The sequence below is a fragment of the Aythya fuligula genome, chromosome 1 (genome assembly GCF_009819795.1).
Source record: "Aythya fuligula isolate bAytFul2 chromosome 1, bAytFul2.pri, whole genome shotgun sequence".
Taxonomy (NCBI): domain Eukaryota; kingdom Metazoa; phylum Chordata; class Aves; order Anseriformes; family Anatidae; genus Aythya; species Aythya fuligula.
In genome coordinates this window covers 198,963,894-199,035,982 of record NC_045559.1, presented here as the reverse complement: position 1 = coordinate 199,035,982, position 72,089 = coordinate 198,963,894, and the positions used below count along the sequence as shown (strand labels likewise).

The following is a 72,089-nucleotide window of genomic DNA, read 5'->3' as shown; positions in this document are numbered from 1 at the left end:
GGAGATACTTTCAATCCACTCTGAATGTGAAGCCAGGTACACTGTTACGTACTAATGTCTGCATCGAGATGGTGTCACTAACTGGTGACAATCTTCAAATAAGGTTCAGCCTAAGAAGCTCAGTTGCCCAAGGAAAAGACTATACGAAAAAGGAGGAATAGCTTTTCTACAGAACAATCTCAGTTTTTTCAGCCCTTTTGGAGCGCTGGTTTGCACTAAGGATCCAGAGTCCTGTCCATTCCTCTCAGTCACTGTGATAAAGCTCTCGATATGCAGCCTGCATAAATGAAAGAAGAGAGATTTAAACATTATTCTCAGCCACAAACTTTTAACACTAGTGTACTAAAATAAGAAAGTTATCGTACAGAAAAAACTGCTACTGATCATGGATGGAGCCTGAGTGACTCTGGGTCTTAAGCTCCAAAGCTCTGAAGCAACAGTAAGAAGTAGGAAAAAAATAAGAGAAAGAATTTATTAAGAGTTTGCTCTAGTACAAACCAAACTGCTGCTGATGAAAAACCTGGGGCTTGGAGACCACAGGAGTGGACGTACGTAGCCAATTTATGAAAGGTGCATCAGTACCCATCACATGTCAAGGGGGTGACAATTATATGGGAGTACACATCCCTTTATATCCTACATTTCAAGCGTGGAGAAGACAAAGGTTCTAGAAGGTGCAATTTGTGCTACTCATCCCCAAATCTGAGACAGTGTCAGATTTGTAACCCTTAGCTTCAGAAAACATCCTTGCTGCATTCAAGACCCACACAGGGCCCAGGTTGGTTCCCTGATCCTCCACCCTGTCCCCTACAGTTACCCAACCACTGCAATACAGTCGTGAGCTATCAAATGTTTGCTATGGCAAAATAAGTCCTTTGGGACAGTGTGAAATCAGTGCAATCAAACACAGCGGTGGCAACCGACACCAGTGATCATTTAACATCAAACTAAACCACAGATTTTCTTTTACCTGAAACCGACACCAAATTCTCAATCTGCAGAAGGTTGAAAAATGTGGAGACTTTGGCAAACATTCGATAGGGCAGTACACACAAAACCCATACAAGTTAAGCACTTCAAATATGTACATGTAAACAACAGCTTCAAGACAAGTTTTAACAGCAATAATTTGTCTATAAACAGTATCAAACATATTTATACTTGACAGGAAGCAGAGCTGCAACAGGCTTTCGGGATTTTAGAGCACGCCAATTGAGAGAGGCTTTTGTGGTAACCTTGGACAATAGCTAGCTCAGTCTTACAAACAGCTCAGATTAAACATTTTCCATCCACCGAGCCAAACCTCTGGAAATAACGGGCACTGGTAATAGCAACTGTGAAGACGCAGTATCTTCTGCACATTTACCAGCAGCCAGGGTGTTCAGCATACTCAAGCTCTGCGTAGAAATAGCAACCCTTAACAATATTAATATTGTCTACTGATAACAGACTGAAACAGTGAGAACTAAAAACAAATTAAAACCACCTTCCTCCATCCACCCTCTTCTACCTCCTTCCCCTGTGTGGCACGGGAGAATGGGGAATGGGAGCTGCAGTCAGTCCCTGACGCTTTGTCTCCACCGCTCCTTCATGGTCCCTCTCTGCCCCTGCTCCATGTGGGGTCCCTCCCACGGGATGCCGTCCTTCCCAAACTGAGCCTGCGGGGACTGCCCACAGGCTGCAGCTCTTCAGGAACTGCTCCCACATGTCTCTGTACCACAGGGTCCATCCCCCAGGAGCAAACTGCTCCAGCACAGGTCCCCCATGGGTGGCAGCTCCCCCCAGACCCCCTGCTCCTGCATGGGCTCCTCTCCATGGGCTGCAGCTCTGGCCTGGGGCCTGCTCCTGTGGGGGCTCTCCACAGGCTGCAGCCACCTCCAGGCCATATCTTACTGGCTGTTATTAGATAATAACATGGGGCAGCTTCTGGATTCCTCACAGAGACCACCCCTGCAGCATCCCTGCTACCAAAACCTTGCCACATAATCCCTACGCAAGCCTCCTCCTCCCAAAGTAGAGAGCTCCCGTACTTCCCCTTCTGTTCCCTGTTTTGCTCTTCCCTCTCTGTCCCTCTCTCCATCTCTTTTGAGTAAGGCCAGGACCAAAACAGGCAACCGAATGACACCGGTTCAAACAGACCAACTGCTCATTCTGTTGCACCATTTCTTTGTCCTTGGGTATCCTGTTGCCCACAAGGTCCTGCAAACAGGCGGATGAAGCCGGCCTTCCACATACAGCCACGCAAAGCAGGTCTGCGCAGCAATGCTCAGGTGCACTGAAGCATAGAGGTGAAATTATTTGCCAGGGTACCTCAGATATCAGCGACAGAGTAGCAGCTCTGGCACAAAGCTCCATTACTGCATCCAATATGTGCATGTTTACAGGATGAATTCATCTCGGCTACCTCAGGATACCCACAGTGCAGGTGTCTGTGGCGAACTGATCACCTCAGGTTCTCCTTACTCAAGGGACAGGAGTGTGAGGCACCTCACCCAGAACATGCCCTGAAGAGTACCCATCTCCCTAGTACCACTCGTCCCGATGATCCCACTGCTGCATGCACACCACAACTCTGGAAGCTCACACATACATGGCTCTTCAGACCGTCTTGGATAGGAAAAGCTTGTGCTACCTCAAAATTAAGTTTTAATCTTTGCTTTCAAAGCCATAAAGGATTTCCCATAGTCTGAAATTACTAAAAATATTGAAATTGCTAAGAACCTGAAAGGGAAGAGGCTCCCAGGACTTGAAGCAGATCTGGCTTGGGCCCCGTAGCAGGGTTCACTGCAAGCAGCCCAGACCGTCAGTGCAATTTTTTAATGCTAGGCAAATCAAAACCAGCACTGAAGTGACCAAGTGACTATTTTATCAACAAGACTGAAGTTTGTGCCTGCCCCAAGCACACTTGATCCAGTGCCACAGTTCAGAGATTAAATAATGACGATGCCAAACGAAAGCACTGAGGAAGGTTTCAGCTGTTCATTGCTTCCTATCTGTAACCCCATTCACTGCTCTTCCCTGCTCCAGCACTGCAGAACACTTAAGGTCCTGTGAACCACTTTATTTATTCTCTGACAAAAAATAAAAAGCTAAAAGCATCCACTTCACTGAATTTGCTGTTCCTCAGGAAACACTAATTGAAAACTTTTTGCCCTGCGTTACAAATTGCAGTGCAAATATTATGATTCTGTAAGTCAAACAACATTAATATCCCTTTTTCCCTGCTGGAAATCCTAATAAATGCTACGGGGGTTTTCAGCTTTGCAGGAAGTGAAACTGCTGGATTCTCGTATACTTGTGTATTTGGCTGCAGTGGGAAACTCATTTTGCAGCTCCACCAAATCTCAGTTACATTCCTACAAGCCAAGCAGTTCAGCTGCCAGTCAATAGGACATTTGACCTTGCACAGAAACCTGAAAGGCACTTGTACAAAACAACAAGATCTGATTACAGTTGCGCTCCCACTGCCAAATCCATTAAAGCTTATCTTTAAAATGCAATTAGCTTTTAATAAGTGCCCAATGCCAGAGGTATTTTCCAGCAGCAGCCAGAGTCTTGCTGCTGTTTTCCAGCACCTTTGCATCACTTCTTTTCTATTTATATGACAAATGATTTAGTTAGCTCTATTTGAAGATATAACATGCTACACCCAAAACACCTACTTGCCTTTAGGGAGTGCGGCCCAGTTTCAGTGCCAGTCATGCATTTATTCGGGTTTCATAATCCCAGTTACCCCTGACCAGTGACCACTTGCAAGGTCATAATTCAAAGGCACTTTTGTGCGTTTTATGAAGCAGCTACAAGAGCTGTGCAAGGCAGCCTCAAGCTCTCCACAGGATCTCATGTAGTGCACATCTTTCATTCAGTCCAGCTCTTGCCTGCGTGCCAGAGGACAGATTTTGGCATTGGAAAAGTAACACTTTAAGTTGGTTGTCTCAAAGCTCAGAAGGAAGATGCAGCTTGGACAGATGAGGCCAAGATAAGGAGCACCACAAAGTACTTTTAATTTTTTGGGACATGTTAACTATGGAATCGGCTGAAGCCTTCAGTGATTCTGTATCAAGAGAAATTGATTATATTGGCAAATTCTATTTTTTTTCTTTCAGATTTTGACTTAAGCAATTAGTATGCATAAATTTTTGTTTCCATTTTAGTTACTATCTCTTAACAGAGCAATATGGTAAAATTTCACACTACGCTATCTTTAATCTTATCCTTCTGTGATTAAACAGTGTCGCATCTTGAAAGGTGCAGTTGGTTGGTCCTAAATTTAAGCAAGGCTCAGTGAAAAGTTGACTGAAATCAGTGGAAATTCTCCCAATGGCTTAAGCCTATGTTGCCTTTTAAAAACCAAACAGCAGTGTTCAGGGATACCTCTGTGCTGCAGCAGGCATTTTTTTCCCCAGACATAAGCCAGTAAAAGCTGCTGGCATCAGCACATGAAGTGAAAGGCATGTCACACATGTCTCCTTCTAATAAATACTGCTGCACATCCCAGCCTAGGCAATCTACCAAGCCTAAGAGGAATCTATTGCATGTGTGAAATGAGAAACAAGTCCCAGTGGTATGTGCACTGAAAATCCTCCAAACTTAAGGGGGAAAAAAAACACAACAACTTTTATTATTCTTTGAGCAACTGAATTTATGTTTGAACATGGTGTACTTGAGAAGCTTATAAGACGCCAATGTAAGCAAATTCCCTAGTGAGTATAAAGTAGCAGATACTGCAGAATGCAAGCCATCTGCATTGGGATCAACATTAACTTATGCTTGAGAAATTTTCTGTGGATGCAACTACCTGGAGCACATGGTTGGATCTAATCATCGCTTTCTGGCACCATCACCCAGCCTGCCAAGCCCTCTGCCTGGCACTGGGAGAAGAGAGATGACTTTTCAATTCTTCTTTTCAACGCTGCTCACTTCACACATTTTCAGGTCCCCTTGCACAAACTCCATCTCTCACCCAGAAACCACCTAAACAATTCTGGGAGAAGGATGAGTGGTTTTTATGATCCTACAACTGTTGTACAGCTCTTTTCTCTTCCCTACAGGAGTCTCTGCAGGAATTCAGCCTTTGTGCCTTTGTGCACATCACACTAGTCAAATTGTTCACCCTCTCAGCTGTGGTATGTTTTTTTGCATTGAAAGAGTATCTGTTTAAAACAAACAAACAAACAAACAAATCTAAACCAATGTACCAATGATACCTTTTTAGACTACATTTATATTTATAAACCCTCATATAACATAAGGGAAGAGAATATCCTTGGTCCCTCCAGTAACTGTGATCTGGGGATCTGATTTACAGAAGAGGTTGTTTTATGCCAGCAATTAGCTATGGAAAAAATGGCAAGATTAACTCATCTAATTACCTGAAAGGTAGAAAATGTCTCACTGGGGAAGTTTAGGTGGTTTTTGCTTGCTTGTTTTTTAAATTGGACCAACTGATGTAGTTGGGGATAAGAAGAAATTGAGTTCCTAGAAGAAAAGCTGTGAACATGAAAATCCCAGGTTTTACCTTTTTCTCCCCCACATAAACCAGTTATAAAGTACATCATCTCTCCCTCCAGCCCCTGCCCTGCCTACATGCTTAGATCAGCCTGACAACAGAAACTAATAATCTGGACACTTCCAGAAATGACAGGACTTGGCACGTATAATACATGCGCTCATTTGCAACTAATCCTTGCTAAAATTACCCATAGGTTTAACATCAAACCCTGCAAATGAAGATTAAACAGAGTTTAATAGTTTCCACAATGAATTTAACCACATGGGGAAGTGACAAATCCATTAGCCAGGCCAAAGAGTTAAAGTTCAAGATGTCCTGTCCAGGAGAACATAACACTGCTGGATTTAAAATAACTAATTCCTTCCTCTGTTGAGAAACACAGTAAAGCCTAAATAACTACATGTTTTATGAGGCTGAACAGAGTTAATCCATATGGACAGGTTACAAAACAGACTTATCACTTTATAAGCTGGACACAGATTTTTTTTTCTCTGAGATGTGGAGCTAATCTTCTTTATAGAATACAAAAATTTACTGAAAATCTGTTTTGGTTCCATAGCAGATGTTAAAAAAGGATCAATGCACAAACAAGAACTGCAAAGGGAAGCGAAGCAGAAAATTTTGATATGCAGAAAACGTCTGTGTTGGTGCTATTTTCTTTGTCAGAACCCTAGTCTGCAAAGTTTATGTCTGTGCTTTGTGTTTGGCAGCTGCAGAACTATAAAAAGCTTTGTCATTTAAAAAAAATAATAAAAGAAAGATATTGTATTAGGCTGACAATATATGCCATTTATCAAAATGTCATGTTGTTTGGGGAGACAGATAGCAAGCAGGCCTCAAAGAGGAGGTTAAAAATTAAAAGCATGCTCATCATCTCTGCTGGAGCACATTATGAGCTGGAAGTAGTGAAGTTTGCTGTTGTGCTAGGTCTTCTATTGAAAGGGACAGAATTCCAGAACAGTGTTTATTCTTCCCCAAGAATCAAGACACGTCTGACCCACTCACAATGGCTCTAAAGCTAAGTAAGTCCCAAAATAATTTATTTGAGTAAAAACTACAATGGGCTGCCCAATGTTTGATAGCAGGTCTGATAAGGTTGTGAGAAAAAGGCAGAAAATTAAGTAGCAGCCAGAGGGAAAACAAAAGACAAAGCAAACACTTCTGTTTTTCAACCTGACCTGTCTCCTAGATTTTGCCTTTGGATCTCTGGATCCAGAACCCCTGGGATAGTTAAAATAACCATTTGCCTCTTAGCTCCCTGCACCCTTGATTAAAACCAAATGAACAAAAACGACACAAAACAGGACAATCTGTACTCCTGCACACCACTCGCTTGATGCTCAAAATGCCTGGATGCTGTCTGCACGGGGCATATGCTGGCAGTGGCACTCTTGGAACTGAAGACAAAGTAAAACCCTGAAAGCAGAGAAGAGTTGCCAAAAGCAGAGGTTTGCACAGCACTTGCAACAGCCAGGCAAGTCTGAGTGCGTGTGGGGAGGTTCAGGAAGGCAAACCAGCATCATCAATAGGAAGTCCAGGAAAAAAAAACAAAACACCCCTAAATAACAGAGAAGCTGAAATACTACAAGCAGTCATAACTTCCTCATGCAGCTACAGGTATCAATAAGTCCAATTGCTTGTTGCAAGCTCACGGACTGAAGGGCATCACTCACAGTCAGACCAAACTGGGCTCTCACTCATGTTTATGGAGCCCAAGTCTTTCTCTGTAAGCATAAGGCACATCTGTGGACTCGTGTTCCAGTACATTTTTTTACTAAAGGGAAAAAAAAAATGGTTAATCAACTTCAGGGTTCTGCAGCTGCCATGAAAACTAAGAATTATTTATGGAGGGAAGTGCGAGGGGATAAATAGGCTATGGCAAGATGAATATTAAAGTGCTTTAATCTGAAAAAAAATACTTTTTTATTGCAGTGAATTCCATTTATCGTGCTCTAAGTTTCAAAATATACAGTACCATTTGTAATCATTATGCCCTTTTACATGCCACATAAAAGCTATGGAATTTCTGCTGATTTAAATAAACTGCAGACTATGCTTGATTGTGCCAGCAGATGAAGCACAGAACAGAAACAAGGTGTAATATGGTGATTAGACAGAGAAGATTAAGGGTCAAACTACCCAGCTGAGGTCATCCAGTAATTTTATAAAATGAGCTTGCATATCTAAGCCCACCATAAGCCTAACAAAACCCATTTTTGACACTCACCTATCACCAGTATAATTCAAGTGGTAAAACTGGGGCAAAGTAGCACTTTTTATATCAAACACTCTCAGTATAATACTTTATAGTAAAGGAATTGAAATCCATGTGCTGCTCCTGCTAAAGTAAAACTGTTAGAAAGTTGGCATTAGTGTAAAGGACTTTCAGGTATACAGAACACAAAGTCCCACCAGCTAGGGGACATTTCTCCCTAGCAGAAGGGACCTTGTGGACTGAGACCCAAGCCCCTGAATCCCAGCCACTCAGTTTACCATACCACCAGGTTTACAATCAGACCACAGAAGTCACTGACCAGTTTCCACCTCTCAATCTTGTGAAATTGCTGGGTTGGTTTGTTTCTTCTTTAAAGGCCCCACCTTTCCTTTCTCAGCTCTGAGTTCATGCCAGTAAGAGCAGGTTGAGTGTTCCCCTGGAGGTGGCTGCTATAGAAGGTAAAGATTAATTCCATTTATGGGCTTTTTATCCAAAACCAAATCAAATTGAATTTGCCCTAGGTGCATTTTTTTTTGTTCAGCCAGATCTAAGACCCACGATAAATAAACAAATACATAAAAAATAACCACTCACAGGTCAAACTCTGCCATGAAACACTACAAAATTGCTGAGACCCATCTGTTAGTGACCAACTGCATGACAAATCCATCTCAAAACAAAACCAGCTTACAAAATTTTGTTCTTTGCTTCATCTTGCAAGTTAGTACTGCCTTTCAGCAGCTTTAGCCAGATCACCACCCGTTCTGACCAGCACCAGTAACTCATCTGTAGCACTGCAGCACCCAATTGCTAACGTCAAGGCCATATAATGTCCTGCTATTTACGTGGGGCAAGGTTTGAAGCCTGCTGAGGTCAGCGGAGTGAAATGTTTACAGGACCCACATATAATACGCTCAGCCTTACCTTCAATATCCACAGGGTTTCCAAAGTAATCAACTGGTTGGTTGCCACACACTTCACTAGATGCAATAAACAGGAATGCTGAACATGCACCATTCAGCCCTGGATCCCTTGTAACTGCAACAATATCGATTTTCATAGTATTGATCAAACAGCTTGTGTTGCTTCAAGGCAATTCTTACTCAAGTGTCAAAAAAGCCTGGTGCACCCTATCAAACAAGAACTATGTTCAAACTCCGCTCTGCCCCTACACCAAGCCATGGCTGGTGTAAGGATTAAGGCTTCTCTTAGGGAAAGGATATGATAAAGGGAAAACAACATAGGCAGCTGCCAAACTCATAAAATTCCACAGCTTAAAGGCAATTTGAAAGGCATTTTTATGATAGAAACTGCTCAGAAGACAGAAACAAGTATTTTGGTTCGAGTCCCATTTTTTCTCTGTTAATACCTTATGGTGGCTATGAGCATAACCCCAGCACCTATAAGAGCTGCCTGACCGATATGTCCAAGACCCCTCACGACATTTACATGTGCTGAAGGCAAAACAAGCCTTGAGGTGCTACAGGGCTGCTACAACACAGACAGGGTCAGGGGCTGCACGAGCACCCCTCTTGGCAGCAGCAGCCTTCCTCGGCATTTCCAAGCCCTCCCACTCTGCCCCCGAATTATTACCGGGCTGCCAAAGCAGACAGCTATTCTTGGCAAGGGATTAGGCAGCGGGACAGGAAGGCAGATGGCCTCCTGGTTTGGGAATGATCAGGGAAAAGGACTGGACTCCAAGCTGGGCAAGCAAAGGGACTGTTGTAAGCTGCCGCCAACACCAAAAGCACCACCAACAGATTTAGTTTGGGTGTAATTTGCTGACCAGGCCAAGTTGTCTTTAAATGAAATGTCATTGCCAAAAGATACTTCAGGCTCCAAAGAAAAATTGCTTGACATTAACAACAACCAACCAATGAAACTCCTCACACCAGGATGAAGGCCAAAAATCTAAGCTGTCACATTTCCAGAGCAACACATATGCCAAAATACGGGAGCAAAGCTCATCTCTTCAGAGTCCACTTCCCTTGAAGTCAATGGAGATGTACCTGATGAACTGAAGAGCAAGAGCAAACATGAGAACAGCCTCTCTGCCCGGGACACCACTGAAGGTGTACACTGTGGTCTGCACCAGCTCACTCCTGTTGCAGCTCCAGAGCAGAGCAGGGTTGGAGCAGCGTTTGCCACAGAGCTGCTTCTCAGCTGGGGCTTAGCTTGGGTTTGGGGTAACCTGTGTGCTGTAGGGGTTGGCCAAGAATGTGTCTTCTTTGCTGTCCCTAGACACCAGAGACCTAGCAGGTTCACCTGTGTGAGCATCCTGTCTCCAGCAGCACCCATAAACCTCAGGAGTAAATAGTGCAGGCAAATCGGACACTTTTCCCCTGCACTCCCATCCTTCCTTTATTTTCCATTTGGAGACTCTCCCAGCCAGGTGTGGTTTCAATGTATTTAAGAACCCTCAGTGGGCTTTTTTTTTAATTAAAAATCCAGTGTCCTCTAAGTAGCCATAGATTCCTGACAAGCTAAGAGGGCAGCCTCCAGACTCTGCTCATCTCACACTCTTACACTGTAAAACACAAACAGATGTTAAGTTAACAAGCGCTGGGAGTCACACAGCCACTGAAAACCCCTGTGCCGTCCCCAGAGGTTAAATGTCTATTGAGACCCACAGACAGACAACAGGAAACTCTAGTTGTAAGAATATAACAACCATGTGAGCTTACATCAGAGATTTAATCATTTAAAAGTGGAATCCTGCCTCGATTTAATCTTGCCAACTCCCGTTTCAGAGGCACTGCTCTCGTGCTCATTACTAAGTTTGTTTAAATGCAATCACTCTACTAATCCAGCTACTTTTAGGCTGGTTTCACCATAGTTGCTGGGTACAGCCATGTGCAAGGCTATCATTTTGTCTCAGCTGCATCGGCAGATCACTGACACCGTGTTCAAAGAACCCTCAATTAGCTTAATTCTGATCCCAACAAAGCTGAAGGACAAACAAACCTGCATTGTAATGCTGTGTGCAGCAGTAAATCCCAAAGCTGCTGCAGAAACCTACAGCAGTTAGTTGTCAAGTTTCACTCTTACATTTGCAGACTGGTATTTTTGTTTTGATAATTCTTTATCACACATTTCATGAAATCAAGTGTGTATGTGCACCGAAGAAGTACAGGCTGTTATCCAGATGTATACAGAAGGCCCCACACTCTTTGCACTGCAGCTTGCAGAAAAATGTAGTGTGTTATCAGTTAAACATCTCAGCCCTTGAAATGCAGCAATAACCCGCCACTTTGAGAACTAACTGACCTCTAGATTGGCATCTGCTTGTTATGGCAGCTCTCCCAAGAGGCATGACTTACGCCAAAGCTAAGACTTCTAGGAAAACACGTGAAGTGCCATCAACCTTCCAAGCGAACAGTGCAGAACCCGTGGCAGTCTGATGTCATGAACAAAATTATAGATGATTTTGGACAAGGTAAGATTTTTTTGAGTCCCTACAGGTCTGTAGTCAAACTGGGAATTGTTCAGCTGGTGAGTTTAAACCTTAGCTCAGTCTGTGTTTGTTAAAACACAGAGAGGGCATGTGGATGTGACAGAGCTCCTGGCAGAAGTGGGGAGTCACGAACAGCACATCCAAGATGAACAGAACTACACAGATGCTAAGAACAGCAGACAGTGTCAGAGAGAGGAGACAGCATGGCCATGACCATACCAACCACAAGGCAACATGGAGAAAGACAGCCATGGGTAGGATGTGCCTCATCTTTCCTTCCAGGATCCGAGTGTTGAAATAACTTCTCACAAGGCTGAGGACAGGCTCATTTCTCAGCAAGCCCAGTACTGCTGCTGCCGTGTCAGCAGGGCACTTCCTTAAACTTGTCCAAGCTTCCAATAAATCTTCTTGGAGCTCAGTTTACACTTGGATCTCCACAAAATGGTCTCACCAGCTCTCTGGGGTTGTCTGATATCTTTTTTTTTTAGGATTTCCAATTCTGCAGCATTCAAGGGCAGGAAAATAGGAACTACTTTATGAAGTGCTTCATAAGAACATGTGACAAGCCCTTCCTTCTATTATTTCTGTGACTCTTTCATCAGCTGAGAACAACTGCTATTGCCTTTTAGGTCCACAAACACCCTCTGAGAAGAACACTGACAATTCCCGAGTCCTGTCCTTGGATCAGACAGGGGTTATAACTCCAAAACACAAGGAAGAGCAGTGTTTGAATTGTACAGGAACATGCAGAATGCTCATGCACAACATAGATGAAGTTCTGTCTTCAAAGTTCTTCCTACTGCCAGAGGATTTAAGCTACAAGATTCCCTTGCTCGTGACTTCCCCAGCGTCACAGGAAGTCAGACACATAACTGATAATTGAGCCAAGTCTCAGAGGTGGAACCCAGTCTCGCCTTAGCTGCCAATCAGTTTTTCCTCTAAATTTACTCCAAAATGTGATAGTTAAGCAAGCTCTTATACACAATGCAATACACAGACTGGCCAAATAATTTAAGAACTGGAGGCCACTCATTCATAATCCATGCTTACTATGGTGCTGGCACTCCTTACATCACAAAATCCAGCTAACTCCATGGAGTAAACAATGACCAAATAAAAGAAACAAGTGCATATTTCTTATGTCCATCACCAGCTTTTTCATTTTTTTTTTCATCGCATGCAGGTTTGGAAAACAGATGAGCATTTCAGAAGACAGCTTGCTTTTAGTGAGAGAGTATTAGACAGGACCTGGCAGCAGTGACTTCTAAGTTTGAAAGGCTTGTACAAAGCAGTTCCGACCTAGTAATCAAGCAAAGACTTGAATCAATAACCTCAGACTGAAAATCCGTATGTGATTCTGCTGGAGGGACACAGTCAACTTCATTCAATAAACCAACCCATACTTCACTGCTAAAGAAGACCGAGTCTTTAAACTTCACCCAGAAGCTATAAAATAGCCAGTGCATTGAATAAAGCGATAAGGCACTTGCTGCCCAATGCCTTACTTAAAAACAAACAAACAAACGAACAACAAAAAAAAACTTTTTCAGAGGTTCTTGGAGAGATGTGAGGACTATGCCCCACACTGAAGCCTTCGATCAGATAAAAACTTAGATAAAAGCAAGAGCCACTTTAGAAAAATGGCAATGACCCCCTGCTACTAGAGGTGTAAACAGTAAGTACTATATGATGAGATTACAACAGCTGAAAACCTATCAAGATCTCTAATTCTGATTTACAGTACTGTGGCAAGGCAGAATGAAGGGCCATCAATCACACCTTGACCACATATGAGCTGCCTGAAATATCCCATTTCAGCTGAACACAGTTAATCCCTTAGCTACTGCAACAAACTGTAAAGAACAAACTGAAAACAGTTCACAGCTTTGGGAACAGGCTGAACGTTTACCACCAACTAGTTACCTAGGTGCATAAACTGGCAGTCCTTATCTCTTACCACTGATGTCAGCCTTTCTTCCTCACGTGGATGTTCTCAGGATGACATACTGATGATTGTAAGGCCTGTACTGACAGAGGAACGTAACATAAACAGCAAACATCCAGGCTGGAGACCAGCTGGGAGATTTCTCATGGCCAATTAAGCATGGCACACTAGAATGTAATTTACCTCCAACAGAAGCAGTTTTGTTTTCTTCTCTTCACATGGGCGAAAATTTGAGTTAAAGAGAAATTCTTTCACTGATAGGGGAAAAAGCCTTCAGAAAAGCACCAAACGCGACATTCCAAATCTTTTTTTGTGGAAGTTAAGTCAGTTTAAGAAACGTGATAGATTCAACCAGTTATGCATTATTACTGCACTACATGGAGCAAAGGTCAAAGTATTAATTTTTCAGTTCATGTTGTTCTATGTAATGCTACTAGAAACATTAGCAATGTTATCCCATAACTATCACTGAATACCCAAGAGAACAAGCCAGATGCTGAAGAAAAAACTCTCTAAACCACATAAACAATTGTAATTCATCAGCATTAAGATGATAGTTGACAATTCCTCTTCTCTTCAGTCTTACAGACTTTCGCTGCATGATTCAGAACAGATTGCTTGCAAAGCTGTTGAATATTCAATAACATCCTGCGACACTGTCCTTAGGGGTGCACCTCGATGAATGCTGCAATGGCACTAGGAGACAGGAGCTCGGCATGTCCCATACTACATAAAGTTGTGATCTGAACAGCCTACAGTCCAGAAATTGACACAGGAGGCGGATAAGTAGTCTCAGCCCTGTCAACTATCGACACCGTTTTTAATATGTGCATATTTTTAAGATACCTGTCCTATTTGAATTTATTTCTAGCAACATTAACACAAGAAACTGGAAATCCAACATTCCTGATTTATGTATTTCTGTAATTCCAAAATTCACATCCAGACTTTTTGGGTGGCTCAAGCTATGGAAAAGGATAGAAAAGTAGTATGAGGCTAAATTATAGGATCTGATTTTATACAGCTTACAGACTTTGTTGAACACTCTTCTCCTAAAACTTCTATTTTTATTAAATATGAACAAAGCCCAACGTATAGGTTCAGCAGTTCTGAGGATGTCTCCCTCTGAAATTTACTGCTATGGACGTGCAATGAAAGGGAAGCTTTACCAGAACAACCAAATACGCTTGTCTTAAGACGAAGATGATCAATTCCACTACTAACCAGAAAGTATATCAAAATATCCTAGGTTGGTATTAGATTTTTAGGAGAGGACATGCTTTCTCCGGCTCCATTAGCTCACCGTGAGTTGGAAACGAGCAGCTTTTGGTCCTGGCTGATGGCACTTCTGACCTACCGGGGCTCTTCCAGCACCACCACGGCTGGATGGAGCAGCAGGTGAAGAGAAGCAGGGTGACCAGCTATGAAGGACAAAATCAATGCCAACCCAGAAAGCGACCACTTACAAAGCCATCTCTGTTCGCTGTTGAGTTGAACTCAGTGGGAGAGGTCCCTGCACCTCCATCCAGCATTTCCCCGCAGGGCAGCTCCTCGGGGATGGGTGGTCGAAGACAGAAGCACCTTTGGGTCAAGGCACCTGCCACCGAAACCAAGCACCTTCCTCACCACCCACCCACCCCAGAAACCACTTCCAGCCGCTGTGCCCAAGCCCTTTACCCCTCTGCACCCCAGCCGCCATCCCCCGAGCTCACAACCCCCAGACCCTTCCTCCAGCCCCCACCTCACCCCCCACCACCACCAGCACCCGGCCGGCCGGGGAGCGGGGAGCGGAGCGGAGGCAAACAGCATCTACCTTATTGAGGTGGGGGTTCCTGGTGATGTCGTAGCCTCGCTTTTTGACAGCCAGGGCCTTGCCGTGGGTATAGGGGCTTCCCCCAGCCTGGCTGCCGCTGCCCCGGGTGGCGCTGAGGAGAAGCAGCCTCCGGCCGGCCCCCGCCATCCGCAGCAGGCGGGCTCCGGCCCCGCCGCCGCACAGCGGCACCATGGCGACCTGCGGCACGGGGACAGCGGGGACCCGGCGGAGCCCGGGGCGGGCAGGGCGAGGCTACGGGGCGGGCACCGCCTCCCGACCCAGCCCGGCCCGGCCCAGGTGCGAAGCGAAAGGAAACCCAGGAAGGAGATGTCGGCTCGACCCCGCGGCGGTCGCCTCCTCCCCCGGCTACCTGGGAAGGCTCGGCCGCCGCCGGCGGGAGGAGGAACGGGGGGTGCCCGCCTGGGCCCCGCCTCTGCCGGGGAGAGCGGGGCTGCCCGCCCCTCGGCTGCATGAGGAGCGGGGCTGGCTCGGCCCCGCTTCGCTTTTCCTCTGATTTGGGGTCTGATGGAGCCCCCAGCCCCTCACGGCTCTGGTCTCAAAGCCGGGAGCGCCTTCGTGCCCCTGGGCTGCGAGGGGTTCAGGCCCAGCCTGGGTCGCAACCCAACCCACCCCACAACCCGTGGAAAGACGTGACCATTCGCTGCTAAGGATAAAGTACTTAATCTCCCAGTCATTAATTTTTCTAAAATTACTCTCAGGTACCACAACTGGAGGTGCTGCCTGTCTTGGAGCTGGGGGCATCTGCTGCAGCAAGATGTCTGGAGCCGTGAAGACCTTGTCGGAGAGGGTCACGGATTGCTTGCCCTTGCCAAACTAAACAATGATGTCTCTCCCTATGGATTTGTATTTTCTCCATTAAACTTAACAAAGTGAATAATAAGAAAAAAACTAGACCCATAATGTGAAGAGCGCAAAGGCACTGTGACCTTGTTCTCTTTTAGCATTCGTCTTGTTTCTGGAGTTGAGACACCCAAGCCTGTTTGAGGCACAAGAACCTCTTTTCGGTTTGGGGTGTGTTACAGGCACTTTTGAAACCCTCAGACATCATTGTACTGGCAGAGGCATCAAAAACTATATGAAAAAGTGAAACTTACTTTCTAAAAACAAATCTTTTTATCTAACTGAGGCACAAGTGAGGCAGAGCGACTTTCTGATTTTACCTATTATTACATACACCCATAGCAACAGGGCCTGCAGACTTAAAATCTTTTTACAGTTATCCTTTCCCAGCTTCCCAGGGATGTACCCAGATGCTGCTAGAACTTTTCAGCAGACAGGGAGTTTGCTGCAGGGGCCCTGACAAGGTAGGTGCTGCAGAACCTTGTTTTCATGCTGTGGTCCCTGGGCAATGTGCAGGATTGTCTGCATGGTATGGACAGAGCGTATAGCTTCTTGGAGGAGTTGCACTTAGTCACTAGAAAGTAATTAATAAGGACTTTTATGTTTTGCCTCTTCCTGAAGTGTGAGCATGGGTAGTTAAGCATTTCAATCTGCTTGTTGTCTATATAGTCTCTCTATATACACTATACTGTATTTATGTTTTGTATACATGTATCCAGTATACATTATGTATCTTATATATTTTATATATACATTTATATAACACAGGAAGCTATAAATGCTAAATACTATAGAGGAAGCATAAAATACTAAATATGAATGTTATCTAGAGAAAACAACTTTTTTTTTCTTACAATAATGGTGTTTTATTGAGGAAAGTGTTAGCACAGAATGTTTTCATTCCCTCAGAGGTGTTCCAGTTTTTCAGAGGAGCTAAAATCCAAATTAATTGATTTTGATTAAAAAAAAAAAAAAGTATAAGAAAGTAATTTACTCGGAACAGATTTGATAAGAATCTTTTACTGTGTGAATTGACTTTTGAGTTTATTTTACTACATCTAATGCATTTAAAAAAAAAAAGTTCCCAAGTTTCATCTGAAATAAATTAGAATGTTTAGATCAACCCAAACAAAAACAACTTTTACTGGGTCTTTTGCAGAATTGATTGCTGAAATTTATCTGTAGCAAATAGTGAAGATATAACACCTCCCTGTTTGGGAAGAGTGCAGTACATTGATGGCTTCTTTATCTACAGACCATATTGCCTGCAGTTTCCCAATCCTTAAAAATAAAAATCATATTAAAGACAAGATGTGAAAGCACAAACATCACCACAGTACCACAGAAAGCAGACAGCAATATTGAAAAATAAATTTATGGTCCATGCTTGCTTGATAAAAAACAAGGAAGCTGTCAGAGAAGAAAAGAAAACATTGGAAGGTCTTTCCCACGCCATGGGACTGCTGGCTAGTCTGATAGCTTTGGTCTGTTCCAGGATGGTGTACGGAACTGTCATTTCCTGAATTTGTATCTCAGTGAGGGAAGGTAACTGTGACACCTCATCAGGTTGGGCTCCAATTTTCTGATCACCACAGGAATTTTATTCTGTTTCTTGGTGTTCCTTAATGTGCCTTCTCAAAACTAGTGAATCTCAGCTTCTTTTTGTATGAACAAAAAAAAGGTGTTCTTTAGCAGAACACCTTTTCTGCTAAAAATGCCCGTAAGATAGCACACAGTGAGCTAAATGAATAATGAACTGATTATGACTGAAAGGATTTCACATCGTTTTCCCAGAAATAAATCATTTTTTCCTGCCTAATGCTGTTCCAAAATACATTAAGATAAAGAGGCTTCGTAGTTTGTTTGGAAGGTTGTCAGACAACATCTTCCCAAAGCAGCAATCTGAAATTAAGAAACCTCCCAAAGAAGTTTGTTCATCGTCTGGCTGGGGGCTCATTTTATCCCTGGGATGCAGCTGCCACGTCAATCTGGACTTTGTACATCTCTCTTCTTCCCATCAGTGCTGGATCAACAGTCATGTCAAAACAATAAAGCTGCGTGTGAACGGTCAGAATTGAAGCCTGGTTTCTTTTCTGGATCATGGATTGGTAGAATTATTGTCTTGACTTGAAGAGTGCCTGGAGATATCTCAGGGGCCTTGCACAGTACCTCCTCAGTAAAAGCTTATGGTCTATTGTGCAAGAGGGACAAATGTGGGCAGGAGAATGGAGACATCACTTGTCCTGGGCTACACAGTAGGTCAAATGGCAAAGGTGGGAATTCCCACACTCCCCTTCCACAACCAGCTATAAAAAAAGCATGAGATGGGATGTGAAGAAAGGGCTGTACCTTAGTATCTCAATTCTAAATGGGCTACAGAAATGGCTTCATGTAAGGTCTCCCACCGTTGACCATGGAGGATATAGGACAGGGTTTTTAGAAAGGTTATTTTTAATCAAGCTCACAGAATTTTGTGTGCATTTAGCCATGTACACATACATATACTGCCACACAGGAAAAGATGATGTACATACGCATGTGTGTGCTTTTATCTGTTGCTGCTGTATAGACTCTTTCACATACATTTTTATATTCTTCATTTTAAAATTCTGGCTTCTCTGCCTCTTGGAGTATTGTGTATTTCTAAAAGTAAAAATAAGATTTTCTCTGCAGCCATTAATTGTCTCCCTACTGCTGTACAAACACTGAGCTTTGCCTTGCCAAGGGGTTTCTCATTTTTACCTCCTATTGGTTGACAGGAGCCTTCAAACGTTTTTTTGCATCTCAGTGAGAAACAATTACAAATGCTGGGTTTCCAAAATTTGCCTGGCACTGCAAAATAAAGAATCTGTTTGCGATTCTTTATATCCACAGATGCAAAGTGCTTACTGTCAGATGCACAGGAATGCACTTTGTATAACATGCAAGCCTTTCATGAATGCAAATTTGATCAAAGCAAAGGTTAAATTCTTGATAAAAAAAAAAAAAAGAAAAAAAAAAAAAGAAAGAATGTTACAAAAAAGCTATAAAAGCAATGAAATGCACACTTATATTCCAGATTGAACTCTTAGGATTTTATTTAAGCTATTTTTCAGCAGCAGGAAGGAAACAATGGTTTGTAGAATGGGATTCTATATACACTTGGGGATTTGCCGGTTGTTGCAGAATGCACTTGAAGTTTCAAAGCATGTTATAAGAGCTAATTTATTCCTCCAGTAATTTACGAAACCTCTTTGTGCTGTGGCCTTGCATTTAGCAGTTTGGCATCTAAGAGAACACCAATGAAATAAACTTGAAATGAATCCCTGCCATATAAAGAGGGACCTTATAGTGTCTATTTATAGTGTCTATTCTCCTGCAGCATTATCTTTCCTCTCAGGAAATGAATTGACCTGCAATTATAAACTTCCATTGTAGTGTTTTTCAAATCACATACCTTGAGAATTCTGGGCATTGTGCAGCTGTGTGTCTCCTGGTTTATTACATTTTGCAGATATGTTACCCATTCGTGCCAACTGTTCATTTAAATTCATCACAACACAAGAAAGCTTACTGCAGCAGAGGCCATGAATTTGATTGGGACCCTTCTGTACAACAAACAGAGACAAGAAGAACTGAAAGTGCAATGGAAGAATCTGGAGTCAGACGAACCACAGTTATGGTGAGTTCCCCATATGCAAGGCAACATCATCTTCATGAGCTATAGCATTTGGCCTGTTCTTCTTTTTCACACTGCTAAATATAATGTATATCTATACATAGAGAGAGTATCTGTAGTGTAATGCTTATATAGTAAAATACATGTGCTTTAACCCAGTTAGAAGTTATGGGCTCAGTTTATATGCCATACACAGGGTCTGCCTGTGTCAGACCATGGGGTTTGAAGTCACCACATCATGCAAGCCTTTCCCATCTACATTTTATACTTGATGCGATTTTATACTTGATGCTTAATCCACAAGGATTCACAAGTCTGCTCCATGTGCAGCAGCCCCAAAACCCTCCTGCTCACCTCTAGCAAATACAAGATACCAGGTTACTAACAAAAAGCCACAGATGATCCCATGACACCATAAAGTAGCAGGTCCCTGCAATGGGATAACAATCCTCTCTCATCTTAAAAATCTCTGTTACTGCAGCTTGTCCAATGCATCAAATTTCAGTCTTTTTTTTTTTTTTTTTGAATATGAACATGGTGAACGCCCTTGTGCTAACTCGATATTGTCTCATGGACATTACAGATGGATGGACACGCAGAGGGTTCTTGTTCACGGCCACTTACTCAGACAGTGATGGAGCTGGGAACTGGATCTATATGTCTTGGCTGCCAGTCTTGCATTCACTTGGTCATCTATCATTGGTCTCCCTTTGTCATAGTTTATTTCCCTGACATATGCTTCTCATGATATTATTCTTCAGCACTGAGAGACTTCTCTAACATCAAGACAAAAACCATCTGTAGTTGTGCAATTAAAGCCTTAATCAGACCTTTGGACATCTTTCCTGGCTGTGGCTAGTTTTAAATGATAATGATGATGGTTTACGCTTATACCTCTTAAAATGAAAAATGAGCATGAAATGAAATAACACACTTCAGTCAATAAATTCTGTCCTGTCTAATATAAATGCTGGGTTGTTTTTTTTCCCTTTTCCTGCCATTTTATTACTGATGTCCTAAGCATTCCATTAACTCTATAGCGTACATGCATGGTCCTCAATATCTAAATACTTGAAGAGAAATGAACAGTACAGCAAAGAAAACACACTATTTGGCATCTTGATTTCTATTAAACAGAATCAATTTATAGTGAAACATAAGCATATAAATATTTTGATTTATTTCAAAAGTAAACTGTTGTTTATAGGCATAGGTTTGGAGCTTTCTCCCCTGTGAAGGTTTCACAATTAGCTTCAATGGAAGAATAGAATTCAGTTGCATTGAATACTGCTATAGTCCAGCTATAAATTGCAGTCATTTTTAATGCAAAAATTGTTCTCAATACAGTACAAGAGTACATTCTTACTTTTACCATGATGGTACTGCTTTTGATAGTAGGCACATAGTCTTTTTCTTTAGAAGTCAGTCTGTCATCTGAAGAAGCCCAACTGACCTTCCAGCTAGTAACGTGCCACAAGTCTGATCTCAACCCTTATTTTTGCAAGAAAACTCCGTGCCATTGAAAGATTGCATTAACAATATGGATTCATTAAAAAGATGCTGAGTGAGACTTTGCAGCCCGCAGAAATGATGAGATGTCCTGATAACACCTTGTGATATAAAAGAAGTCAAGAAGGCTATCAAAGACTCAGGCACATGAAAAGCTGTTATACAAGTTACTGAGGGGTAAAATTACTATGCCAGCTGATCCACCCATGCACATCCTCACTCGCTGCTGCTGTGAAGGCAGTTTGAGGCAGCTTAATAACAAGTGAAAAAATATGCTATAGCAATCCTAATTACCTTGAGCCTGACTGAGGCGAGCACCCAGACCGTTGGGTTAACCCACTTCTGAACACCTCACATCTGCCATGGCATGGGAACATGTCACATACAGCTGATGTGCAGCAAGTTCATAATAACAAGAGTTTTAACCTTCCCCGCTGACTTTAAGCCAGTAAAATATTTACCACCATAACAGCATTTGCAAAAGAGTTTGGCAAAGGAGGGTTCAGCAATGAGTGACTTGCCACAAATGTAAGCATAATGTGTTCCTGAGCAGTCTTTTTTGATTGTGCAGGACTGCAATTAGCACTTGACTTTATCAGTTGAATTATTTTAGGTCATGTACTGACATTTTTGCATCTTTTCAGGCAGCACAAGTCTATATGATGAAGGGACAAAACAGGGTGACAAGTTTTTAATGAAGGATGATAATTTATACTTCATAAACGTATTCACTGCCTTCTTAGCCAAAGTAATTTTTACAGTTTTACTTATAAGTGTGAAAAGGTGAGTTTTAAAGATTGCTACTTTTGCATACTGCAGAATGAGATTAAAAAATTCCAGGTTCTATATAAATGAACATTATAAAAATACCTGCAAAGCCAAGTAAACCTGTGTTCCACAAAAGAGAAAACACCCTGAAGAAAGCTGCATGCCTGTGCACAGAGCATATCTTCACCGTTCTCTCCATGAGCGGGCAGTTGTCATCCCCTCAGTTTTGAATCTCATTCCTAGAAGACAAGCTGTATTAATGTCAGGTGGAGCGTTTTCCAAGTGCTATATTTATGTATGACTCTATACTCACCCTGGCCCCAGCGAGTGTCTTTCTTAACAGACGAGCCTCCAATGTGAGCTGTAGTAAGAGTAAGGAATGGAAAATTCATCTGTTTGAGATTTCTCAGGCTCTCAGTAACCAGTGGCTGTATGGCACAAGGCGCTTTTAGAAATTCTCTCTAACTCAACTGGCTGCAGTATAATTACATTAGTTCTGCAATTATCAATCAGTAGCTATAAAGGGAATTGCAACCACCACCTCCTAGTAAAATTATCTGTATCGGAAAGTATGCTTTCTGTTAGCTCTGTGGCAAGGGGAAAGTGACTGCACTGACTTCCTGACAGATAACCAGGTCACAGAGGGCACCAACCTCTTCCTGCACTTCTGTGCATCCCGTTCCGTGCTACAGACTTCTCTTAGAGCTGTATTGGCAAGGTTCAGGGCTGATAAGGAGCGCAAACAAATTGAGAGTGAGAAGTGGCTTGAAAGGTCAGTGGCAGTGCTGATAAGCACAGCTGGAGCTGGCCACTGACACGCTGCTGCACCTAGAGCAGCACTTCCAGTCTGCACTGTCTTCCTGCCACTTGACAAAGCTGTGCATAATGTCCTCATACATGTTTTGCAGTGTCCTGTGCAGTGATAAAAGTAAAAAGCATCAGCTTTCATAAATCATGGACCATAAAAGCATGCTATGTATATAGCTAAAGCAGAAAATGTCGCTGGTTTTCTCATTAAACACCTTTTTTTTTTTGGCAACGCAAAGGTTTGCAAAAATTTTATCTTTCCATCAAGTCTTCAGTCAGTTCTGTAACCTCCGAGATAATCCTCCAAAAAGCCTTTGGGTCTGATTTTAGGAGACTTTGAGTCTCTTATGCTTATTAAAATAAATGAGGACAAACATTTTTGAAGACAGCAGGCCTGTATTTTTGACTGATATAAATCACTTTGCTCTTTTGAGATCAGTGTTCCTCTTGTTTACGCTAGCAGAAATTTAACAGACTTATATCACTGACTTGATTATTTCGTTCCAGACACAAAGCATTTTTCCGGAGTGCTTGACTTAGAAATGCATATTTACTACAGAGACAAGAAGGGCCAAAAATAGGAAATTAACACTTAAAAAGGCCATTTAACAGGCGAGCAGGAGATCTTAGAGTGGTAAAAGCCAACTAATTTAGATAGTCTGCTGAGAAATAATATTCTGCTGAGAGGAAGGGGATAAGAGTTTGCGCAACGTACTTTATGTCATACAGTCAGCACGCATGATCCAGCCGTAGGACTCGAGTGAAGGAATTTTAATGAATGTGATCATTTTCTAATCAGAATTGTTGCCTATCATTAAAAATTTGTGGCCAGACAAGTTCCAGCTGAAGCTGGGCTTTGCACTGAAGCTGCTGGGGACTGGGCGTGTGTTCACTTCTGCTGACTCTGTTCTGGGAAATTAATTTTTGGCAAGGGGGCGGACAGCTGGCTCTGCTAACATCTGAACTTCTGCAGCACCCGCTGCCAGAGCTGGTGTGTCAGACTTTTTTTATTTTTATTTTTTTTTCTAAAGTATGGAGAGAAACATCAATCATAACACTGTACCAAACAGAAACAAGGGTATTTTTTGGCAAACAGACCTTCTTTAAGCCACAGTGGGGGGTTTTGACACTGCAATGAGGGTGTACAAATGAGTAGGCAAAATAAGAACACCCATCATTTCTAGCTGTAATGTGCGAAGGCTGCCAGGACATCAGCACAGGCCAGAGCCATGCAGAAGCATAGGAAGCTTGCAAAGGCATTTTCAACCCATGAAAAATGCCACATGGGAGAGTTAATACTTTATCAGTCGCCATCTACTGCTTGGGAAAAGCCTAGTTCATTGTAATGGTGCATTGTGTGAAATGGCTGGTTGACGCTATAATGAACCTTCAAAAATGAACTAATTTGTATTGGTTATAAAATAAGAGGAAAGGATGCAGCGAGCCAAAAGTCTGTCCTGAGGGAGCTCAGACTACCACCGTTATCACCTCGTGGCACATATAATGCTGATGAACAAGCTCATGCTCCAGGGCTGAGCAGAGGCAATTCATCACAGCACAGAGAGATCCGCAAGCAGCAGGGACTGCAGCGAGGAGACACTCCCTTGGAATCTTACAAAGCAACCTGATGTCAAAGTAATTTCATGTCCAAAGCTCATATCTAAATAGACGTGTACCTATGTCTGTATCCCAGCATCACTACAGACAGCAATAAAGGGAGTAGCAGGAAAAAAAATAGAGAGGCACACCAGGTTCAAAGTGCATGCACAAATTACAGATCATCTCTAAAATCTGAAGACCTGCTAAAATCAAAATATTTCCTTGGGTTATATCATGGATCTAGAAACTGTGTGTGGGTGGGGTGTTTGTTCATATTGTGCAGTAGTGGATATTTCACTGAAACTGAGCTGTGAGTGCAAGCACAGCCACAAACAGCTATTAGATACCCTCCTCTCCTTTGGTACCTGATTAGCAGAGTTCGTAAGGGTTCAGAGCAGTGAGTATCCAAGTGTTATGGGAACAAACCTGGAACAAACAAAAGGAAAGTGATATCATCTCTTTATCCCAAGGCAGACTATCACCGGTTCAAGCGTCAAATTGCCAATGCAATGTAATATCATTTTGTGTAATGGAAGACAATGAATGAATGATCTTTTGAAATCCAAAATAGTAAAAATGCTTCTCAGACCATTAGCTGCTGCCAAAAAGTGGTGGCTTAGCAAGAAGCTAGCAAGGTGACTTAGCAAGAAGCTAATCCAAGCCAGGTAATCACATCCTGAGCCAACAGAGAAAGATGTCTCTGGAGGGCACTTTCTCCCCTGCTAGGCTGAGTTTCAGGGGCTGTGGTTCACCTGATAGAGGTGCCTGACTAATCCTAAAGCATATCTCAGAGCTGGTGTCTCGTATTCAGACAAGCAAAACTGATTAGGATTAATCCTGCCCCTAGAGACCTCTTGTGACAAGCCCGGTGTGAGTGCCATGCTCATTACCGTTCAGAAACTGAGTTACAACAGAGATTAGTTACCTTTTGTGGAAGGTATCTGCCTCCTTCAGCGCATGTTTAAATCAGTACTCATTGTGAGAAGCTAAGCTTTTCATGCAGCCAGAGAAGGGCTTCTGCTGACAGCTAACTCCTCTTGAGATGTTACATCTCAAGCAGCGAAATCTTTTTAAGAATTAAATTGGGGAAAGAGCGAGGTGCACACACGTGTGCTGCAAGAAGGGTGGAAAAGAAGACAAAATACGTAAGTGAAATGCCTTCAGAGCACTGAACGTGCTGTACCCTCTGGTACAAGAGGCTTCAGACTAGCAGCTGTAACTGGCGCACAGAGGTACCCTCCAGCCGCCCACCTCGCCCACACGCAGCCAGCCACACACACATACACACACATATTGCCTTCCCCTTCCCACTCAGATTTTCTAAAACCTGGAAGCTCAGCGGCATTTCGGGGCGCCGTGTGAGTCACCGCCGAGCCTGAGTTTCTGACTCACTGCTGAGCAATAGCTAAAGAATTAGGAGCTGCGGGGGTATGTGCTGTATGCACTGTGTTAAACACGTCTGGTATTCCTGGGAACCCCCCGAGCCACCCCTCTTTTCCTATTTATTTATTTATTTATTCATATTTATTTATTTGCTTTTCAGCAGGGTTCATAGATGGGGTGCTCCTGCTTTCTGCGTTGTTACCCTTGGGTGAAAAAGCAGACATACGGCGCAGGAAAATTGATTTTGTTCATTGTGGGAAAGTGAGTGTGTGTACAGGAGAAAAAAATGTGTTCCACATTCCCTCCACATGACGAATTTAAGATTCATGTGGAGATAAACCAAAAATACCCATGAAAGGGCTTTGTTTTTTTTTTTGTGTGTGTGTGTGTTTCATTTCCACAGGAGATTCCCAGAGTTGTTTGTTTGAAATAAACAACATAAAAGGAGACCCTCTGCCCACTCTCTGATGTGGAGTAATTAATGGCTGGATCAGCATTTCCATTCTTAATTCAGCTTTTCATATGGTTTGTTTTAAAAATTTGCTCCAGACATGAACCTAGCATGTAGTAATATTTTGCATTAGGGAAGTCTTTCATCTGAGCAACTAAAAGTGTGTTGAAAGTATTAATCAATTAAGATTCCCAACATCACTGGAGATGCAGGCATTCTTTCAAAGAGAAACTGAGGCATTCAGGGTCAAACACCATGGTGACATTTTGCCTAGCAATATGACAGAGGGAACAGCAGAAACTCAGATTTTGTTCATTAGTTCTGTTAATCATTTGAATCCATCACTGTTTCCAAGTCCTAATTAAAGATGGCTTTCTTATTTTTCACACTGAACAAATCTGAAGCAATTACATAACTAAAAATTAATGTAGCTAGATACAGCTTAATGATATGAGATAATCATTAACAGATAATAATAAAACAGATCTCGTGGTTTGTAGAATCATCCGGAAGGATTGTAACAGACCTCATTAACAAAACAGTGGGAGCCAGCCACTGCTGATTTGCAGCCATCTGATGGGTGTCGAGCATCAAATATTAACGGCACAGTACAGCTGCACTGCAGCAGAGTTTAAAGCAGCTAATGCAGATGGGAAGAGGGACTGTAAATTGTCATTACCTGTGACAGAATTGGCCCTTAGTCCTGGGACTATTGAGGGTCTGGATGAGGTTTAATCAGGGTAATGTGGGCTACTAAATTACACCATAGATTTCCAAAACCTCATACAATTCTTCCCCATTCTAGGTTGGGTTTCCTGTAGCAGGAGCTATCTGCTGGTGGAGATCTCTGGTCAAAAAACCTGACTAAGTTTAGGCACCCAGTTTAGGTGGAAAGGATCTTCCTCTGGAGTTTCCCAAAGACACTTACCTCTTTCTGTTGACCTTGCAGAACACATGGATTCTGACCTTTTAAAGACTGTTTCAGAGGTGAATAAAATTCAGAGTACAGCTAGATGTTTCCTTTAGACAGAGTGGGTGCATGTCTCCTTCTGATGCTCTACAAAAACTGCAGTTGAGTCTTCAATGCTCAGGTGCCACCCTCAATCCCCAGCATCATTTCAGTACTTGCTACAACATTTAGGGCTTACTTGAGGCTGTCTTACTCCATTTGCTGGAGCTGGCCTCTTCCATGAGAACATGTAAGGTCATGACACAATATGACACAATATTCACAACACAGGAGAAAGTCTTATATTTACAGGACAAAGAATTGAGTACAAAAGGCTCAATAATTTTATTTCTTGCTCATCCTGCTTCTGCTCAGGCAGAACAGCTGCTAAAATGCTCTGCGCCGTGGCAGGGAAGATTTCTCAACCCAACTTTGCATGATGGGACACTGGGACTAAGCCTGTGGGTGCTCTGTGCATTATGGGAATGATCTAAAAAGGATCAAATCAGAAGTGATCACTCTCCCCTTCTAACCTTGCCATCTGATTTATGGAAAATTGCAGAAGGTGGTTGTAACAAGCAATCAGAAGGAACTGAAGAAGGAAAATTGAAGTTATAGGAAACCACAGGATTACATAGCGCTAACAAATGCACAAGCAAGAGGTTTCAAGTCACGTAATTACAAAAGAATAAATGACATGAAGTAAGTGCAAAATCAATGAAAGAGAGATGAGGTGCCTCTCCTGCCCAGCTGCAGTTGCCATTTCTCTGTACACATCATAGAACAAGTTGGCAAAAAAGGTAGCAGCAGGTGTTCGAAAAGCTAACAGACACAGTGTAGGAGCAGAAGCTGGGCTGGTAAGGTCCTAATCATCTCCCGAGACCTGGAATTCATGAAATCAGACCAATCTGGATCAGTGCTCTGATATTCTTGCCTAAATATCAAGATTTGTGACTTTCAGTTTGCCACTGATACTTGGGTAGACAAATGGTCTGGAGAGACAATGGCGTTGTCAGTGTCACATCGGAGGTGCGAGCAGTGCCAGGTGCACTCTCTGTGCTTTACCTCAAAGAGCTGATCCATCTTGAAGGCCTGCTGAGCTGACTGGTCCTGGTGAGGAGCATCAGGCTGTGGCATGTAAATATTTCATGCTTGTCCCATTCTGGGACAAGGCAATCCAACACTTTAGGTGAGAAGCATAAGTCCTGGAAGGAAGAACAAAGATAGGCTCTGTTTGTGGTACTGCAGAGACAGGTTGGGGAGTAAGACCTCATTAGTCCTGTTGGTTTCTCTTTCTGCACATTTACTCCATCAGTTAATAGAAACATGAGGGTTATGTCTTCATAAGTCCTGTTCATCTCCATTTCTTTTTCTGCACAAATTTTCTCCAGCAATTTCAACAATCAATCACGTTTCAGTAAGTCAAGGACCATCCCATACATAACCACGTCTGCTCCTCTCATGGTCTCATCTCCAGCGCAGGGATTAACCACCAGTGTTTTCCAGTTATGGCATAACTGGGACCAAAGAACATTGGTATTTCAATTCAGCTTCCCTTCAACCAAATTAATTTAAACTTCTTATTGCATTCTGTTGAAATTCCCCAAAAGACTGCAATGCCAAACTTTGCATACAGGACAGCAGACCTTTATCAGGAGAACTTGTACTTCAGCTGTTACCCTGGAAAAGCAAGGGGCAGGAATATACTCGATTGCTGATGATTACAGGGTGCACAACATGCTGGAAATATTGCAGAGTCATGCATTACTCAGTGGCTTCGAGGGAAGTGACAGCCCAGCTGTAAAGTACATTGATCACCAAGGCAGCTGCCCAAAAACAGCAGTGAAATAATAGATGTATATTGGACTTGGCCCTTTTTCATAGTATCTCTTTCCAGAATTTGTAACTGAACAACTTGAAGCATGAAATGATCCTTTTTGTGTTATCAGTGTATTCCCACCAAGGAGCTCTCTGTATCCCAGTCTTTACCCTGGAAATTCTTGCTGCAGTCTCCTCCGATTCCCACGTTTCTGTATGGGATCTCCACCATTACTACACAGTGGCTTTGTTAGGATTACATGGAAAGTCTGCGTCAAAACAGAGGAGTTTCCTCTGCACAGCCTAGTACCCTAAATATGCTCAGATTTTTTATAGGGTCTTGGGTTTAATCATCTTTTCTGTTGCAACACTGAGTGTAATAGAGCTTCTGACTGCAAGTGCAGTACATACAGACAGAAATAATCCTCATGGCACTGTGCAAGAAGCAGGAGATGCTGCAAACAGCGAGAGGAGGTGGCATTAAGCCAACATTTGGCACAGACAGCAAGAGCGGCACTGTAGCCTGAGGTAGCTCCCAAGGTGCGTATGGGGTGTAGACTTTGGTTTATGTAAGAGCATGCAAGGTTGCATCTTTTTTTTCAGTGGTTTCTGTTCTGTCTGGATTCACCCAGGGCCGCTGCTGGTGGTATAAACACCCTTTTAATAGGTTGCTTGGGGCATGGCCCACTGTGATCAAGGGCAGCACATTCAGTCCCCGTCATTAAATAGTGCTCCCTTTAATCCCTGGAGGTGGATGACGTTCTGCATTTTACAATGTGGCAAATGTATCTGGCAGTGTTCAGATATGGGTTATGAGAAAGGCACATATGCAAACACATAAAACTGTTCCAAGCAAGGTCAGAACAATTCACAATACGTACTTTGGCTCAGCTTGCTGATCATCCTCAAAACCTATGTACAGAGAATTGCAGACAAGGCTAATAAAAACGTAATGAGTCCTGACCAGCGAGAATAGTTTATGATTTGCTTTAACAGTCCTCTCACTGCTCTTCCCTCATGCCAGTAAATATCTGCCGTTGCCTGCAGATGAACCTTTTTCAGACTGCCATGAATCATGCCGCAGGAGAGGCACCACATGGGAGGTGTGTTTGGGTAAGCACTCTGTGGGCTGAAAGGACCAAAGCCAGATTTGGCATTTTATGTCCACACCCGGGGCAGTTGCCTCAATGTCATTCTCTGTATAAAAAGCTGGTTTCAAAACACAGCCTGGTTTATAATGGACTATTCCTTTTTAAGGCCAATGCCAGAAAATTAGATGCCTTTGGATTGTTTTACCTGTTATTGGAAGTTATTTCATTTGGATGCTAAAAGTCCTTCTTGAACAATTAAGATTTATACTGGGGAGCACAGCAACAGGATACAGTCTTCCCAGCAGCCAGCTGGGAGCTCTGCTGGGTGTGAACCCGTAACACTCCAGCTCTCTCGGGGCAGCAGCCCTAAGCACTCTTCATCCCCTGATGCTGGGGAAGGAGCTCACTGCAGTCGGGTCGTGCTTCCCACGAAGGCTGAGTGGGCACCGCTGCTGTTCCCAGGGCTGATGCTCTGTGAACCAGCGTCCCAAACAACCACCAGGAACTTGTTCATGGGCTGAAGCCCCAGACGTTTACATCAGAGGATAACAGGGGCCCTTTGGCACTGGAGGAAGAATGCTTTCAACAGGCAAAAGATTTGGGATGTTAACAGTGGGTGGGAGCGACAGCCTTAGCAGTGAGTGGGTGTTCAGAAGAGCTTTGAAGGAAGGGGAGGGAGAATTCTTGGAGTGCAGAAAGCCTGAAGTGCTAATATGGCTTTCTTTTTTTTCCCTCCAAATAACCAAGCTGTGACCACAGGATCTGCCCAGCCCGAGTCCCTGAGACACTGGAGGGAGATGATGAATGATTAGAAACAGCTGAAATATTGCTTTAAATCCCCATTAATTAATCCTGTAGCAATTCCACTGTCTTCCTTGCTTCCGTTAGCAGGAAACTTTCCTTCCACTGTCTGAATGCTGAAGACATTTCTTTTTTCTTATTATTACACGTCAAAAACTTGTTTTGAGATGGATTTCTCAGATTGCCCTGAATGACACGGCACCTACCGAATAACCTGCAAATGCGAAGAGCAGCCACGAAGCATTAAACAAATCACTCCACCTATAGGAAGCAGCTTGTAGTGCATAAGCATCCCCTTGGGCACGGCCACGTCTGGTTCCCAGTGCCAGGCATGGCACCAGACTGGGCATCGTGCTCGGGTGATGGGGCTGAGCTGGGACCCCAGCAGGACGGTGGCACGGGCAGTCCCCACGGCCAGCTTTAGTGAGTCTTCTACGGCTGGAGCTGAGAAGCAGCCTTTGAAGAGGTGCCAGCAAGATTTTTCCTAATCCTAATGTTTGAGCTAGTCTGCAGCAGTGAAGGTGTGGGTACTTACGTGCTGCGCAGGTAGGGCACTGTCTATGACACCTAGCAGGACACGTGCTGAAAACCCCTAACAACTCAATGAGGAGGCAGGAACGCACATGAAATAGGTGTTAATCGTGCTCTCAGTCTGCACACCACTGACTCATTCCTTCCATTTTGACAGGCAACATCTGGAAAAACAGTGCTGGATGGTGGCTGTGTGCTGCCCACAACCCTGGCAGAGGCACAGCAAGGTAGATCACACTTCTTTTTGTTGACGTATAAAGGCCGACAGTGGGAAACAACCACGGTGCAAGAAGGTGTTTTTGGTTGCTGCACGGTGCTGTTTGAGAAGCAGCTATGTCCTGGCCTGTCCTCCCCACCCTTTTGTCTGGTTTACGTAGGCACTGGGGCAGATCCTCATCTCACCTATCTGCAGGCAGAAGCATGGGGTGGGTAAAGGTCATCGGGCTTTGCATCTGTGAGCTCGGCTTGTGCTGGACTCGCTTTCCTCCTGAGTGTGTTAGATAAATATCTGTCATCTGGGAGAGCCAGAGGATTTCTTTCACACGAAAGTCACAAGGGAGTAATTCCTTAAATCACAGCCACATCCTCTTAATGGAGCACTGAGCAGAGAGGGAGGGAGTGCGGGGAGGGTTGAGAAGTGCTCTGGATCAGGCTCAACACCTGAAGGATGTGCCAGCAGGAGGAGGTCCCAATTATCTTGAAAGAGCTCATGTGAACCTCAGCTGCCAAAAAGTCTTGTGCTGATCTGTTTTGAGGATAACCTGCCTCAAATGCATGAACTTAAGACTGGCACTTAGGCTTCAAAAAATATGGAAGTGGTGGAAAGGCCCTCCAGGAGGTTAGGGGTGTAGAGTGAGAGGGGCAGTATGTGGAAGAAGGAAGGATGCCGTGCCTTCCACGGTTCCCCCATGGTTGTGTAGGAAGCTGGGGTGGAGTTGGACTGTGCTCATCTGTTTCTGGAGCCCTGGTACCTCTCTAACCCCCAGTCAGCCTTTTGTGGTGATGGCAGGTGCTACGCTTTTCTTATTTACTGGGCAAGGACTTAATTGCACACATCTATACGTGCCTTGGTACACTACACTGCTATTTCTTCAAGTAATGAAACAGAGAAGAGCACAGGCACCTCTCATACAAATCCACAGGGTTATGAACACTTATAAGCAAACAAAGCTAACCTCAAAACCTGACCACATTCAGTCCCAGCTCCCCCTGGAGCGTGCTGCTGTGTGTTTGCTCTTACCCATAGGGAAGGGATGGGAGAATAAATACCAAGTGCCAGATGTTGTATACATTGTGTAATGTGTTACTGGAAAATAGTATAGGGATTAATTAACAGATTAGTAGTGAATAATACAAAATAAATAATAATGTAATATATGAATGCAAAGCAGAACAAACAACTCTCAGGCAAGAAGGACTGCTAGGCTGGGAATTTGTTACCCAAAAGGACCAGAGGAAACTCCATCCCCTGGTTGAGTTTCAACCAGACTGGACAGACCACTACCACACACCCACAGGGAATGCTCCTCGGAGACCGATGAATCATATATTCTGGATCACTTTCCTGTTCTTGGATAATTATCAGATGATAGAAGTCTTTTATAATGCATTCAATTCACATACAAATGCACTTTTTTTTTTTTTAATGTATTTTATTTAGTAAGATAACTTGTCAGAAGCAAACTTCCTTACTTATTTCCTTGAAGATTTTACTCATGCTCTATAAGAAAGAATTAAGAATGGATCTTTCTTATCTTACTGAAGGAAAAAAATCTACATTCTAATAACACTTACTCCACTGCTTTTAAACACTGGAATTCATTGTCAAATAGGCCTGCAGAAAATAACTACTCATGTTTGTCCAGGCCATCAAACCCAGCTCTGAGCCCCACACTCTAGCAGCTATCAGTGATTCTTCTTTAGTTCAAGTGCTGGGGCTGCCCTCTCTCTCTGGGGCAGGGCTCTGAGCTACATCTTCCTTCATGGGGTGCAGTGTTACCTACAGCTCAAGGACATCATCTGCTCGAAGGGGTGAACTTCTGGGAGACTTCAGGGTAAAGGAACCAGAAGGTGCTGAGACTGCATTTGGACAGCCGGCTCCCTGGGTTAGGTTGCCACTCATAATGAGCAAGGTCCTCTGCATGGTTTAAATCCTGAGATGGGATTTACACAAAGAGCCTCATGCTGTATCTTTTGGCAGCACCATTGAAATACATCGGTTGTTGTCCTTGCCTCTAGTTTTCTTCATGCCTTGCTCCTTCCTACTGTTTCCTGGCTCCCATGCAACTATCTGAATATGCCGTGAAACTAAAAGCACACTGAGCCTGAGCCCATTTCCTAGAGAGATGCCTGTGAGATCCCTGGAGAAAGGGTACAGCAGCAAGAGGAAGGTGACAGATGGCAGGAGGAAGGCATAGAGAGGGAAGAGGGAAGGAGAAAGGCACAGGAGGTGATTTTCTATACCTTGCCCTTATGAATCCAACAGAAACATCTGAAAGGGGATAGGGCCTGGAAAGAGTTGATACAAAGAAGCAGTGGAAGTGAGTGCACAAGGGCCAATCAGTTGAGATACACCAAGTAGCTTCATCCTGACACTAGGGAAAAAGCAGGGAAATTAAAAGATAAATGAAGATAATGGTATCTCTAAGGCCTCTTTCATGTGGGCATCCTTGCAGAGAGGCCAAAGGATGTGGTTTCAGGGTATAGAAGGGAACTGAGGCTTTGAGGGTTCTGGGGGAACAAGAGGGCTGCCACTTCAGGCATCCTACTGAGAGGGCCAGGGTATGACAATTTCACCTGCAAGACAAGATGTGTTAGCTGGCCCTGACACGGGGGTGGATCCCTTACAAGGCTCTATGAAGGGAGTTTCAGCAAATACACGTTGCTAATCTATATGGATGGTCTTAAAAAAAACCCAGGATAATTACTGCATCTTGTCTGACACATGGCAAAGTCACAGTAGTCATTTTCCTTTTATTCATGTAGCCTTGTAAACCATTATGGTTTTGTTTTTGGACAGTCTATGGTCGGTTATTTCCCTATATATCACATGGGCTGACTGCTTTCCTTGTAACACACCCCAAGCCAATTCCCAGAGCCATATTTCCTCCCTTCTTCTTTGGAACATGTATTAATAAGAAATACGAATATTATGAAATTGCCTCAGGAACAAGTGAGAAGTCTGAGATGCATACCCACAGCTGCACTTTTTTTTGGTGTGTGCAATCCAAGCCCAGATCACAAGGTATCCCTTGTGCATTATAGAACACACAAATGAGTCATAAATCCCTAAGAAGGGGTGGAGTTAAGGATTGTTAATCCAGCTTGCCCAGGACCATGTCCAGGTGATTTCTGAAGATCTCTAAGGAGAGTCCACAGCCTCTCTGGGCAGCCTGTGCTTTTGCTCCATCACCTGCGTCGTACAGATTCTTGGTATTCAGAACCTCCTGCGTTCCAGTTTGTGCCCACTGCCCCATATTCACTGTGTTAGTGAGGGATCAGGTGAATTGGGGGGATCCTACAGAGCCAGAAAGCCCCAGGTGGGTTGGACCAGATGACCTCCAGGGATCCCTTCCAATGTCCCCCATTCTTGGATTCTGTGAAAGTCCTTGTCTTTGTATTACCTGTGTCTGAAAGGTTCTCCAAAATGTACCCCTTTGCCTCTTAGCTAGTGAAGGAGATATTGACTACGAGCACAAGTTTCAAGCCCTTGTCGTCACTCTCTTGGAAAAAAAACAAACTGCCTTCTATCTCATGCAACAATTTCCTGCCATATTCCCCCACTGCTATTGCACTGGAGAATCACAGAGCCTATTTTTGACACCAGCTGTCCAGAGGTCACACATTTTTTACAAAACCATTTCAACAGAGTCTTTTCCTAAGAAAAAAACAGCTCAGTGCCACTGAGCCTTTTAAGATATGATTGCTCAGATTATGATGAAGAAGTAATTTTTTTAAATAATCATTGCATTGTCCCTGAATTTAGGGAGGTACCAAAGTTGCAGGATACCCAGTTGCCCTGTACTTATCCTTCTTATGGCTGAACAAAGCCTTGTGTTTACACAGTATCATCTGGTATGAAAAAGACTCTGTCATTCTGTTTTCCAGAAGTTTGATCCTTACCCATGCAAAGAACACTTCTGATTGGGCTGTCAGATACAAGAGAAAATGTGGCCAAGTGTAAGAGAAGATATGTGAACTTTACACACACACACAATGTGTAATACGTACCTGTAAAGTGTGCATTTGAGGCATATCTCTGCTTAAATAGTGTTTCTGTGTGCTCTGAATAGGGTACACTGGAATGAACTTTCCCTCAGAGCAAAACTGTAGGGTTTTTTTTGTACTCATAAGTTTTTTGTTATTGTTTTTGTTTTTCCCCTAAAATATTTTAATGATTTAAGTCCCATAAGCCCAAGAGCTCAGATGCATTTTTTCAGTTGTTTGTCATAAGGACTACCCGACATTAAAAAAAATTACCATCCTTTCAATCAGAATGAGCTTGCACAATGCTTAATATTAAAGTGAAGTAGATTCTTTTGTTCATTAGAGTGAAATAAATCTTTATAAAAGTGTCATTTGTGCAGTTTTAAAAGCAGCAGTGATAAATTAAGATTTTTGCCATATGAAATGCTTTCACTGGTCTCTAGTAGGTTAAGCCTAGTTCCTATCAAAGACAGCCATAATCTCTCAGTTGATTTCAGCAGTTCTTAGTTTTTACACAGATACAGCTTTCAGCTTTCTCACCTTTTGACCTGATGGAGTCTTGAATTAGTTCCATCCTACCAGTATCTCTTTTACCTACCATACATTAACCAAGCTCTCCTGCAAGGTAAGTTAATAAAAGACATTTTTCCTAAGATCGTAATAGGTTAATAAAACTAAGCAATAATTTTTCGAGAGGGCCACATGACTCTGCACACCTGACTTGTTGCTAGATTGGCAAGGCATGGACCTACATGCCCAGCTTCCCATTTCTTCTCCTGGGAGCATCCAACTACTTTGATAAGGCCTGGATGCGTACACAACAGAGGAACCCAACAGAATCATGTGTATGTATGAAAATATATGCGCGTATTTAAGTCCAAACCAGAATTGCACTGATTTCAGGAGGCAAAATTTGATGTAACATTACTGGACACAGAAATTGGATTCATCTCATATGGCCCTTTCTTCCAAACATACCTATCTCCTTGTGGAGAGTGCTTGCGGAGGGATCTGCCAGACTCTTTCAGGTCAGACGTGACTAACAGAACACCCATCTCTCCTCTCTCTGTAAGACAGTGTCATCAGTTATCTAATTCTTTTTCAGAGTGCTTATCTTTCATTCTTTGTTAATGATTTTCCCATAAGCAACACTGTTTGTTTCTGGAATTACTCGAGTGATACCCACTTAATTGTCTTTTGTCTGTTTCACCTTGGGATGAACTCAGATAGGAATAGTGCTTTACCTAAAAGGAAAAGTACTTTTGGTCTTCAGTTAAAGATTTACTTATGCCTTTTTTGGCTTGCCTTGGTGACTTATTCCCATGCCCTTTGAGACATCACTATCAATTCCCACTGACTTTATAGACACTTCTCTGCTCATGCAGGGTTACTCAATATTGTTTGGACTCATTTTCTACTGCTTGACTGCAAAATATTCTCTTATTTGTGTTACAAAGGCCAAGAGAGACTTTGTGAACAACTTCCTTCTGTTCTTAGAAAAGTACTTGCACAAGTGGCTAGGATTTAGACATTTCAAACTAGGTTCAGATTGGTCTCTAATGCCAGGACAATATTAACCTATAACTCAGGGTGATTAAGAAATTACAGAATGAAGGAGCCGGGCCACCCTTAAATCATCAACGCATATTTACTGAGTATCAGTAAAAGGAAGACCAGTGCTGAGGCACCTTGAAACCACTTGGTTTTTCATAATAGGAAGAAACAGAGAAGAAAGAGAAAATAGGACAGCATCACAGGCCCCAAATTTGAGTGAATTGAGATCAGATTCAAGGTAGTATGTAGATGTGACTCACCACTGAGCAGCCTACACCCCGTTCTCTCTGTAGCACCACATTAGTTATCTAGACTGCCCATTTACTGAGCAGGGAGCATTTGGAGGCTGTGAAAAGGTAGTTTGCTGAATGGGTAATTTCACAGCACCATAGTTAGGGGAATCCCTTGGAACCCACAATGTCTGTACTCAAAGATCTTCTCACACCAGGGACTTGTTCTCCAGCTGCTGTTACCTTTGGTAACTGCTGCAAGCATCATTTTATCTGTTCTTATGAAACTGGTCTTTATTCCACTCTCTTAGTTGCTACACTGTATTAAATAAACAAAGATTTTCAGGTCAGACAGAAGTGTCCACTCTGATATATGATGAATAAGTTGTACAGAGTGGAGTGGTTACAACATGTTGGAATGACTGAAAGCAGACCCTGGTGAGGATATCTCTCACCTGGTATATGGATGAATTCAGTCAGAGGAAGAGATTGAACAGGGGTTTCCCTCCTGCCCCAGGTGAGTTCTGCTGAGGTGTTAGATAGTGGGGGAACGTGTGAAACAGGGGCACTTCCCAGATATCCCAGATGTGGCCCTCTTGAAAAAAACCCTGGCTGGTTTTTGTACCAGACCAGGTGGGTTGATATGGTCTGGGCACTGAATAGAAATGAGAAAAGCCCACCCTGAAGGCCCCACCAGAACTTCAGCTTTAATAAAGACCCCTAGCAATGGGGCAGTGGTAGGATGTAGAGGCTTGCTCCAAGGCTTCCAGTGGAACTCACATATTGAACTTCTGTACCTAAGTAAGGATTTTGATGTTTGAAGTCCACTATGAACCTTGATTTTAATGTCTGTACTCCAGAAAACCATTTTTTTATACTCCTAAAACGACTGTATACTCCTAGCCTGTTGTAGCTGAACAGAGAAGCTTTTCTGTGTTTTCCACTCTTTCCCAACAAGCATCCCCCCAACTCCATTCAGTTTTAGCTAAAGGCTTTGGATATATGCATGGAGAGGAGTTCAGTAGAAGTTGATAGCTCGGTCAGCTTTCTGCAAGTCTCCACCTCCCCGAGTGATTTAGCATTGCCAGAACTGTTCATTGCAAATGCCCAGGCTTTCTGAAATGCTAAGTGTATTATTTTTGCTTGTCCTTTGTCTATAACTGACATTTATATGGCAAATATATAACACTGAAAAAAATGCAGAAATAATACAGAATTCCTCTAAGATGTTCATGAGCTTTATTCTGTGTCTTAAATATAGCAAGCCCAGCCATGCATGTTTTTATCTCAATATTTAATTTTCCAAACCACAGTGATGTTGCTTTGTCTTTTTGTCTTTTGCTGTAAGTACCCTGACCTCTAGGTATCTGCATGCCCAGCCTATACCCCCAGATTTCTGGGTTCAGTGGCCTTCAACAGATGAAATGAGGGAATAAAGAGTGCTGGCAAGAAGCAGAGTTCTCAAGCTGATCCTTTCCAGCATCCAAATTCTTTACACAAATGGCTAACAGGGGCAAAAAGGTATTCTCTGTCTCTGTGAAAATACCTGTGTGCTGTCAATCTAAAGACCTACCTAGGGTGGTGGCTGGCCTAGGTAATCCAAACCCTCCCATTTGGTTACTCACACACAAGTGCCTCAGGTTAGGAGATATTTGTGTTTACCTTGAAGATAACAAGCTGTCTTGAACAAGCCTTGAACATGCCCACAGGCATGGAAAGGTATTTGGGAGGGACAGTGCTGAGTCTTCTTTGTGCAAGTTTAATCTTAGGTTGCTGATAAAGTTTGGGGAGCTGTGAGGAAAACCTCACAACCTGTGCTTTGACACAGCACCAAGCCCTCTGTGGAAGTGTTCTGTTCTTCCACTGGAGGGGATCGAGTCAGTATCCACATGATTATGGGCTTTTTTTCAAAAGGTACCCAGTGATGTTTTTTACAGATTGTTTAACTGGTCCTTGGAGCTTGTTATTAAAAGGTCCCACTGGCTCCATCTATCATACTAAATGCAACAGAGCAGTGACTGCTGCCTGGCATGAAGCCAAAGGGCACGTTATGACTCATATCCACATGACTAAACTCTTTTCACCCCTAAAAACAGGGTGGCCACACCCAGGCTGCCTATTGGGAATGGTCCCAGGAATGTGCTGTTCCCTGTGCTGGGCTCAGGTATTGTCTGCTAGTTGATGTTAATTCGTGTCAAGAGACCATTAAACAATACAGATGGTCACAAGCCAGTGTTAGAGCTAGTGTCATAGCCTTGTTTAACTTACAGGTCTAGACATAGCCATTAATATCAAGAGTTTAGCAAGATTCTTGAAAGGGACAATGTATTTATATAGCTAATAAGAATATCCAGAGGAACAGGAAAAAATACGTCAAAAGGAAAAAAACAAAACTAGAATAGCTTTTTTGGAAGTGATAAAGTGTGAAGTTCCTCTGGGAACATTACACAGAAATGCTCCTTACATGGTTTATGGTATCCTTCCCAGCAACATCTGGCTCTGCAGGCGCTTGGGAAGAGGATGCTGGAGTTGGTGGCCCTCTGCCCACACTGTTATGGCAGTTGTATAAGTGCCATGCTGTATTAAAACCTTTAGCAAAAGACATGTAGAGATTGTGAAAATAATTCTAAGAACCTCCAATTTTCTTGACTTGCCCCATGATCTGCACAGGGTAAAGCTTGGAGATGGAAGCTGACAGCTAGCTTTTGCTCAGAGCTGCATGTTCACAGGACACAGGTGTTGAATGAAGCTGTGCTGCTTCATACCTGGATTGGCACAATGACACCATGCTGCACTGCACACTGAAGACCTACTGCCTCATCCAGACCTGTCATAGGGGTGATTGCCTCATACTGCAATATGCTGCATGCATCTCCCCGGCTGCCCACATGGCATCAACTTGTCTGACACCCACCCATCTGCCTTGGGTGATGAGATTGAAGCTCTGTGGTCTAAGTTCCCAGATAAAGCTGTTTTCATTCAAGTAATTTATTAATTCATTTGCTTCTGATACAACACCTGAAAGCTTTGGTTCTCACCTGCGCAGCCTAAAGAGGCCCAGGACCTTTTTAAACAAGCAATTCCCTCCTTCTGTGTGCCACACGGGTATTGAAACAACACTGAAGAATCACAGGAACATGGAGTAATTTAGGGGGGAAGGGTCCTCTGGAGATCACCTTGTCGTACCTGCTGCTCAAAGCCAGGCTGACCGGACCAGGTTGCTCAAGAACATGCCTGGTTGGGTTTTGAGTATCTCCAAGGACAGATTCCACCTCCACTGTGGGCAAAGTGCTGCATTGCTCCACTACCTTCACAGAGCAAAAGGCTTTGCCAATCTGGAATTTCTGCATGGCAATTTTCATGCTCAGATGCCAAAAAAAGCTATTAGGACCACTGGGAATCCACTGCCCTCCTCGACCTGAGCTACCTCAAATGGGCAGTAAAGCTGTGCTTTTGCATATCCCTTTGGGAAGGGCTGGTGTGGCTGGGACTGAGTCCTTGGGGGAAGCTGAGGGACAGGGAAAATGTTGATTTGGTTTGTAATGCAGTTTTACTGCCTGACATTTTTATACTTCTGGGAAGTATACAGCTAAGTTCTCTGTCATGGGTTTTGAGCTGAATTCTTTAACTGATCTCCAGCTTAAGCTTTTTTTCTATGTTTTCTTATTTAAATACAAATAAACAAAGACATTTTGTCTCTCGCATGCACACATACTATGGCTTGTCTCCTGGGTCCCTTCTCTTACCTCCAGGAACTCCTGCAACTCAGGATCATGTTCCAAACATGCCTGTGGTGTGATGGGTTGGGGCCTTTTAGCAGCTTCCACTTGAGTTTTCTTTTGTGAAAGTCCATGAAAAGCAGCAGCTGAAGAAGAAGGAGTCGAAGCAGCTGTGTAGCAATGGCAGCATGGGCAGGCTGAGCCAGCCAAGGCACTGATTCTTCACAGCAGCCAACCCACGATTCCCCTGTCTGGAAATGGCAATAGATTAAAGGAAGTTTGGAGTAGTCACAAACATCTGCACCCCCTTTCCGGAGGGCAGAGTCTGGAGCACAAATGTGGCCATTATATGAAAAAAAATACAGGGATGCCTAAGTGAAGAATCAATCTTAGAAAATAATCTGCACAGGAAGCCTTGTTCCTGCATGGAGCTCCAGCGATGCCTGCCACAGGATCCCAGGGGATCGTGCGCGTGGGTCTGTCTGCATGGTGAGCCCCAGCTCACCGCTGTATGGACACAACACAATGCCTTTTAGTCTGGGAATGAAGACCCAAATTGCAAAATCTCTATGGGAGACCCTGAGCCAAAATGACTCATGTCACAACATTGCCTTCAGATGAGTGGCACTACCTTTGCTGGGTGGTAATTAGTCTGTGGATATTTTATTTGCAGTGTCCATTTACGCTGAGGAAATATTTCCGTGGATAATATACTCATATGCCCCTTTCATCACAAAAGCAGGTTTCATGTACAAAGCAGAAAGGGAAGCCACATCTCCTGTCTCCAAATTCTCATCAGAAAAGGGCTGTGGAAATACAGAATCAGGCCCAGGCAAAATCCAAACACGGTTTGTTCGTGTTCTTTCTTGTGAGTGATTTTCAAGCCGTTACTGAGGCTTAACACAAAGCCTAGCCAACACTTAAGCCCCTCGGCAGGATGTTTAAGTGGCGTCTAGGCTTTGTGCTGGTTTCATGCACTAGCATGAATTTTTACCAGTAGGTAGAAGGGCTGCTTTGTCCACATTGAAAAGTACACAGCCAGCCTTCCCTGTAGAACGTCTCTTAATTTCTTTTTGATTTAATCCTTTGCACTGAGGGGATGCTGGTTGCCCTAAAGGAATGAAAGCTTCCCCTCTGAAGCATGTGTCTTTTACTATCCATGCAATCCAAATAGTTATATTCAAATCAAATCAAAGCACTTCAAGAGCCAAATCTAGAGCAGCTTTCTTAATTGGCATGTAAAGATTTAGTTCCTTTCCTTAATATTTTAAGACAAGTTAAAAGCAGTATTTTAGGTGCTAAGGATTAAGCCCAGTAGGCTTAGACATGCAAATATTCCCACACCTCCTTCTTCATAGGGTCTACCTGAGCTCCAACTAATTGTAACCGCAAATCTTTGAAGATAGCACCTAATCCTTAAAAGCTGCAATAGCTGTATTGGATATAGTTCATCACAGAAATATTAATATATGCAAACAGATGTCCACTCACAATGCTAAATAGATCTTCACTTTGGAAAATATATGCAGGTTTCCATTTGCTTCTGTTCAGCTGCTACTAGCTGTTGCTCTTTGGATGTCAGGACACCGCATACTGGCCTTGTTGCCTTTGCACGGTGTGTTTCTAGTGACAGTCAAGGATTTGGGCTGTAAAATGGCTGTCATGTAAAAAGAGGAGCTGGAAACCTCTGAAAAACAGTCAGCTGGACTATAAAAACAAAGCTTTGTTTCAGTGGCTTGATAAATATTCCAGGAACTACTCTTCTCTCTGTGGCATTAGGGGGGCAGTCCTCCCCCATTTTCCCTGTCTCCTTGTGGAGGTGGATGTGTCTGGTACTCATTAGGGGCTGGTTAAAGCCGTGGGACCTGAAGGGCTCAGATTATAGCTGTGAGCCACTGTGATCTGCTGGTTCAGATACAGTCCTGTGATTCAGACATCCTGGCTTGCAAAGCCACATCCGTCACACTGACCCATGGTTGGGACAAAGGCATGTGCCCAGGGTACCCATACCTGTATTTTGGTACACACGGTGTACCTCAGAAGAGGGCCTGAGGTCCTGGTGAGCACCAGGCTGAACATGAGTCAGCAATGTGCCCTTGCTGCTAAGTAGGGCGAGGGTATCCTGGGCTGCATGAGGCCAAGCATGGCCAGCGGGCCAAGGGAGGTGATCCTTCCCCTCTGCTCAGCACTGGTGGGGCCCCATCTGCAGTGCTGGGTCCAGTGCTGGGCCCACCAGTACAAGAGAGACCTGGGTATACTGGAGAAGGCCCAGCAGAAGGCCACCAAGGTGATCAAAGGCCTGGAGCATCTCTGCTGTGAGGTTGAGGGAGCTGGGGCTGTTCAGCCTGGAGAAGGGGGAGCTCAGAGGGATCTCCTGAGTGTCTATAAACACCTGAAGGGAAGGTGCAAAGAGGGATGGAGCCAGGCTCTGTTCAGTGGTGCCCAGTGCCAGGACAAGAGGCAATGGGCACAAACTGGAGCACAAGAAGTTCCCTCTGGCCATCAGGAAAAACTTCTGTGCTGTGCAGGCCCAGAGAGGCTGTGGATCTCCTAAATCTGGACGTGGTGCTGGGCAGCATGCTGTGGGTGGCCCTGCTTGAGCAGGGGTGGGACCAGATGGACCCAGAGGTGGCTTCCGACCTCAGCTGCATCCCTTCAGTGATTCTATGATTCTGTGCTGACCTGGGAGCATACCTGGGCTGGGATGGCTCCCAGCTGTGGTCCCTATGAGACACCTGGATCTGGGGAGCAGTAGTATTTACTCATCTGGATGGCGGCTGCATTGTGCCATCTGGCCTCAGGGCTGGAGCTTGGGCTCATTTATTTGCTAATAGAGACAATGCCTAAGATCTGGAAAGATAAAGAGACTTCCAGAGACTGAGTCAGCCCACCCAGGATCTGAATCACTCCTGGAGGTGTCTGTCTGTCTATCTGCACTGGGAAATGAAGGTGTTATTGTCCTTTGTGGCTGCCTCAGCTGCAGGCATGGTCAGGTCAGCTCAGATAGCCAGGGGAAGCCAAGGCATATGGCATTGGACTGGGGGAATGTCATTTCCCTTATACTCCACCGGGTGAGAAATTAATGAAATGATTGTTATCATTTTTAATACTCCTATCCTGTGTCTTCAGTCACTGGAATAAAAACCTTTAATGCTTTGACAGCTACTCTGGATGTTTTTGGAATAAGAAATTAATACTTTGCATTCACCCAAGATCACAGAATGCTTTATAAATCGTAATTAATTTCTACAATGTTCTGAAGAGGACTCTTGAGAACTGGTGCCCCCACTTGATGAATGTGTAAACTGAGGCACAGAGAGCTGAGAGAAGTTTTTGTCCTTTTTCCCATACAGCTAGTTGGAGATGAAGCTGGAAGAGCAACCCCTGGGGCCTGATTCCTCGTCTCCCAAACCTGCCAGCTGAGATACTGTCTTACTCTATTTTAATGAAGCTCTGTTTGCCATTTCATTTTACAGGCTGTTAGACCAGAATAATGAAATGTGGGTACCCTGATGGATGACAGGAAGCCTTTGCAATCTGTTGAAGTACAATTAATAGCTGGCAAGCTGAAGATCAACACAGTTTGGGCCAAATAGAGTCACTTCAAGGTTTCTGTCCTTGTGTCCCAGTCAGCTGCAGCTCAGCCTGGATGTTGAACCCCCAAGTGCAGAAGCAATCCTGATCCTGAAGCCTGCTTGTGAAAGGTATCCCAGGCCTGCAAGACCATGAGTCTTTTACATCTGGTCAGAATAAAGGCAGAGAGACAGGCAATAAGGGGCGAGGTTTGATTTGTATTTTGTACTGCACTTTTGCTGTCCTCAAGCTCTTCTCTGAGGTGAGTTTTCTTGCCAGACATTATCAGCTTCAGTGGTTTGGCTCAGAGTTTTCCTCCAGACTCTTTTGTTCTGTTGACTTTTGGATCAACCCTGCACTGGCTCTGTTTTAGAAGTTGCTTTACCCATATTAATGTTTAACTTAAACAAGTATTAAATCATAAGTCTAACATGGAAATGTTTTAGTCTCTGGACAGTTCCTTTCCTTGCTGCTTTTGAGCTGTACATGAGTACAGCTTCACTTGCCAGGATTTCTTCTGCTTGGTTACTGTTATTACTGCTGTTATAATGCAGTAGAAAATAAAAACAAAACAAAACAAATCAAAACCAAACCCTTTATGGTTTTGTAGGCGGTACTGTGGGCTCCTGTGAGTCAGAGTGGCCCAAGGGTAAGAAGGGATGGAAGCCTGAAACTCATTTATTTAGCATTGTATCCATCCTGCCTCCACAGGGAGTGTTTTGGGGTTAGGGACTTGGTGTGGTAGATCCCGAGGTTCTCGGAGGAAGGAAAATGTCTCTTACTGTTGTCATATATGTCTTCTGATTGTGTTCTGGACATTATAAGCCACTACCCAAAGGAATGGCAGAGAAAAACAGATATAGGCGTATCAGAACAGTTATCCCAATCAAGAGTAATTTAACTTTCCATGCTCTGTGCAGACTTTACAGGGAACATGCTCATAGAGTTGCTGCAGGTTCCACTGCACTTGGTTGCCTCTCAGATCTCAAAGAGGGACTTAATACAATCAATAGCACATGTCCTCTTCTGATGCTGCTTTGTTCCATATCCTCTCTGCGACTGTGCCACCCTACACAAAATATTAATGTATATTGGAGGAGGAGGCACTGTTAAAAGGCAAGGTCATAGTGGCTCTCCCTAATCAGTGCGAAGAGAAACATGAACTTTGGCCTTCTCCTTTTCTCCTGCACCTTAGGCAGTTCTAGAGCCTTGGCAGAACCATAGAAATAGGATCTAAGGGCTGTCCAAATGGCTACAGACCCGCTTTCATCCCTATTCACTTGGGGAGAAGGCTTTTAGAGAAGGAATGACTTATTTAATCTTTATTTAAAGCATGTTACAAACAACCCGTGATTTCAAGAAAATTAAATGTAATGATGATGGTCATCTTCTGCCTGGTAGTTCTAGATCCCATGCTAAAATTCTCTTCCTCATACCACATATAAAGCCCCTGCAGAAGAAGAGGACTAAGAAGATGGAGCAATTGCTGAGCCTGGCTGACCCCTTCTTTTGCTCATGCAGGTGACAGTGCCATCAGCTCACATTGCTTCAGCTTCCTCTCCTGATGTGTCTCCACTGGGGCTCATTTTGAAGGAAATGTTGTCTTTGCACTCAGCAGAAGATGGGCAAAGCAGCCATGGAGTGAGGAGAGGAGCTCCACAGCACAATTTTGCTTTTTTGTCCCTCTCAGCAGCCCCAGCAGAAAGGTCTGCCTGGCCCCATACAGCCTGCTGTACCTGTCCACCCACATCCGTGGTGTAGCCTCAGATGCTGCACATAAAGCACAGCCAGCCCCTTACATCATAACCAAGGTTACCAATCTGCTGACCACCTCTTGGGGCAGAAAAGCAGTTCAGGTGCTGAATGTCCACCTTGTTCTGATCAACTGGAACACAGTCAAAGGGCCCAGAGCTGCAGGGCAGTGAGCATGCTGGCCCCGTGATGCTGGGGATGTCTGGGTGCACCAAGCCTTTTGACTCACCTTCCACGTTCTGGGTGGTTCTGCTCATGGTCTGCAAAAAGCTTGCAATTTATAGTGTGACATTCCAAAGGCATTTTATAAAACGTAATGATTAAAGCACCCTGTGCTTAATGCTGAGACAATCTTACACTCTTATCCAGGTTGATGCACAGGAGAGCAACTATTCAAACAGCACTGAAGAGCTGATAAGGCCGGAGAGAGATGCATGTGTGTCCAACTGCTATTGTCAAAGCAGTGCAGATAAGTACATTGTGTTTACGCTGGAATTTGTCTAAGACTCAGAACTTTACAGCTCTGTCTTGAAAAAAGATTGCAGGGTCTTTGGAGAGCATGGGTGGTTTGGTTCTCAGATCTGTGTCTCCTCTTCCAGCAGTACATGAGCCATAATGTACAAGAGGATGTCTGCCTGCTGTTCCGTGAAACAAAAGTCACTTTCTGTGATGACTGGGAGGGTTTTTTGGAGCCTCTCTACTCCCTTCTGACTACTTCTGTTGCTTCTGACTGGAGCAGATCATAGGTTGAGGGTAACTCTGGCATCTCTGCCCAGTTTCATAAAACAGAGCCAAAAGCCAGTGGTATGAGTAAGGCGGGATCCCATGTGACAGCACAACCACTGCTTTCCATGGGAAGATATTTCTCATATTAGAAAGTCCAGCGAGTGAGAGGGGGAAATCTATAGCAGTGGTTTGGCTTGGGACTGTGGAAAAGATATGTGATGCAAGCTTAATCCTGGCCTCTCTCACCTTCATTTGGCATGGAAAAACTGTCTCCTCTTTCCACTGGCAAAGCCTGTGCAAATGGTTATCTGTTAAAAGGTGCTGTAGCTGTGTTCCTTGCTGTGATTTGCATTTTATTAGATGTAAAAACTTAAAAGCTTTGGCTTTGTCAATGCCTATAAATAAAATGACTGGGCAGAATCCTTTCTCTAGCACACACCCCCCAGTCCCCCAAAATAAGGAGGGAGGTCACTCTGTGGAGCAAATGGGTGGTAAGTGGAGCTGTGCACATCATTCCTGGCTCCATTTGCCTTATTGAGATAGCTTGCCAGCCTCGCTCATCAAAAATAATGTATTTCATTCCCCCCCCCCTGTGACATGTGAAGTTTAAATTAATCAGAGCAGCAAACAGAGACAGAATCCCTATTGACTGATTTTGGCTGGAAGTACATTTTCTGATTTCTAACTAAATTTCTCATGGAAGTTAAGATCATTTTATGACACAAGCATGCCTCCCTGCTTTTATGAGGAGACAGCTGTATTTTACAAAACAGGTGTGAGTCCATGCCCTGAAAGTTTTAGTATATATTAAAATAATAAAGGGAATAAAGGACACTTTCCTCCCTTTCTGTGAAATTGATGTTATTAGATCTAGCTGAAACCTCATTCCACAAGAAATGCCAACATTTTAATGTCAGCTCTATTATGGTAAAAACAAAGAATGCTATTCTAACTTAAGCTTTATGGAGTATTAATATAATGTGATATAGAACAAAATATGTCTGGGGACAGAAAGTCATTGTGAAGTGAAAAATCATTTAAAGGGCTCAACCCAAAATATCATCAAAGTCAGCATTGTAACAGAGGAAGTTTTCAATGTAGATGAATCAGAAAGAAAAAAATACATTGTCAGAATAGTTTCAGGCAGACAGAGATGCAAGTGATGTTTTAATTATAGTTGCATTATTTTATAGGTAAACAAAACTGAAATAAACCTGTGGCTCTTTTTCTCTCATAAAATCCAGATTCTAAGTCAAAATGTCTTTTGGTATCCTTTCACACAGTGTTGGCAGAGTTTAGTGAGAGCTGCAGTGAACTTACACCAGAGGGGCTTGGTACAATCTAGCAAATAGGTGGATAAAAACTTTCCATGGTTTTACACTTCCAAGATTGGGGTAGGAAGACTTTCAGCAAGAAAATCTCCAGCTTTGAGAAGACATCAGCATGACTACCTATGAGGGAAGAATAAGCCATCCCTTGGCAGTGAGGATTTTCCCAGGGGTGACCACAGAAGAAGCTGCTCTCCTCATGAGCACTGCCTAGAGCTCATCCTCATCTCTGGATGAGACAAGCTGTGTATCAGTTCTGCTATCGGTCCTACAGACACCTGCACCCTTGCCTCGTGTTGTAGCAGGTTCTCAGGGATATACACAAAGGGCATGCAACCAGCTGAGCTGCCAGGCTTTGAATCACCTGTTTTCACCAGAGGGATATTTTCAGGCTGCCTGACCCAGAAAAGATAATGTATCCAAGCCATGGAGCAAGATAAATGCTGACATTTCAGAGCAGTTGGCACAACCCCCTGCCTGGCCACTGGCTCCTTGTCCTTGAGACAACACTTCAAGTTCACCCAGGACTTGGATTTGATTGCTCTGTCTCCGTAATTCCTTTTTGCCTCGCAGAGCCCTGGCTGCTCCCTGCACAAATGGCGTCTCTCAGCTGCAGGCAACCTGGTCCCTCACAGTCATGGTGCTTCTTTTCTCCATATCATGGTCTGGATCCTATGGTGAGAAGACCAGAGATGGCAGAAATAAAAGATCAAAAGAATTACCTACTCATATATCATTTAACTATATGCTTGCTGCCATTCCCTTCCTTCTGCTAGCAGCCAGTAGTGGTGCCTGACTCTAACACTATACTGAGTATTTAAAGTTGGCTGCAGTCAGCTTTTGGGAAAAATCTCTTTTGTTTTGGGGAAAAAAATGCTATGCTCTTGGCCACAGTGGGACCCCTAAGTGAAAAAGACTTTACCAGTCTACAGTCTCTCCCAGGTAAATGCCAAAGCACCTCTTCCTTAGAAATCATTGGAAAACAAGACTACAGGACTAAGGTGGCGTTCCCCCCAGGCTATTTCTGACCAGGTCTAGCAGGGCTGGACCCCAAATAACAAGGAGGCCATAAGAAATACCAAAAGCAGTAAAGCATGGTACTAGGTATATTTAAAACACAGAATAATAAAATTATTAACTGCTTCCACCACAGAACATTAACTTTTCACCTGCTGTAAGTTAATACAATTGAATAGGCAAAGCAATTTGTCAGAATCACTACTCACAAACTGTAAGAAAGGTTAAATATAAGCTTTCTGAATTTCATTTGTTGTTTCTTTACGTTAGGGCTCTGACAGTAATATCCCTTCAAACAATGGTTTGCAAAGCAGCTTTCAAAGTTACTTCTTATTCCATTCTTATTCCACATCCATCATGCTGGGATGATGGAGAATGATACAGCCTGCAGCTGGACATGAAGGCAAAAGCTTCCTCTTCTGATGGCTCGTGGTTTGAGGGGGAAAGGCCAGAAGGAGACATGGAGGGCTAGTGGAGACACAATATCATGAGGTGCTTTAGGGAAGGTCCAGGTAAAGGTAAAGCAGCTGCTCATTGTAGGTTTAATTCCCTTTATGCCTCCTGTCCCTCTGTTTTAGGGTAGAGGTATCCAAACCCATTTGTTCATGAGACCCACAGCTTTAAAATATTGTTCCTTAAAAGGCTTTTCATCTTCTCATACTCAGCAGTAGTAAAATGCCTATTTGGACTGTACCTGTCCTGCTTCTCCTCCATCAACTAATCAATTGCAGTTTCCTATGCAGCCCTGTTTTCCTCTACAGCTGCAATACTTGCAAGAAGCAATTGAATGTGAGTCTACCAAAACACAAACTAATTACTGCCTGACGTTCCCAAACACAAGCGATTTTTTTCAGCAGAGGATGTCAGGAACTTGTCTTCTTGGCAGTGTCTTTGCAATTTAAGTTTTATCACTGATTTTGGCAAGTGACCCAGAGGAAAAAAGTTATCTAGGAGAATGCAAGGGGAATGAACTGACAAGGGGGAATGGAAAATGTAGACTGCCTTCCTGATGAGAGGTCTGTGAGGCTGAAGAATAATCCTCCATGGGAAATGTGGTGTGGGGAATTGTGGAGAAATTCAGTTTGTAAGGGACCTCTGGAGGTTTCTAGTCCCATGTCTTGCACGCTGAAGCTCTCCTCTGCACTGAGTACAGCCTTCTTCCCACCTTCCCTGTCTTTCCTAACAAGTAAGTATGCACTAACTTCAAAGTCTTCCTCAGTAGGTTAGAAATGACAGCCCGAGGAGCTTTTTGACAGCAGCAGCAACCAGAACTGGCACTTTGGAGACGTGGGCTTGTAATCTAAATCCAGCCTTCCAGCAGCACCGCTTTCTGACATATTTATCAGCTGTCTGAGCAGAAAGGCTGGGGGCTGAGGGAGCGAGGAAGATCACAGCATCCCCCCAGGCTGGAACAGAGACTGCCACATACAGATGGAGTCGGCTGCCAGAGCATCCTCCAGTTTTGCAGCACCACGGCTCTCAGAGGGAAATCACTGTGGTTGTTGTTACCTAAAGCGAGTCTCCTTTTAATTCCCATGCCAGATGATCTCTGCCAAACTATAAAACGAATTGGCCACTATGAGGAAGCAAACAGCTCATGAGATAATTTTCGAGAAGAGAATCAGCTTAACCTCAAAAGCTGCTGTTTTCCAGCTCCACATTTCTTCTGCTTTCTGTCCCTCAAACATTTCCTGGAAGAAAGAAAATCAGCCCCACAAATTTATTTCTATCTCCTCATACATGTTAAAGTCAACTTAGAATTTCTGTCCTTCTTCACTGGATGTCACATGGGGTTTTATTATGGGATCTCTGTTGGTCTCCTGAAACTACTAATAAAAATATGGACTAGGAAAGAATATGAAATGTAAAGGTGAATTAAGTAGTAAGGTTAAGGGAGTAGCTGAGAACACAAATGCAATGAAAGTAATATTGCCTTCTGACTGAGGTTCAGGGGACCTCAGCTTTATTACAGGTTGCACCAGTAATACAGTGTGCAAACATAGGCAGATAAACTTTCCTCTACTTTAATTGCAAAATAGTGCAAGAAACCATATTTTTTTTTTTTATCTCTCTCTATCTCTTTTTTTTTTTTTTTTTTTTTTTTTTTTTTTTTTAATATATAGTGCAGCTCCAAACTGAATTAGGATTTGTGGGTTCTGGGGAAATACAAATAATATATTCTGCAATATAATACAATACTGTCCTTAATCGGACAGAGCTCCCATTTATTTCGGTGAGAATACTGCCCATGGGATCAGGTCGTCAGGTCCTAATTAAGGCTGACTCAGCTGTCAGCTTTCCCCGCCGAGTTCAGTACAGGGGACTCAACTTCATCTCACCCTCCTTGTCCTGCATGCCACCCTCACAACAGAAACTCCATATTCACATTCAGAACGAGAGCATTCACGACACACTGATTTAATTCTGACCAGGCCTGGCATTCCCCTGGCTTTGTTCACATCTGCGCTTGCTTCGGTGCCGTCCTTTATTGTAAGCCTAATAAGTACATAAAGGCCAAGGAACGGGGATCCGGGCAGGCTCACAGCAATGAGCTTTGAGGAGCTTGTTTGCCTGGGCAGACAGACTGGGTAAACAATTAGCTCCAGCTCAAACGTGCAGACCCTGTGGAAGAATTGGATGCTTGGCACCGGCCACTCTCCATGACATTCAAAATTTGGCTTTTCTCCAATCCAATATTTAAACATTTCTGATCGTTTGTCCAGCCGTGCAGGCTGAGCTAGGAATTTCTAGTGCATTCTGTTTTTGTAAATGGGGATCTGGCTGTTATTTACCAAGAACTTTCAAAAAATGGGCTTATCTTTACAGCAAGGGTGAAAGAGAGTTTGTCTGAAAGTCATACAATGGAACAGGTCAGCAGCTACCAGCATAATACTATAAGCAATGTACACTTAGACAAAGTATAACCTGGAGCACTGCTGCCACAGACTCTTCTATGCTCATTGCTGGTAGCAAACAGCTGGCTTTTAATGAAACATCATAGAGAAATTGTTATTTTAAAACTGCCTTTCCATTTATCATTATGCCTGCTGCAGTATAATGGAGAATTGTGTCCTTATTCCTTCATGCTGACAATCAAGGAAATATTTAACAAGTGCTTGGTAAGTATTTGTTTTAAAATATGTTAACAGTGTGTCTCCAAATCCATGAAGTTAGTACACTGTGAGTCACGCATGCATGTTTTAACTTTTGAATCAGGACATCACCTTTATTACAATCCATAACTTTCATAATTCAGATTGAAATAGTAAAGATGTAGAGGATAATCCAAGTTGCTTTCTTGTATAACACAACATTTCACTCTATTTCACTTTATCAAGCCCAGCTCTTAAGAGCAGGTAACTAGATTAAGCCCTTGGGAAATTGCTTTGCTGTATGCCACAGGTCTGTCAGCCCAGCTTCAACAAAGTCAGTAAATAAATAATAATGTCTTGTAAATAATTTATGAAAAATGGCACAACAATAATTTTGTTAAAAGATATTTGAAAAAAAAAAACGGGAAAAAAGTGTTGATTGTTTTTGACTTGTCTTTGAGAACAGGAGCAAACCATTCTTGCACATAACCACTAAACTTTGTATTGTTTTATTCAGCCACATATGCAAAAGAGATTTAGAAAAAAACAGAGGGGTCTGCATGGTGCAGATGGATGCAGATATCTCAGTCTGTGAGGCTGGACACATTTCCACAAAGAACTCCCAACCTGCTCAAAGGCACTGGATGGTCTTTGCTGGATATTCTGCAAGAGAGGAGCTTTATTGGGCTGAGGAGGTGAACCAGAAGCAACGTAAAATATACCACAGTTCTCTAAATTGATTTCATGACTACATGAATACTACTGAGAGAACATCTCATGTACTACTGAGAACAGAGATCTCAGCAGGAAGCAGCTAAGAATAATGTTCAAGTGCTCTGGAGGACCTGGTAAATGCTGGGCAGAAGCTAGGTAAAGAGCTTAAATTAGAAGCTTTGAGAAATGTTGGCCTATTTTTCCTATGGAAAGGGAGCAGTTTAGATGGCCTCCAAGAAAGGCATATAGACTTCTCTGGGACCAGACTGTGGCATTAGGCTGATAGGAAAAGAGCAGAATGAAAAGGCAAAACAAAAATGTGCTCCTAAGCACAAAATTAAAACATCATAAATTAAATGAAGACGGCAAACAAGAGACTTACAAAAAAGAAACTATCTCATTTCCTTTAGGTTAATACTCAGAGACTAGATAATAAGCAAGAGGAATTTGACTGTTCATTAGTAAGCATAAATTTGACCTATCTGATATTATTGAATTTAATGGCAGGATTTTTGTGATCAGACAGTTAAAATCACTTGTTATAACTGAGCCAGCAAGTAATGACCTCAAAATAGCAAAACTGGAATTGTGTGTCAGAAATGGCTTCGCCCTTTTCTGTCACTGATAAGGGAAACCATTGCTCTCAAATGTTTCTGAACCACACGATAAACATCTACTTGAAGCCCCTCTCTACAATGTGTAGAGCAAGTGACCTAGTCAGAATGATATATTCTGGATTTCCCACAGTGAGTGTGGGACTTTCTAAAAATTACATATGACAGTTTCCTATACTGAAAATCAACACTGAAGGTATATATTAGCCTGGCCAGCTAACAAAGGTATCATTTCAAGAGTTAAATATAATTGCTTACAGCAGTTACTAAAATTAGACATTTTAGAAGGAGTTTTAAAGAGCTTGTCTAGAAGCTCTCTTGACCATTACTGTCAATTTTTAGTGAGTCGTAAAGCAGAAGGAAAACTATAAGGGTCTGTAAGAAAGTTAAAGTGATACAAATATTTGAATAGGATGTATGGAACTACCCAGATGACTGTGTGCTTCTTCACTTGATTCCAATCTCTGATTAAATAATCTGGTAGATGATGTATTTCATAAAGGGTTAAATGAATATAGTGAAGATTAATGGAAACAGCTCTTATCAAAGAACAATACTGCTTTTGATGCAATTGCAGGTTTTAGAATAATAGGAATTGTACTAATACACTATAGTTAGACATTTAAGGCCTTTCACCATAATATATCTTGATAAACAGCTGAGGTAAAAATAGAAATAATTCATCCTTAGCCAATAATGAACCAAAGGCTGTAACATATATCTACACTGTGATAATTATTAGCTTCAAATTGACTGTTCTTTGAAATGTGTTTTTAGCTCAAAAAAGACTAGTGACCAGGGCAGAGAATTCTACCAGGGAGTGCAGGATGTTAGGGTAGATCACATTGGTACCTTCCAGCTACAAAACGCTCTTTGTGTGGATAACTTGACTTTATAGTCAAGTTATCAGACAAAGACAGACCAAGATGTTTTGTGGCACTGAAGGTACAACAAAAGCTGGTACTTCTGGCGTCTGCCCTCGTAGCCTAGGTCCACTACTCCAAACACCAGTTATGTAGGACCCGTTACCCACCCACCAGGATGAGGGCAGTGTCAGGATCTTTATTTCTCCTGAGTGTGGCTGAACTGCCAGTCAGAGAGTATCTGTGAGGACATCTGTGTAGGATGAACTGCTCATTCCTTTTCTGCCACAGGAGGTCCTCTGGCCAAGGTGGCCATGGAACGATGCCTCTTTGAGTTACTGCCTTAGGCTGTTGCTAAATGTAGGCAGATACCTCTACTCTGCTTGTCTTAGTTCATGTTTTTGGTGAGGATGAGAAAGTTGTCTTAAATTCTAAATGACACACACGTGTTTAATGCATCAGTCAGCTCTTGGTATTGATGCCCTAGACTCGGGTCTGTAGTACCCATGTATTTATCTGAGTTGGCTTCTGTGAGGCTACATACTCATTATTAGAAATTGAATTTGTCCACATAAACCTGTCATCTTGTTTTGAAGAAACTGAAGAAGACTGAAAGAACAGAAGACTGAAAGAATGCAGACCAAGTGTGTAGATTTGGCACTTAGAAAACAGACTGTTTTGCTGAGTACATTTGAGAGAGAAAATATTTACAGGTCACCAGTATGTACCTGGTACATAGTATGGAGTGGCACAAAGCTATTTTTAGACACTAATCTCTGAATTCTGGAATTCACTAGGAAGCACATTGTGTAGGAAATAAGTTATAAGAAATACAGGCTTGCTATAAATATTCCTTATGCGATGTGTTTCTTCAAGACATATCATCAAATGATTTTCCTGTTCCTATTCCTATTCCTGGTCTAGTGGAAGCTGTCCCTGCCCACGGAAAGGGGGTTGGAATTAGATGATCTTTAAGGTCCCTTCCAACCTAAACCATTCCGTGATTCTACAATTCTGTCTGCTAGACTTTGATCTAGGAATTGCAGTAATTAGTGCTAGGAAAGACCTATTCAATCACCTAAACTGCTATGTGATATTCAAGATCATTCCCTTTCCCAATGTTATTCCTCACACAATTTATATATTCTTCAGAAAAATAAATAAATCCCTTGGGATAGTATTTCACAAGCAGTTTGCACAGTCAGATTTTTTTTTCTGGTGACACTTAGCTCAAATACGTCTTTTCTTATCTCGTTGCTTATACTCTTGTCATTACACTCTTCAATGCTATGTGAAATAATTCCTCCTTAGGGTCCTATACACTCTACACTCCAAGTATAGATTGTTAGATTCCTCCCTTGCTAAACTAAACAAGTTTTCTTTATTTACCTTTATTTTTTTTTTTTTTTTTTTTTTTTACTTAACTGCCTCCATTTGTCTATGTCTCACATGGAACTAGGTAGCCAGAACTGCATATGGTACCGCAGCTGCAGTGCTGCAGTCACAGCTGAGATGCATAAAATAGCAATTATTACCTTGCAAATGTAAGTTGTCATCTGCCACAAGGGAAGGGAAAGGATCATAGGTTAGTGAAACAGGTTGCCTATTTGGAAGAAAAATTTCCTTCACTGTTTTCATAGCTGGATACGCAAGATTGGGAAAACAAACCAAGTTCATCTCAACAAGATGTGAAGAAGAGCTTCCCAAAAGCATTCTCTGGTGAGGAGCGCTTAACTCTGAACAGCATATTGTCATCTAACTTTAAAACTGAAGTGTCCTCTCCACACGACATGTCTAGGCTGCCTCTACGGACACCCAAGAGAAAATGATTCCAGAGTGCAGTTCACCCCATAATAACTGCAGCATCAAATCTGGGTGGGATGGATTCCTCTCCTGAGATGCCTCATCTCCTCTGATTTAAAGACAGCCTTGCTGAGACTACTGGCATAATTTTTAGGTGGCTAAAATTAGCTGAGGTTAATCTTGTTTACTTGTTCCCAAGCTAATCATAACTGACCTCTCCTGGTTCTAAGATGCCTCCTCTTCGTGTTTCAGACCAGAGGCCCCTATCGCACTGTCCCAAGTGCCACGATGACTGTACGGCCTCCTTTAGCTCCAGGCCCCCATGTTCATTCCCCCTGGGAGCTGATTCATGGGTGTTATGTGGACTCACTGAATTTCTACTAGCAAAGGCTTATTTGACCAAGAAATGAAGGCAAAAGAACTCATTAAAATAGTCCCACTCCTTCTGTTTGTCATTCAGTGAAAGTCAGAGTGATGCTCCTGCTTCAGGCATCCCCACAGCCCTGCTTCTATCCCAGGATGATCTTGCCAACAGCAGCACCTTCAGTCCTTCCTCCCCCCAAAGGAAAGTTTTAACTAAAAGGCTCTGTCTGCGCTGCCTGGCCCCATGTAGCTAGAACATAGCTGAAATATGATGTGGCCCTCACTTATGAGTCACGCTGCTAACTTCAGGGTGTCTCCATGTTGGGTGCAATGTGACCAGACGTCAGGCTAAGTCTGGGCTCAGGCGTCATAAAAAGCCCACCAGTTCTTGCTGTACAAGAGGACAAGGAAAGGCCCTTCCCAGCATTAGCCACACGATGTCAGTGCAAAGGTTGATGGGCAGGTGGTGAAAGGTTTGCATCAAACACTGTGCCAAAACTTGTGGGCTCTCTCTAGGGGATGATACAAGCTCTAGCCTTCTTCTTTGCTTTGCTCACTGAACACAGGCTTCTCTTTAAAGAAGCAGGGCACAAGGTGAGTATGATCCCAACGAGGAGCTGAAAAGCAGTCTATTAATACCCTCAATGACCTTATAACTATATAGTAACCTCATGGGCACATACAGCACTTAAAAATATTATAGCTCACTATTCTTAGACGAGCACACTGCAGATTCAAAACTTCCAGACAGAGCGGTGAAACCTAGAGAAGAATCTAAACAGATTCTGCAGAAAGACACAGCCTAACATGAAAATAAAAACAGTAGTGATGAATGTGACCCAGCTTTGCACAAGACTGAAGATTCCCTTTTTCAGGAAATTCTTGAGGGTCTCAGTGAGTGCAGTTGCAGTGGATGTTTTATTTTTAAGGTGTTATTTTGCAGTTACTTCACCGTATTGATATGTTGTTTATCCAAATGGTGAAGATGCAGTGTCTTACAAGAATCTCAGCCTTGTTGGAGTAAATCCAGGTGCCTGTTTTATTTCAACGTGTTTTCACTATCATGAAATTAAAGGGGCACTGTTAGTTTAAATATCACTTGTCAGAAATGTTTTCAGTAATATGATTACTAGCAACTCCTAAGATCTGTAAAGTTTAGAACATATGTCATATATAGCTGTGAACTTTGAACCAAGCTGAATACAAAATGTTATTCCTTCCTTGTTTTCTTCACTTAGTTTATGTATCTCACAGTTTGATCAAGAATTTCTATGTAATAGACTCTATTTCAAGCAGATATTTAGAGAAGCCCTGTCAGACTGATGTAGGCTCCCAATGAGCCTTTCAAATAAGAACTCTGGGAAAAGAAACTGCAAGATTATTCCTAAATGTATGTGTAAATGTAAAAGGCCAGTGATTGGCCTTCACTTATATTCAGTCCAATGTTACCTCATGGGTTTCCCATGTAGTAGTAGTTTAGTTTCCCAATAATTTTAGAAATTGCAAAATCTTAGAAAATGCAAGAAAACCAAGCTTGGTTTGTCTCAGGCAAGGGTATTTATCGCACAGTTACGTCTGCAGATGGAATTATGCAATTGAAACCTTCCCCTATTAGAGCAATTAGATGCTCAAATTATTCCCATTAACCCAGAAAAAAAAAGATGACACATGGAGTGGGGTTGACCTCATGTAACTGTAAGCATCTAAAAATTTGATTTAACCCTTTCAAATAGACAGTGGAAGGAAATGAGCATTTTTAAAGGATGATTGTCTTACCTTAAATGCTCTTTTAGGATGTAAGGATATAATAAATCATGCTCTGAAGCAGCCCATCAAGCAAAGGGAACCTAGAGTAGTCATGTCTAGTTTGTAGTTGCTTTTGGTTGAGCAGAGGAATCCTCTCCAAGGGTTCAGAGACCTCTACCATGATCTGCTCCATTGTGCTGTTGATGAGATTTCTGCCAAGACAGGAAGGACATTGCATACATTCAGCTGCCAGTTCTCCTGCTTGGCAGTCCTTTTCATAACACAAACATCTGAGTCTGGGTCCTCATATGCTGCCAGTAAAAGCATATTGCTTCTGAGAACTGGGGCTAAATGCCTCCCCCCCCCCCCACCCTTCTGTCCACAGTCTTTGAAAACTATGAACAAAATTCATTTTTTCTGGGTGGTGTCATCTACTGGTGTAACATATCTGAGGTAAACGCATGGCCTTCCCCTTCCTGCCATCAGAGAACCCGGTCATTGAACAGTCACCACTGTGTTATCATCACGAAACTACAGAGAGATAGAACGTGCTCCCACACACGCTGCACAGATTGGGAACTGAGACAGCAAAAAAGCCTTTCCAGGAGTCCTGAAACGAAGTAAGAGCTGAGATAGGGATAGGACTTGCTTCTCCAAAGTCAATACTCATGCTCTCATTGCTCCATCATTCTTGCCTTCCAAATAGCCTGTCTTCAAAGGGATACAGCCTTCAGACTGAACTTCTTCCTCCCAGATTTGGGAAACAGGGCACCTGTGTGCAGGGGTCTTCATCCCACACAAGGAAAAGGCAGCCTGCTGAATAGATGCTATTACAGTGGGGAGCTGCAGCCCTTTTCTGCTGCATTACATCAGCAGTGAGCAATGGGAGGACTCATTTGAGCCAATTGTGGGTTGTCATTCTTCCTTCCAGACTCAGTGGCCTCTGAAATCACTCCATTGTCTGCGTCGGAATCTGGCACAGGCCCATAATGCCAGGTTACTTCACTTCCCTGCAGAATAAAAGATTTCTTCAACCATGAGAAATTATCTCCTGACAGTGCCATTCATTAGGGCTCCCACCTGTAGACTGTTTCATTTTCAGCTTACTCGCAAGGTGCTGAAAAGTCAGCATGTGTGTTATCACTTGACAATATAGTAGAGCTAATACCTCTTCACCTTTATGTATGTTGTCACTTTTTGCTCTTTCCCTCAACAATGGCTCACAGTAATGCTCAGATCTTGGACTTCGCTCTTTTTTAAAAAAAGCTCGTGCAGCTCAATTCTACCAGAATTCTCGATTCTTAGGATATGTACACTTAGAAAAAAATAATCTATAATTCATATTTTTTTCCTCTGTTGAACTGGAAAGCTAAAGCATTATATTTTGTTCAGAGCTGCTGCAGAGAGCTGTGCAGTAGTTCTTTTTTTTCTTTTATTTTCTTTTTTTTTCTTCTTAAGGCAAGCATTGAGATAGGCTAGGTGAACTGTCCTTTCTGCATTTATGGTTCAACTTATGCTCTAAAAATAATTGAGATCTAGAAGTTTTCTGGGGAGCAACTAATTGTCTTGTAATTCAATTTCAAACTAAAGGTTCTTCCCCACAAGTTTTGGCTTGAAAAAAGTTTTGCCCAGTGCCTTCTTTAAGGTTTCCTTCTCTGGAGAAGTCATGTACACACCATGCCTTGTGGCTACCATTCATCAACATGTATTGTACACAGAGCGACATTATGTCTGATAATCTCTGTAACCAAAATACTGTGGTCTATTAGCTTCAGAATCAGAGAATCACAGAATGGCTGAGGTTGGAAGGGGCATCCAGGGTCCAATCCCTCCACTCAAGCAGGAACCCATGGAGCACACTACCCAGCATTGTGTCCAGGTGGCTTTTGAATATTTCCAGGGAAGGAAACTCCATAGCCTCTCTGGGCAAACTGTGCCAGTGCTCAGTCACCCTCACTGTAAAGTTTTTCTCATGTTCAGCTGGAACTTTCTGTGGTGCAGTTTGTGCCCATTGCCTCTTGTCTTATTGCTGGGTACCACTAAGAAGAGTCTGGCTCCATCCCCTTGACGCTCTCCCTTCAGATATCTATAAGCATTGATCAGTTCCTCTGAGCCTTCTCTTTTTTCAGGCTGAAGAGGCCCAGCTCCCTCAGCCTTTCCTCACATGAGAGATGCTCCAGTCCCTTGCTCATCTTGGTGGCCCTTCACTAAACACTCTCTCCATTATGTCCATGTCTCTCTTGTACTGGGACATAGCACTCCAGGTGTGGATCATCTCCCTCAGCCTGCTGGCAATGCTCTTCCTAAGGCAGCCTTCTTGGCCACGCAGGCATGTTGCTTGCTCATGGTTAACTTGGTGTCCACCAGGACTCCCAGGTCCTTCTCTGCAGAGGTCCTTCTCTCCAGCAGGTCAGCCCCCAGCCTGTGCCAGTGCCTGGAGTTATTCCTCCCCAGGTGCAAGACCCTGTACTTGCCTCTGCTGAATTTCAAGAGGTTCTTCTTTGCCCATCTCTCTTATGTGTTCAGTATTCCACCTGAATAGCAGCACAGCACTCTGGGGTATCAGCCACTCCTCACAGTTTTGTGTCATCAGCAAAATTCCTGAGGAGGTACTCTGTCCCTTCACCCAAGTCATTAATGAATAAGTTAAAAAATATTGGACCCAGCATCAACTGTTTGGAGACACTGCTAGCTACAGACCTCCAGATAGACTCTTTACCACTGATCACAGCCCTCTGAGACCTGCCATTCAGCCACTTCTCAGTCCACCACACCATCCACTCATCCAGCTCACACTTCCTGAGCTTGCCTATAGATAGAGAGAGTGTCAAAAGCCTTGCTGAAGTCCAGTCGGACAACATCCACTGCTTACCCCTCATCTAACCAGCTAGTTGTCCAGTCTTGGAATGCAATCAGGATGGTTAAGCATGATTTCACTTTGGTGAATCCATGCTAACTACTCCTGATCACCTTCTTGCCTTCCACATGCTACAGACCAGCTCGCCACAGTGGGAGGTGCTGCCCAAACATAACACAAAAAGATGATCTTTCCCCCCGTCAGATACAGAGAGATGGCTGCCAGTCACAGGATGATAAAGACACGCAGGGAAACCATGGGAAGTGTGGTGGGATTTCTCTGACTAATTGCGGACATTTACATAGACACTTCATTTTGGAGGGTGTCCTTCTCCTTTTCCTGTGTCCTAAGTGTCCAAAAGAGGTCACGCAATTAAATCCTGACAGCGCCTCTTTCTCTTCATTGACAATGAGGGCACACAGAGTGAACACCTCAGATGTAGACCTCTACATGCAAATGTTTATGGTTTGAATGAATTGCCCAAAGACAGGTTTCTAGTCTCATTTGAGATGCCTTAGGGCACCCTACCTGACTTTCAGACATTTCTCCAGATGGGAAAGATCTGTAGGCATATATTGTACTGTGGATCTGCCAGGACATCCCAAACCCTTACACTTATGTGAGGTTAATCCCACCACAGGTATCTCAGCAGTATCTTCTCTCTGTATCTTGTCTTTGTATCTTATCTCTGCCTCCTTATCTGCTGTAAACATTTCAATCTATGTCATGCGTTCTAGGACAGTGTCTATTTGAATTTGTGTCTTGAAGTCAAGCAGTCCTACAGTCAGTCAGAACTTATTCACAGTCACTGTAAAATAATGTGGAAACCACACAAAGAAGGAAGCATTTATACTAACATTCTTCCCACTGATATTCTTGAAAACTGGTGTCACATAGAAAGGCTGATATAACTAAGCTGAAACAAAGAAGGGACATATAGAGAGTTTATTCAGTGGTAGATTTGGGGTTATCCAGAAATGACCGCTGGGCAATCAGTACTTTATTAGAAGAGTCTGAGTTGTCAAGAGGCCTCAGCTGGAGTGGTGACCTGCTATAGCCAGGAAGACTTGTGGGAGGAAAGCCGGGAAGTGCTCTGGAACAAACCTGGCAGTTGTGACAAAAGAAGCTGTGTGCCCATGGAATGCAAGAGCCCCCCTGAATCATGGCTGCAGCTCTGATTCCCCCCACATAACCAAACCTCACAACACTTTCACCCCCTGCAGCTGAACTAGTATTGCCAGCCCTGCTTCCCTCTGGCACCTGTTGCATTTGCGATCTGGGTTTCTGCTGGAGGTGTTTGGCTTCTACCCCTGGGCACCTCTGCCTCACGTTATAATTGTCTCTTATCATTTATAGTTGAGAATGATTAGTCTAAGTATTAATGATTTTTGTACCGCTTACATTTTCCAGCCATCTGTTAAAACTTTTTTTTGCAGACCCAAATGGGTTTGGTGCTAGGCCCAAGTAAATGCAAATTTAAAAATTCATGCCAAATAATTTAAGGTCCCGTAACACCCCAGCTCCTCACACAGTGTCTGTGAGTGGGGCAGGGCTTTCACTGTGCTTCAAGCTTCACTGGCCCTTTGTTAGAGTAGCAGCAGGGAGAGGAGGTCAGCAGAAGGCAGCAAATAAACTGATTCTTGTGAAATTTATATTTCCTTTCTGGGGCAGTGGTGATCAGCTGGGAATTTTGGCAAAACCTTTGTGGATTATTCCCTCGGAGTTAAAACACATTGCAGGATTTTTGCCTCCTTGGCTCCAGCTTCCCTTTTCCTTGCCAGGTGTCATTATAAGGATTCAAGAAGGATGAGTAATTAAAACCCATAAAACGAGTGTGTCTGACAATTAAAGTCAAATATCTGATGAAGTAGTGGAGGTGACAGGCTGCAGGTCTGATGGACCATCCACCTCTGGGCCCTGTGATGGCAGGAGGGTCATGGAGAAGGGACCCATCACATTGGCGACCCCGAACTCCCAGCTCTGCAAACACCTTGGCACCCTTGGTGGGGATCCCACAGAGCCACCCCAAAACCTCCAACCACAGGGCCACCCCGCGGCTGAGGTGGCAGCGGCGCAGTGTTGGGACTAAAAAGAGTGAATGGAAAAAAAGGTGTTTTTTCTCACGAAACTAATAAAAACAACAGTGTAAAGACTTAAAAAGGAGGAAAAAAGAAAGTGGGGCGGCGGCCTGAGTGGGGGAGGCCTGCGTGGAGAGAGGGAGGGGCCGGGCCCCGACCTCGGCTTCTCCCGCCCGGCCGGCCGGGGACAGGGCGCCTGCGCCGGGGGCAGCGGGGCCGGGGGTCGGGGCTCGGAGCTGGGGATTTGGGGCTGAGGGGCTCGGAGCCGAGGGCTCGGGGCACGGCGGCGGCTTGGGGAGCCACCTGCGGGAGGCTCCGCTCCGCCCCGCTCCGCCCCGCTCGGAGCAGGCGGCCGGGGGAAGGCGCCCCCGAGCCCCCTCGCAGGCGGCGGCAGGGATGGGACCGGCCCCGCCGCCACCTGCCTGAGCCGCTCCCGCAGACGCCGCCGCCGCCTCCTCAGCGGGGGAGCCCCGGTAGGTCCCGCCGGGGTGCTGGGGGGACACGGGGTGCCGGTGAGGGCTGCGGGAGGGGGACTGAATTTGGAAGCCCCCCTGAACGGGAGCATGACCCGGCGCCGCAGACATAAAGGGGTAAAAGGCTGATGTGCGGCTAAGCGGCTCCAGAGGGGGAGGACAGCCCTTCCCCGGCTGCCCGCTGAGAGTTAGAGACCCCAAAGGGGGCTGCCGGCGCATCGGGGAGCATCTGGTGCGAAAGGCGCTGGTGGCAGGGCGACTTGGTGGCGATGCACGCATCGGGATGCACAGGAGGAGTTGGAAGTAGTCCTGCGAGCCCTGTGCTGGGCTTCGCATCCTTAGCTTGCTCTTGCAAGCGTGTGCGAGGGTCTCCTTGAAGCTGTAGCTGGGACAGCTCTGAGGAGTGAGGTCGGTGGAGCAACGCAGCAGGAGCCGCCCCACAGCAGCAGCAGCCACCCCACAGCACATCGCCCAGGTGGCCAGATAGCCCCTGGCACGCGTGTCCCTGCCTGCCGTGTGCTTTGTTCAGCTGTGCCGCAACCCCTTGCGAGGAAGCGGGGAGAGACAAAAAGGAGAGGAGGGAGGGTGGAAGGAGGCAGGGAAAAATGTTTGACAGAAATTGGACCGAGAGGTAAGCAGGCAGAACACGAGCTCTCTCTGTGTGTGTGTGTGTGCGTGTTGCCGATGCGCGTGTCAGTGCCCACTGTTGTATGTGCTGGCAGACGCCGTTGGCCTGCCGGTATCAAAGTTTGTTTCAGGGTTTTCTGAGACGTCTCTGCTTCCAGCCCTCCGTCTGGCGGTGAGGCTCTGTAACTCTTGCACCGCCTCAGCATCGCGGGCAGGCGGGCAGAGGTTGCAGGGTAATGGCAGTAACGCTCCCGCAGTTGTTGCAGCGCGACTTGATTGCTTCTGCTGTGCTTTAACAAGTTCTGCGACTAGGAAAAGCAGCTGAGGTGCTTTGGCACGGTGGTAACGGTAATTTGGTTCACCTCTATAGTTCGGTTTGAGGCAAGTTTTTCTCTCTCGTGCTCTCTTCCTTTTTCTTTCTCTTTTGCAGTGTTAATCATTCTGGCTTCCAGTGCTGTGGAAAAACTTTGTTCATTTCAAAATGTAACAGAGACTGTTCCGTTCATGGGCTTTCATACTGTACATCCCAGGATTTATTGCTATTTAACCATCTATTACAAGAACCACCCTCGAAGCAGTGAACTCTTCCAGAAAAATTACTTGCTTATAAGAAAATGATTCGTGTCCATTCTGAACAAGGCAGCTCTCTTTCACCAACATCTATCTCAAGGCATGAATACCCATAGCAGGCAGGGAAATGTGTCTGCAAAGTGTTTTAGTGGTGTGGGGAGCCCCAGGGTAGCTGTCAGTGTTTCCATTCTCCAAACAATTTTAATTCCATTAGCAAGTGTGATTATGTACAAACCGCTTTCTAGGGGGTTCCTATGCTGGATATCAGAGCAGGGCTTTGTACTGAGTCAAAGGGTGGATTGAGTTTATGACACAGTTTAAATAGAAACAGAAGAGCAGTACTACAGTAGAACAGCGCGTCGTAATTCATTCACTATCGTTTTGTGATAGCTGTTCAGGGAAGTGCTTGCTTCTTACCAGTTTGCTCTGTCTGAGAACATCTCTCAGAGTCACCCACAAGTAAGTAGCTGAGCAGAGTGTGTTTGTTAACATTGTTGCAGTTGCATTGTTATTTTTTTGTTTGTTTGTATATGCTTTATTTTAAACAAAAAGGAAAAAAGAGAAGAGGCTATCCGGTAGGTTTCTCTTTAAGTTTGCACTGTTTTTTTAATTCCTTCATTCTTTTGCTTAACCACTTATTTTTAAAGAGGGAGGATCTACACAGCAAGACGTTCTGTGCACTAATTTGGCATCTTGTTAAAAAATAAGACATTTTCTCTATTGCAACTGACAGCTGATTTATTACCAGTTATGTCTCCAGATGAGACATAATTACAAAGACATCTGTAGATACCTTGGTTTGTGAGCATCTGTGGTCAGGTATAAACTTATGACTGTGTTTTATTGCAGTTAGGTTTTAATAACCTTTGAAATAATAGCAAAGTTCTGTAGCAGATGAAAAGGCTGCTTTATCCCGTGTATCTGCGATGCGATTACCGCACAGAAGCTGCGGGGAGGGTGTGGGAAGGCCTGCCTAGGGACATGAAGTGGAATACGTACCGCTTTGACAGAGCACGGTGTAGATACAGATACGGTCTTTCTGAAGCCTTTTTTCAGGACAGAGTGGAGTCGCAGCTCTTGCCGTGGTCTCTTCATCGGGCGGCTGCCCTCTGCTGTCTAAAACTGCCTTTCCAGCGTTGGTGCTGCTGTGGAGGGGATGGTAGGGAGGTGAGGGAGGGCAGGTTGCCGGGAGAGGCAATTTCCCAGCTCCGCTGATGCTCTCGTTGGAAGCAGAGGAGCTGTTGGGCATGCTGTCCCTTCATCGGGTCGCCGTGCTGACAGGCACTGGGGATTCTTGGTGCTCGTGCAAATAACAACTGACAAGATGCTTCCAGTTATCCCCTGACAGCTAAATAAATCAGCTGAAGGCCGGCATCGACTCAGTTAGCACAAATGGTTTTTACATCCAAGAAGTGGCACGAGTGGTGCAATTTAAGTAGAGATTCCATCTATCAAAAAAGCTTCAGATGTCATTTATGGGAATTACTTTGGTGTGAAGCAGATGACAGCAGGCTTCATATAAATATGCGCTCCTAATAATGAGATCTGCTACCTGATGCACTGCCTAAGTGTGATTTAGTCTTTCTCAGCAACAGTAAGCGCTCCTGTGTCACTCCTCATTGTCACCAGTGAGGACAGTTAACAGTTGACTGATGCTAGTGTATATCACCATTGTGAGGATACAGCATTCATCACTGTTACCTTCTTTTTGTGTATTTTCCTAATTGCTCTTTTACAACAGATACATCTGATATACAGCAAGTGTTTCTTGTTACATGAATCAGAGACGATCTGATTTGATAGCTTGCAAAACACAGCCAGCACCCAGTATTAATCTCTGCCATAGATAGAGCCAGAGGAGCTGCTGGTTTTCCTTGAATAAATAAGCAAGTATTTTCTGATTTTGTGGCATTTAAGATTATGCATGTCTGATTTATGTTTAAAATGGCCTGAATTTTCTGGCATGATTTGCCTGTTAGGTATTAAATAACTCATTCTATAGAAATCATAGAATGGCTTGGGTTGGAAGGGACCTTAAAGATCATCTAGTTCCATGTGTAGAGCTTAGAGCTTAGTTGTTCCAGAAGAAAATATATCCCTTTAAAGACATCCTATTTGTTATTTAAAAAATTATCAACGGAATGACTGGTTGCTTCTGACAGAGTCAGTACCTGCCTCTGTGGGTATCAGTAGCATCAGCTCTGTTCATCTATGTCTGGTTTTTGGAATCAAAATGTTTTGATTTCCTCTCATGAGTCAATTGATATCTTGAACATTGTGTGCTTTAATTATAGCCTCCATTCCCAAAGAGGACGCTACCAACAAAGAAGGGATCCAGGCCTAATATTTGAGTTGGACACCTTCAGACTTCCTCAGTTTGCAGTGTTCGAAGTCTTTTTCAGCAAGGCTTAGGAATGGCGTGTGAGCAGCATTGGAGAGAAGGATTTTTCTTTTTTATTCTTAGATAGCTGTGGTCATCTCCTGCATGGTTTGCTTTGATTTGCTTGGTTGAGGTATTTCAGGAATGATCTTGCAGTTGTGATCAGCGTAACCTCAGCAGGGTTTAAATATGTGTAAGCTCAACATAATTGTGAAGTTTTGTTTGAATAATCCTTGTATGAGGGAGATCCTGCCTGCCTTCTTGCCCAGGGCACAGTGCCTCCTGCAGCGATTCAGCTGTATGGCTAATTTTCAAGTAAACTAAAGTTACACATTTTCTTGACACAATACTAGTGCACGCTGTTCTCTGCAGTCTGAGGCACTCTGCCTGGGGTTCATAAACACATTTACAGCCCCATTTCCCTCCCCGTGCTCAGAGGGGGTTGGTTTGCATTTCTAATTAATTAAGTTTATGAAGGAATAAGTCAGTATGTTAACTGAAAATTCCCTCAGGAGCTGTAAGCTTGCTTCATTAGCTGACTGTGTAATCACGATTGGCCTTTCTCATGTAAGCTTAGGGGAGGGCGAATGCTATGTGGAGCAGAAACCTTCCTCTGGTGTGAGCTGCAAGGAGAAGCAAGTCTCCTGTGCGATCACGTTGTGCCAGCCTGTTCTGTTAGGGTTATCTTTTTCCTCCTGCCTTTTCCTACCATTAGCATGATGTTTCTGGCTAAGACAGCAAACTGAGGTGTTTGAAGGGACCCCTCTCAGTGATGTCAGAGGGTAGGTGGGAGCTTTCAGAGAATTCTACTGCAGCTGGATTACAGCATTCTCTAAAGGCATTTATTCTTTGCAGGAGTTACGGTATCTGGGTGCAGGAATTTATGCATAATGTGAGTTTTCTAGACACGGAGTAAAGACAAATACCGTAACTTGTCACTGATGGTAACTGGGACTTGGTGGCTCAGCACACCTGGAGGTTAAATATCCTGGGTTTCATGTGTTAACCTGGGACTTTTGCTTCAAGATACAGGCTGAGGCATTAGTTTAATGCTAAGAAGCCTGAAGAACTTAATGCTATTTTGCTCTGCTCAAATTGCTTGATTTTGACCAAGTATCATAGTTGCTTAACAAACCATAGCTTAGCAAAGCAAATTGATCTTGCAACAAGTTTGGGTGAGTAACTGGACTTTCTTTTGCTTTCCACAGACCAGCATTCAGAATGGCAGGCTTGTCCACGTTAATCCTCCTTTTGTGTGCTGCTAAAGATGTGATGCCCTCCAGTCCTCACTGGAAGCCAACATGGCCTTCTTACAGAGTTCCAGTCATCCTGCCACAATCTACCCTCAACTTGGACAAGCCACAGTTTGATGCTGAAGCCAGACTGGATGTGGTATCTCCCTGCGGCCCAGCCTGCCACAAAAGTTCTCCGCTGCCAACTTACGAAGAAGTGAAGAACTACCTGTCCTATGAAACCTTGTACGCTAACGGTAGCCTCACTGAAACTGAAGTGGGCATATACATTCTGAGCAGCAGTGATGGGTCTCAAGGCAAATCTCGAACTAAGAGGCAGATCTATGGCTATGACAGCAGGTTTAGCATTTTTGGGAAGGACTTCTTGTTGAATTACCCGTTCTCCACATCAGTGAAGCTATCCACAGGTTGCACAGGGACACTGGTGGCTGAGAAGCATGTTCTTACTGCCGCTCACTGTATCCATGATGGCAAGAGTTATGTCAAAGGAGCTCAGAAACTGCGGGTGGGCTTCCTGAAGCCAAAACTGAAAGATGGCAGCAAAGGGGCCAATATCACCAACTCAGCAATGCCTGAAAAAATGAAATTCCAGTGGATCCGAGTGAAACGGACACACGTCCCCAAAGGATGGATCAAAGGCAACGCCAATGATATTGGCATGGATTATGACTATGCCCTGCTGGAGCTCAAGAAGCCTCATAAAAGAAAGTTTATGAAGATAGGTGTGAGCCCACCAGCAAGACACTTGCCTGGAGGGAGGATTCACTTCTCTGGCTACGACAACGATCGTCCAGGAAATCTGGTGTACCGTTTCTGTGATGTCAAAGATGAAACGTATGACCTGTTGTACCAGCAGTGTGATGCCCAGCCAGGTGCGAGTGGATCTGGGGTGTACGTGAGGATGTGGAAGAGGCAGAATCACAAATGGGAACGTAAAATTATTGGAATATTTTCAGGCCATCAGTGGGTGGACATGAATGGCACCCCACAGGATTTCAATGTAGCTGTTCGCATCACACCCCTCAAATACGCACAGATCTGTTACTGGATCAAAGGCAACTACCTTGACTGCAGGGAAGGATAAAGACAATGAAACTCCATGAAAGCACTTAATGACTGGTTTTAATTACTCATATGAGGAGAGGCTAGACTTCTGCTGCAAACGTGTGTGATACATTCTTGTAACATCAGGATGTGAGATGTAGCTTTTTGAGCAAGCCACCTTGTTCTCAGGACTGGGGCTATGTGGTGCTGTCATTACAACTAGAAACTTGCTGTCATTACAACTAGAAACTGGGGTTAAAGGAACATCATCTGGGAGGGGAAGGAGCAGGTGGACTTGCTGAATTTGCAGCTGAGCAACTGAAGATTAATGAGGGGCGGATCAGTAAACAGTACAAAATCAGAACCGTCTCCAAAGAATCCTATAAAAGGGACGCTGTTGACTATCTCATGCCTATGATGTTTGTTTTAATAAATCCTAGGATTAGTAGAAATGCTTTGATCTGAACTTTTAAAAGAAAATATTTCTATGCTGTTGGGGGCTGAAGAGGGGCATTTAATAGTGTTTGCAACCCAAACATTACAGCTTTGTGTTCCTGCATGAGAAAGGGAGTGTGAAAAGGGCAAGGCATGCGCTGTGGGAGATGAATGCCACACAAATAGCGTGAAGGGTAAATAACTGCATAACACTTCTAACCTTCTTTCAGCCTGAGTGATCTGAGACTTTATTAGTAACATAGTTAAGAAAAATGCTTTTTAAGCAAACAGACCTTGATGTTGCAAGGACTTAACTGTGAAGATGATGTTGGTCACGTGAGCAGTGCCATTGCATCCTGCTTTGGGAAACATAGATCACACATGGGCTTAAATCTTTTTAGCAGCTGGGGCACAGCCTCATACCTATCAGGATCCCTACAAATATTCTATTATAGAAAGCATATGGGGATGGAGGTTTGTCCTCTGTTATGTCCTGCATAGATTATTTTTTTTTAAGGAAAATTTAATGTCAGCAACTGAGACATTTCATAGGGGAAGCCTGTCTTGCTCTTGATGATGATCTGAATTGCTGACTGTAAAGCAGGCAAAGGGTAGAGCAGGACAAGGGTTTTACTGAATTTTCCACGCTCTCTGTTGACAATCCATGCTGTCTACCTAAACATAAATGAAGTAGAAGAACCCTAGATTTATAAGTGTCTCTCTATCATATCCCTTTCACAGCATAATTTGTACAGCACTTTGACTTCCTTTTCTTGTGTTGTTTGAGGCAGGGACCACCTTCCCTGTCAAATTTTTCAGTTACAAATAGTTCTTGGCAAGTGCACAGTTCAGTAATTCTGCTGAAACAGAGCCAAATTGCAGGATGTAATCTGAGTTACTAGGAAGTGATGCTCTGCTGTCTTTTATAGACATCAACAACTTATATTTTTACTACAGCGGAATTGTAGTTTAAAACAAGAAGTGCCTTGTATAGGTAACATCAATCCAGCCAAACACTTGTAGCTTAGCAAACAGCATTGGGAAGTCAGCGTGGTCTGTACAAACGGTGTTCTCAGGTGGATCATGCCACTGTATTACAGTAACATAGTTAAGTACATGCTGCCATGACAATATTATTTTCTTAAATAGGAGAATAGACACTGGCTCCAGTTCCTCTTCCATCCATCTCTCACTGTCTCCTGAAGCTTACCAAGTTGCCCCTGGCTCTTGGTGTTATGGGGCAAAGGCAAGGCCCTGGTGTGAAATGACAGAGCTGGAAGGAGTGAGTCTGAGCAGGGCTTCCCTATGCTATACAAGGAAAATGTTAATTCAGCTAAGCCTTTCTTTCACTCTACTAATTACTGTGGCATTTGTAAACATATGCCTGATGGTGCTTTATCTTTGTGATGGCTTTGGCTCTAGTTCTGAAAGCCATTTGTGCTAGAGCTGCCTATGATTATTATTTTTATAGGTGCAGCATATGAAAACATGGACCCTCACGGGTTTTTGGTGCACTCAGATACAAGCAGCTACTAATGCTTTGACGTATGAATAATCACCACATGTATCTGATGGTCTTTTTCTGCCTTTTTAATTTCCTTTACTCTATGACTGTTGTCTGGAGCACTTTTGTTTGAATGTATCACAGTGAATAAAGAAAGTTATGGAATTTCAATGCAGATATTCTTGTATTTGTACTATACTTGGGTTACACTTTCAATCTTATTGCACAGTTACTTATTTGTAAAGGCATTCAAATGCAGAAAAGATACATTAACATACTAAATGCTGCTTGTTTTCCTTCATTTTTTTTTCTTTCCACCTCTTATGCACATATATATATATATATATATATATTTCAGTGGGATTAATTACTGGTTTTTTTGGACAGTAGAAGTCAATCTTAG

At 43.5% G+C, this 72,089-nt stretch overlaps 2 protein-coding genes across 6 annotated transcripts in view; one reads left to right on the top strand and one right to left on the bottom strand.

The window, feature by feature from the left end:
- Positions 1-15,309, bottom strand: part of ME3 (malic enzyme 3) — a 124,269-nt gene extending 108,960 nt beyond the window's left edge. Inside the window, exon 1 of the mRNA XM_032206382.1 lies at positions 14,940-15,309. Coding sequence (XP_032062273.1) covers positions 14,940-15,131 — 192 coding nt within the window. The 5' untranslated portion in view covers positions 15,132-15,309. The remainder of the gene's footprint in view (positions 1-14,939) is intronic.
- A 48,355-nt stretch (positions 15,310-63,664) lies between these two features.
- On the top strand, positions 63,665-71,857 carry PRSS23 (serine protease 23). Of its 5 annotated transcripts, none has more exons than XM_032191245.1 (2): positions 63,665-63,873; positions 68,659-71,857. In XM_032191245.1, the coding sequence occupies exon 2, from the start codon at positions 68,672-68,674 to the stop codon at positions 69,785-69,787; it is 1,116 nt and encodes a 371-aa protein (XP_032047136.1). In that variant the 5' UTR covers positions 63,665-63,873; positions 68,659-68,671; the 3' UTR covers positions 69,788-71,857. The 5 variants fall into 5 exon arrangements, with proteins under 5 accessions (XP_032047136.1, XP_032047128.1, XP_032047143.1 ...); XM_032191237.1 differs by lacking the exon at positions 63,665-63,873 and adding an exon at positions 64,464-64,504; XM_032191252.1 differs by lacking the exon at positions 63,665-63,873 and adding an exon at positions 64,694-64,848.
- Positions 71,858-72,089: the final 232 nt, after the last annotated feature.

Coding starts and splice junctions, on each gene's coding strand:
- PRSS23 (XM_032191237.1), top strand. CDS start 64,479: ATGTTTGACAGAAATTGGACCGAGAG. Junction 64,505..68,658: donor GACAGAAATTGGACCGAGAG/GTAAGCAGGCAG, acceptor TGCTTTCCACAG/ACCAGCATTCAGAATGGCAG.